Source organism: Corylus avellana, chromosome ca5 (assembly GCF_901000735.1).
Source record: "Corylus avellana chromosome ca5, CavTom2PMs-1.0".
Taxonomy (NCBI): Eukaryota; Viridiplantae; Streptophyta; class Magnoliopsida; order Fagales; family Betulaceae; genus Corylus; species Corylus avellana.
Window position 1 is genome coordinate 32,087,946 of NC_081545.1, and position 66,923 is coordinate 32,154,868.

The following is a 66,923-nucleotide window of genomic DNA, read 5'->3' on the forward strand; positions in this document are numbered from 1 at the left end:
GGGAGTCAGTTTATGAAAGCTTTCTCTAACATAATTAACTAATACATAAAGACTTTGACAAATCATTCTTCACTTCCACATATTCTCATTGCACTTCAATAAGTTAGTACTCAATAGGAAGATAATGAAAAATAAAAATAAACAAAATGGATGTGGCTCTGCAGCAGGGGCTTCAACGTCTCTTCAATAGGCATTTCCAGCAACAATTAATGAAATATTTTTGCCGTAACAGTACATATTCTAAGCCTCTATTTTAATTGTACTGAAATGACATTATTGCATTTGGAACTGCCAAACAGTTCCAAGCAACACCTCTGGAAACATTCCCACAGACCTCCAACTAATTGGTTTTTGTTTGGTATTGCTACTGAAGCGCATTCTGCCTAGCCTGATCCCAAGCATCAAGCATCTATTACAAACATGAAAATTGGGAAAAGTTTGAGACTGACTCCTAGTTCTGTTCGTCCATTTACCATAGGCAGCAAATACAAGAGACAAAGCAAGATAAAGAACGAAAGTTAAATACCTTATATGCTGTGATAGCTCACTTGCAGGAATAAGCAATTCAGCGACGCTAACATTGTAATCAGGGACGAAAACAACCTAATATAAACAAACAAGACTATGAGCTTTGGGCGTGATACACAAACTCTGACATTGTAATCAGAGACAAAGACAAGACTATGAGAAATTTGACTTCTTTCACAAATCCAATTTAAATAAATTGAAGTCAATAATGTGATACTAAATTGATCTACAGATGGAATGATATGTGCCAGAAGGTAGGATCCAACTTGACTATGTAAAGACAAGTCACTCCACCTCTCAAGCATCAAGAGAAACCTTGTTATATTGCAGTATGTATCTCCATTTAATATAGAGATATACCTCTATGACAAAGACAAAACCCTATATTTTGATTGCTGCCAAAAACCTAGAGAACTTACCAATTAAATTCCGGTAACCATGATGCAAGACTCTTAATGAGAAAGAGCCAGCCAAGCTGTTAATCATATAACACTTGAGCTAACTTTCTTTTTTTTTTTGATAAGTACTTAGGGCTAACTTTTTGACAGATATTTAGTGTATGATGACTTTTCACAGAATACATTATCAAAATTAAGCATGAAAGCCACCCATACCTTCAGTAAGTCACCTATTTCAGGATCATGGTTTACTGTAGCCCCAACATCAGTGATAAATTTCACAATTCTCTTGGCTTGCACATACGTAGAAAATGCTTTTCCTCCAAATATACAAACTCGTGGAACAAACTTTGCTCTCCTTTCTGCCGCACTCATTTCTTTCATCGTCTTGTAGCGGTAAACAATTCCCAAGATATTCATCAGTTGCCTCTTGTATTCATGGATGCGCTTCACCTAAAAAGAATAATCCATTTTGCAGTTCACCATGCTATGCAAGAAAAAGGGACTTTGAAAAAGGAAAGGAAAAACAGAATTAAAATTTGTTGTAGCCACAAACCACCAACCTGCACCAAACTGGCTTAGAACTTGAAAAGTCTATTGTTAATTTACAAGCCTTTATAGGCATACATTTATTTCTTTTCTACAGACAAACATAATTTTGCAAGACATCAATCCAGTCCACAAAGAAAACTTATCATGAACACGAACCATGAGTTAAAGCAGTGTTTGGAGCATTAGATAAACTTTCTTCTTAATTGTCAACCGCTGCTATGTCATCTATAATTTGCCTGAGACGTCATCTAGAGATGGCATATGGAATTTCACAGAACCTAGTCTTCCTTCATTCTGTTAATCTTTCCTACTTTCATCTAATGCTGAGCCATTAGTTATTCGCACAGTTTCTTTTCACATTCTTAGAAATAGAAGAATTCAGAGGCAAGAAAATTACCTGGATATCAAACATTGCATCAGGACTGACAGAATACCCTGTTTTCTCTTTGAGGAATGATACAACTTTCATCTTATTGCTCCTTTTTGCCGCCCTCCACTGCGTATGGAGTTCTTCATTATCTGCAAACTATTAATAGTCACAATACTCTGATCAGTAGGTATCATGGGAGCCGCAAAACTAAAATTACCAATTACATTACATCTCTTCTCTGCATATAGAGCAAAATGGATAGAGAATGCTTGAAAATTCAAAATACAGGCTTTAAATTCTGGATAGCTCATGTAAATAAACAAAGGAGGCTTTCACTCCAAATACTGTAATGGCTTTTGTATAGAAGAGGATGAAATGTTAGATATAGACTTAGATTCAGTATTTTCTAAGGCAGATAAGGAAACGTGTAGGGCTTAGTTGAGTTGAGTTGATATAAGAAAAGACATGGACTCAGCAAGGTATGTTGGGCAAAGAGCTGTCAAAGTACCATTTCTGAGACACAGTGATACTGGATTTCTTAAGAGTGCAATTTTTCTTCTTCAGTGCGTACCACAAAATTAGGGGTGACTTAGGCTGTAGAACATGGATTCTCTACTCATTTTAAAATTTATACGTCATGGAAAACCAGATCAAGAAATTATTTATGAATCTTCAAGTGTATGCCAAAAGACTCCTCTCTTTTTGCTGGCACATGCCTATTGAAAGCAAGGCTGAAAAGAGCCAAGGAGGCACATATTCTATATCCAAATCCATGTTGTGTCTGGTCCAACTTTAGCCTATCGAAATGCAAATTATAAATAAAAGAAAAGGGAAACTACAAAAGAAAAATTAAACATCAATTAGAATCTGTTTTCAGTAGTCAAGACTTATGATCCACCAAGGAGAGTTTTACCAGCAAGAAATTCGGACAGCGGATTACCTTTCGCAACTCTGCCAGATTTTCAGTATTTAGGACCCATTCTTCTGAGCCAGTCCAGTCAGTTATTATTTTACTTAAATCTGGATTGCAGAAGCTGATCCACCTTCTAGGCGTCACCCCATTTGTCTTATTTTGAAATTTCTCAGGCCACAACTGCCAAAATTATAGCATAGAGATCAATGATATGAGCATATTTCACAATATAATAGACAGACTGAATAACCCCACTATTTTTCAGAATTATTAACTGCATTATATTTGATCAAAGAAAAGGGATAAGAAAATAAGCTGTCAACATGTTTACCTTAAAAAATGCATTAAATACGTCCTCCTTTACTATTTCACTATGTATCTCAGCAACCCCATTTACTGCATGACCCCCCACAACACAAAGATTAGCCATACGAACCATCTTCGGTGGTTCTGGTACTGGTTCAGGTAACACCACTTTCTTTTTCTGAGTGACTTTCTCTTCAAATCCATCTTCTTCATCAACAGGTTCAACTGCTTCTTCAGATCCATCTTCTTCATCAACAGGTTCAACTGATTCTTCAGACTTTTCAAGTTCCTCACTGGTAACAACAACAGGGCTTTCCTTGGGCTTAAGTAAATCCGCTATGGCAGCAGGGAGATCAACATTTTCTAATATTTTCATCTCCTTCAATTTTTTCCCCAATACCATCTTCGGTGGTTCTGGTACTGGTTCAGGTAACACCACTTTCTTTTTCTGAGTGACTTTCTCTTCAGATCCATCTTCTTCATCAACAGGTTCAACTGCTTCTTCAGATCCATCTTCTTCATCAACAGGTTCAACTGATTCTTCAGACTTTTCAAGTTCCTCACTGGTAACAACAACAGGGCTTTCCTTGGGCTTAAGTAAATCCGCTAAGGCAGCAGGGAGATCAACATTTTCTAATATTCTCATCTCCTTCAATTTTTTCCCCAATAATTCAGAATCTGCTGTACCATACTCGGACACTATGGTTTGAATAAGCTGGAAAATGTGAAATTTTAGGAATCAGGAAAAGTATAGATAAGTTCCACCGGTATAACGGATTTGGTTATGCATATAATCCAGCATTACCTCTTCATCAATCATTTCTATGATCTCAACATGTCGAGGAAGCAATTTCTGCATAAGTTCTAAACTCCATTTCTCCAATGCCTCGGGAAGAACAGTATGATTTGTATATGCTACAGTTCTAGCACACAGGTTGCAGAATGTGAGAAATAGAAGTGCTAAATTTGAGCCTGTATTAAGCAGAGATCTTCAGTAAAACATCAAAAAGTAAACATTCAAAGAATCTAGCAGGTAATTATGCAATTTGTCTTTCTTTATTTATTTATTTTTTCTTTTTTTAATTATTGAGATGGAAACATGGGTTAAGCCAACCAATTGGAACCTGTGTGTGAGAGCGCAGAAGTGCATGTTTTTAAAGCATAAATGTAGAAAAAAAAAAAAAAAAAATCTATCCTAATCTAATCTGATTTTCATTTAAATGAGGGGAAGAAAAGGAAGGACTAGAAAATTTCCACTAACTTTGATATTGTTTCTCTAGCTTAAGTTCATTACAATAGAAACATTTAACACAGTCATCCCTTCCTAAAATGTCCTGTATATTAACGTAAAAACATAAGAGTAATATAGCAAATTAACGTAAAAACTCACTTTTAGAAATTGGACATGTATTTTGAGATATCCCAAAAAGGAAAACAAGACATTTAAATTGAGACAGGAGAAATCGTATAAATAAAAATTCTCTAAATAACATCCGCTAGTACAGAGTGAATCAACATATAAAGTAACTGATTGGTTCGTGCATGTAAAACAGCAATAGTGTATACCTCTGGGTGATATTCCAGGCCTCTTTCCAGCTTAAACCCTTCAAATCTATCAAAATTCTCATCAGTTCTGGGATACAGAGAGTTGGGTGAGTATCATTCATCTGTACTGCAACCTTCTTAGGAAACTCTTCCCATTTTACATTTGCTCCAGATCTTCTCTCGAAACGTGCAATCATATCTTGGAGAGAAGCCGAACACAAAGTGTATTGTTGCTTCAAACGAAGGACCTTCCCCTCCATTGATTCATCCCCAGGGTAGAGTACATAACAAATCTAATATTAAAACAAATCACCATAAGAGCCATCCTTTATACCAGTTGCAGTTAACATAGTGCTAAACAAAAAATTAATCAAAATGAAGAAAACATATAAATTTAGGTATTATTGGTGATCAAGATCACACATTTGGAGAGAGACACGACATACGGATACTGGGTATCTGGTCTCTGAGGAAGTGCGGCCACAATGGCCCTCTCCTCCGCCGCCCAACAGGTAAAAGATAAGACTCAATATTCTCTATTCAACGCTATTGCCCAACTTCAGAATCTCCAGAACATGGCCCCAAACTATTTTTGTTGTTAAAGTTTTAAAAGAAGTGGGCTGATAGTAGTCAAGATCATTATAAAAAAACAGCTTATACAATGAACAATGATGAGTGCATCCAAACCTTCTCAGCACTTGTTAGGGCCTCATATGCTTTGGTGTGCTCTCCGGAGTTAAAAGCATATAAGTCAAAATCTTCTGACAGAGCTTTGGTCGACCAAAGTCGCAGGTTGATAGTGGTTTTAGTTTTATATCCTGGTATCGGAACATCATAGGCAACAGCCTTTATATCTTCTCCTCCAATCCAGTGTCTTTTTCCATCTGATCCTGAGGCAACGTTGCCGTAAAATTTTACAGGATATGAGACATCATTTCTTACAATTTCCCAGGGATTGCCCATCTACAAGGAGAAACCATAATTAACCAAAAGAATAATGAACCCAGCCAGAATAGTAAGACATAATGCCAATGCTAACAAGCACTTGAAGTGTTAAGCAGAAATCAGGCATACCTCAAGCCAATCCTCAGCAACTTCCTCCTGCCCATCTTTCGTAATCCGCTGTTTAAACAAGCCATACTTGTATCTAAGTCCATAACCCCATGCTGGGTAATTTAATGTTGCCAAAGAGTCCAAAAAACAGGAGGCAAGGCGCCCAAGACCCCCATTACCAAGTGCAGCATCAGGCTCCTATAATAAGTCAACCAAAGAAATTAGCTGCCATGACACATACATGACACTTATCCTGAAAATGATAAGAAAAATGCTAGACATACAACTCTTTTACAATTATTTTTTACAAATGGTCGTGATCCACCATGGCTTTCAGTCACCCTTTTAATTTACAAAAGGATGGAAAATTATTTAATTCCGTCACACATGTTGACTTTCTCCCAACGACCATAGTTGGTTTAGATCTGATACAGCAAAGTATTTTAAAATGAAAGGAAATCACGTAAGTAAGCAATCTTACCTGGGAAGCCACATGTTCTAATTTGTGTCCAAGCTTTCTCAAAGCCTCTGCATAAGCACCAGTGAGCTCTAAATTACCAATTGCATTTAACAACGCTCTACCCTACAAAGAATCAAACGTTAGGGAACAATAACATCTTGCAAGTAGAAGATGATAAAAGTGAATTATTGATGTGGGAATCAATGCAGAAGAGCCCAAGACAAACCTGCAGAAATTCCATCGACAAATAGTATGCTTGCTTTACATTCAAATTTTCGTGATAATCATATGTTGCATTCCAATTAATAATGAGAGCATCACGAACAGTTTGTGCAGTTGCAAAGAAAGCCTTTGGAAGCTCAAAGCGCTCTGGAGAAAACAACGGGGTGAACTCTGCATGGTACTTGATACTTGAGGCAATAGATGCAGCATCCGGTTTGAATGAAGTGTGAGTGGTTGGAGCTTCTAAACCAAAACACGAATGGTAATCATCAAATATGGTGTAGAACACCAAAAGTACTATAGCATTATATATGAAAAACTTCATAGGAATCTCCTTCCAAATCTCTCTAACACACAAATGAAGAGAGTTTTCACAAAGATTGTTATAATATTTGTCTCACCTTCAGTTCCCTCTAGCCCCCTCACATCTCCCAACAAACTTACATTTCCAACAACTAATCACAGATTTCCACCTCAGCATCAAAAAAGGATCTTAACATTAAGCCAGTTTCATTTGATGATTTTCAATAATTGACCATAAAGTACTTTTCCAAAACATCCTCAATTGCATATACACGTCAAATGAGTTTGACTGGAACAAGACAGTTGAGATCATCAAATAGTATAACTTCTGATAGACCAACAAATGGTGAGTTCCAATCCTTTCTTGATGCTCTGTGACCATTTACTTGCCTCTCTCTCTCTCTCTCTCTCTCTCTCTCTCCTAACTTCCAAATTTCCAATAACCAATAAATACTCAAACAAATACATAATATATATCTCAAACTCAAGTATCAGAATTTAAAAATTAAGAAAAGAATAACAGTTTATAAATACTTATTCAAATCTTAAACGTAAAAAAAAAAAATGGAAAGAAGAATTTAATCATTAAAGAGAGGTACAGTATAAATTCAGGTTCGAACCACAGCAAAATCGTCATCAGTAACAACGAAAACTTAAAAAATCGGATCATTTATTTAGTGTTGTAACAAAAACAACCGGGAATGGAGGAAATTCCGACCTTCTTCAGTGATCGGATCCTTCAGTTTCTGCTTCGTCTCTCCGGATACGTTCTTCACCGAGAAACGCCGCCTCGAAGGCCGCGAACTCAAGGTCCTGATCGACAACACCTTTGATCTGCTGCTTCTGGAACCGAACCCGAACAATCGAGTGAGAGAATTGCATTGCGTCAATGCCTCTGGCCGAGTCGGAGTTGCAGAGAATTGCGAAGCTGCCATTGCTCTCTCGCTCAGTCAGATCACAGTGAGACTCAGAGTGAGTGTGAGACCCTCTGACTCCTTATCCTTCTCGCAAGCTCGCTCTCACTCTTAATAAAAAAGACGCTTTGAAAATGATAGATTCACGAGCCCCACCCACTACTCTGTTACTAAAATCAGTAGCCCTTATTTTCCGTGCAGTTGGATTTATATGTATCCAATACAACCGCTGAGTTGGCGCGTGTAAAGAATAAAGGCACGTCAACTTAGATGTAGTCAATGTTTTATTCGTTAAACTTATGTGCTTGTAGAATTTTATAATGGTTTTGACTGCAGGGGAGCATTTATAAAGTAGATTTACTATGTAGGGGATAAAAGATCGGGAACAAGTGGTGCATTGTTTATTGGTTGGTTGAATCGCTTCCTAAACACCATTTACACCGTCCACGTGTTAGATTTTACTTGATGATGGTGATCGAGCATCATAACTACTTAGATGAACGGACATTGAGCAAATTATAGTCGGTAAGATCTTTTGGCACAGGGAAAAAAGAGGATCATCGATTCATCGGTATCTTCTCGACTTCGTTCTATTTCTCTTTTTTTTTTTTTTGAAAATATCGAGTTTGATTTTTCTGCTACTTCTATCAAATCGAATATATAGTGAAGGGTGACTATTAAGGTTGCCACGTTTGGTACTTGTATTAAAAAGGCCGGAATAAAATAATTATTTGTGTAAAATATTTATTCCATGCATTTGATTAGCTTATTATTTTTTTAAATAGCTATAACACAAAAATAACTATTCATTTTTCTATAGGAATACCACATTAAATAAATTGACCCAAAAAAAAAAAAAAAAAAAACCACTCACTCAGTTACTCTCATTACCTCTAGGCTCTATCTATGTCTCTTCCATGCATGGAAGAGAACCAAGCCACCACTCAACCGCTCTATCCAGTGCTCTCTTGTTAGAATTTTATAAATTTTTTTTGTATCTCTTAAAAAATAAAATAACTTTTAAAATTATTATTTGATCAAAATTTAATAATAATTAATCATCAATTTAATAATAATTTTAATAATTATATATTTTTAAGGGATACAAGAATGATATCAAATAGATTTGTAGCATTACTTGTACCATTTTGCTATTGTTTTATGGAGATTTGATATCCAATATTTCTATAGATTTTTTTTAAAAAAAATTACTAATTGAATAAATGTTATATTCATGGTTAGTGTCAGAGCATGGTGGGTCAAGTTTGTTTGAAGTATGACGTTGCATCGACTGTGCTGGCACTGCTGGGCATGACACCTTAACTTATTATCCGTATAAAGGCATTCTAGATCATCAAACCATTGACCATACAAGGACCCAAACATTATTAGCTCATGTCAGTTTTTCCCAGTTGTTCACGTTGGATTTAACAAGAAATATACTGAATTTTATTGAGGAAATTTGTTTTTTTGATATTTAAAACTACAATAAACATATTTGTATGCATTTTAATTATTTATCTTGTGGAATTGAATTATTGAGAGAAACTTATGTGCGGTCTTGATAGAAAGTAAGGGTTTTGTGCCCACTATTCACAGGTTGCACATAAGCCCGATATAAAAAATTCATATGTTAGCAAAACGCCGGATTAAATCCTAACACAGCCACTAAGCCACTGCCCACAGCTTGCCCGCCGTCAACCCACACTAGACATCACCGTCGCTCGTGGAACCCCGCCGTCAATATCTCTCCCTCTCTCTCTCTCTCTCTCACTGTAGATCTGATCCCACAACAACCACCAAAACCCAAATGCCCATGATGGGATCTCTAAGCACCACCGTCCATGCCCATGCTGCCGTCCATCGCCTATGCCCACACAACATCCGCTAACCTCCTATACGGTTAGGCGGTTAGCGGTTAATAACTTTAATAACCGTTAACCCCTTTTTAAAAAAAAAAAAAAAAAAATGTCGTTTTTAAGGTAATATGATAATATCATACTATATACGACATCATTTCTAGATTTTTATATATATTTAAATACAAAAATGACATCGTTTTATGTATTTTTCTATAACATTTATTATAGAGTATAACATCAAGAGTAATGCTATAAGTCTTCTTAGAGTCATCTCAAATGTGACGTGACTTTTAAAATCACCGTTGAATTTGAAACGTAATTTATTGGCTTTTGATCTATTAGTAATTTTAAAAACCTCGTCACATTTGTGATGACTCTAGGAATATTTATAGCATTACTCTAACTTCAATGTGGTCTTAGCACAAACCAAGAGTTTTGTACCCACCATTCAGAAGCTTACACATCAGCTTTGAACAAAAAAAAATCACATGTTAACAAAACATAGGATTCACCCTCTTTTATTCTTAAAACAAAACCCTCCTAGCACCATCTCCGCCCGCCGCTAGCCTCCCACCGCCAGCTGCGTGCCACGCTAGACGTCGTTGCCACCCGCCACACGGTATCTCTCTTTCTTCAAGCCGAACCCCTAACCGTAATGGTAATTGGTAAAGACCTAGTCAAAATTACCCCTAATTTTGACCAGGTCTTTACCAAATTACCAACAAAACGTTGTAAAAAATAAATAAATAAAACATAACATACCATAAAGAATAACTTTTTAAAGCTATTTTAGATATAAAAGCACTCTTTTTTCTTTTTGGACAATTTTTTTTTTTTTTTCACATTGAGTTGGATTTTGTTTTTCAATCCAATTTATTAAGTTAACATGGATATAAAGTACATTTAATATTTACATATATTATATATTTTAAATTTTCATATACTTTTTCAATAAAACATGTGATCAGTGCATTGATTTTGAATCAAATAAGTTTGACGAGTTCCTCTCCTCCTTCCGCGGACATGTCTTAAAAAGAAAAAGTCTTATGAGAATTTTTGCAAATCTCCACATGTTGCACAGTCAAAGTTTTATGGCGGGTTGTGGTTCCAATATGTGGTAATTCTAGGATTCCTCAATTTACCATTTTCCTTCTCTTAACAATATTCAATCGGTTGGGACTATACTTAATGAATGAGACGTCACTAGTTTGAATCCCACTTCTCCCTCTTGTGCGGACATGTCCAAAAAAAAAAAAAAACAATATTCAAGATGCTCAGGTATAAATGCTCTTATATAAAATATGTAATTAAGCAACAAATAACAATATTCAAGAATCAATTATGTAACAATATTCCCTCTTTAAATTCAAACAAATTTTCTTGTTTCTCTCTAGCTAATTTGAATTTTCAAACTAATCCCTCTTTAAATTCAAACACCCACACAAATTAGGCTAGCATTCATATCTTTAGATTTTGATTGAATAAGGAGGTGCGCAGGACTGGCTATAGAGAACATAGAGATGAGAAGTTGATCAACTTTCATGGCTTATGCTTCTGCGTGTAGATATAATCCAGATGAGCCGCGACTGTCCTCCTCATCAAGCATTCTTCTTTCCCTTCTACTCCTTCACAACTCTCGTCAACCTCTACGTTTTCTGCTTTAACATCCTTCATATATATATATATTCCACAAAAAAGAATCAATGGAAAATATAATTTAAAAATAATTAAAAAAAACACAAGAGGGAATAAAATATTGGACTTACCGTACGTGCCCCATGTTGTTGGGTTGGAACCAGAGAATCTGCAGCCAAGACATGCGCCACACGAGCGGCTTGGGTTTGGGTTAGCAGCAAGCTGATGAGAAGTGCTATGGAGAAGAGGGTGCTAAGCTGATGAGACATGTTTTCGATGGGTTTTATGCCTTCGTTTGGTATTGTGATTTCAATAAATGGGATTTTAAAAGTTGTATTTTTAAATTATAAAAGCGTTTGATAAAATATGTTAAAAAATTACTTTTTTATTAAATATTTGTTATGAGAAATCTTAATTTTGGTTTAAATTCGCTCTTTTTCAAATAAGCACTCTCTAGTCTATTTATGAAAATTGCAAAAAAAAATTCTATTTTAAATTAAGTGTTTTTTAAATCACAATGTCAAATGTCTTACGTTTTGCAATATTTTTTAAAAACGTTGATTATTTTTACGAAATCGCAATTTCAAATGCACCCTATGAAAACTAGTGCTACTAATTGCTCAATTTATAGTGGTCTTGGCTCACCCTCAAGCGTATCAACTAATGTCACCCTCAAGCTTTTTATAGTTGTCATGACATATGACCCCATATATATTATAAATACGTAATTTACGGCTAATCCATATGACCCCATATACATATGTCCGGTAAATAGGCTAATCCACTGCCTATCAATATTAAATTAACGACTCTCAATGCTTTCCACTAGTAATTTGTAGAACCCATTTTTTCCAAAATTAACTCTAATTTTCATTTTCTAATGGGAATAAATACAAAATCAGTAAATATGATGGACCTAAATTTTAAATATATATTATAAATACGTAATTAAGTAACCATATCCAATATATATTATGTAACAATAGTCCCTATTTAAATTCAAACACCCCACAAATTGGAATAGGATCCTCTCTTATCCATAATAGATTGGAGAATATCTAGTTCATAGTTAAAAAATTTTCTTAGAAATTATAGAGTCACAAATAGAACACATGTCCCACTACAAAAAAATAATTAAAAAAAACAATATTTCAGATTATAAAAAATAAAAAATAAAAAATAAGGGGTGACTGGCCACCCCATCTTAGCCATAGGGGTGGTCAGACCACCACATTTTAGTTGGGGGTGGTTCAATGGCCGACTAGGGTTGGCTACACCACCCCATAGCCCTTGGGGGTGGTCCGGCCACCCCTTAAACCCAAACTTTTTTTTTAAAAAAAAAAATTGTTTGGGGCCCTTGGATGTGGCCCGGTCACCCCCAAGGGCCAAACACCTTTTTTTTTTTTTTTTTTAATAATATATGATATTTTATTATTAATAAAACAAATGTCTTATTTATAATAAGAAATCATAACTATTAACTGAATATTCACTCTTCCAAAATAGATCCATAGTGTTCCCCACAAATTAGGCTATCGGAATGTTTCAATAATAAAAAATAAAAAAAAAAAGCCTAAAAACCCCTAATTCAAACAAAATCACGATAATCGAACATATATATAATGGAGGATGTTAAGATCGAATTAAATGGTTGGACCTGACACGACCGGAGATTGGAGAATTCTTGGAAAAAGGTTTCCGGCAATTGCTTGGTTGTGGAAAATTTGCATGCGTTGAATGAATTGTTAAACCGTGCTTACTCCATCCTTGTTGAAGCTTGAAACAACTCCAATTTCAATTTAATTACAAAATAAACAGTAAAAAACGGCTGAAAATACCTCAAAAGGATATGGAGATGCGGGGGATCGAACCCCGTGCCTCTCGCATGCAAAGCGAGCGCTCTACCATTTGAGCTACATCCCCTAGTACTCTAATCTTTGTCAAATCATCATTAACACTGTAGCAAATAAAACTATCGATACGCTAACCATCCCAAACAAAACATCCTCATTTGAAAACTGTATTTTATTTGCGTATCCGAGATTTCATAGGGTCATTATTAAATTTGCGTGTGACATTCTCCAAAAACAAAATCAACTTTAGGTACTGAAAAGGCCTAGTAAGACTTCTTGCAATCGCATATATAATTTTAAATCAACCTAATAAACGCTCAATATGTGGTTCAGCGCATGCCCATATAATTCGCTAGATTCATCATACAATTGAAGGCATACAGCATTTCTAAAATGAAATCATTCTAAGAGATCCAATACTGCCATAAATTTGTTGTAAATTGTAAGGTGGAGAAAGAAGAACAAATGTCATATACTAAGGAAGAGGTGAGAGGTAGAAAGGATGGACTACTTTTCAAATTAATCAAATGGGATTAGTTAAATTGAAAGGACTCAGAAAACTGTCACATACAAATCTGATACCAAAAGGATATCAAAATGTAGCTTACAATTATGGGCCTCCAATGAAAAAGCTTTATACAATTATACTCATGAGCCTCCAGTGCAATCTTCCCAATAAATCAGAAGGTACAAGTAGAGCAGCAGCTAATGAATAAGACATAAACTATTTCTGTTCAATCATCAGCACACTGTAGTTATGATCACCAATAATCAGAACAAGAACAAAAACCCTGCTTAAAACAATGAAAACGGTTGCGATCCCTGACAACAATTTCTCGATTGTATATATCCGAAACTATCTTAATAGCAGAATGACAGTCTTGGCATATACGTAGGTTCTTGAAAATATAAAGAGGTGAACCAGGTCTTGTGCTTATAAGCCCAAAACAAACTGCCAGCTTCTCACTGTGACAGAACAAGGCCTGCTCTATCTCCTCCAGTTCATCCGCGTTACCCTCCCTACCATCACAACCAGAAGAAACTTGGCAAGCAGTATTTGGGGTATAACCAGCCAATCTCAACTTTCTAATCATCTCATCCAACATGCTATAAATCTCTGTGGTTTGGGGATGTGACTTATCTCCAGCACAGAACTGATGAACTTGGCCACTAACATGAATTGAACTCATTCCGGGCACCTTTCTAACACCCCTATCCTTAAGAATCTGCCTAAGGGAATTAGCCTTGTCCTGCTTGCCAGCCAAGGCATACATATTGGAAAGAAGAATATGATATTCCGTGTTGCAGGGATCAATTTGAAGCAGCTCTTGCAGAATGCGTTCACCCAGCTGTACATTTCCATGAACACCGCAGGAACCCAAAAGAGATCCAAGAACCATCTCATTTGGAGGCATTGGCATCTTCTTTATTATGATCTCAGCTTCTTCGAAACGACCAGCCCGACTGAGAAGGTCCACCATGCAAGCATAATGTTCCAGCTTAGGTGTAATGCCGTACACAGATTCAAGGTCATGGAAGTATTGGAAACCCTCATCAACTAGACCTTTGTGGCTGCAGGCACTTAACACAGCCATGAAGGTTAAATCATCTGGCCTGGCTTCTTTGACCATATGAGGAAATATATCCAAAACAACTTCACAACGCCCATGCATCGCTAAACCGCCAAGCATAGCATTCCAAGCCACCACATTTCTTCGTGGCATACACTTAAAAACTTTATACGCACTGTCAACCCTACCACATTTTGCATACATATCTACCAATGTTGTGCCCACCATAATATCCATCTCCTTTCCCATCATCTTCAGAGCATAAACATGAATCCACCTACCCATCATCACATCACCGGACTGTGCACATGCTGATAAAACTGAACAAAGGGTAATATAATTCAACTCCAAACCACAATTAAAAACCATCTCACCTAGAAGCAGAAGACCTTCTCGGATAAACCCACTCTCCACATAACCTACTATCATTATAGTCCACGCAACCTCATTCTTATCCGGCATCCGATTAAACACCACCCTCCCACTTCCCACACCTTCACATTTAACCACCCCATCCAAAATCACCGTCCATGACACGACACTCCGTTCCTCCATCTCTTCAAAAACCCGCCTCGCCTCACCCAACATCCCGCACTTCACGTACATATCCATTACCGCATTGCACGCCTTCACACTAGCACCCAATCCCAACTTCACCGCACAACCATGCCCTTGCACCCCAAACAAATCGTCCGCCAACCGTGCACACGCGTTGAACATACAAACCACGGCCAAGTCATCGACCTTCACTCCCTCTTTCCCCATTTCGGCAAACAAAAGTAGCGCAGTTCTGGGCAAACCATGTCGAGCATAGCAGCCCATTAAGGCGGTCCAGTCTACAGTGTCTTTGTGCGAATGCGGAATTTCAACGAACAGTTTGCGTGCATAGCATGAGTTGCCGCAAGCAGCGTACAAATGAAGGAGGGCGTTGTGGAGGAAGGAGTCTGGGGAGGCGGCCAGGCCGGTGGTGATGACATTGGCGTGGAGTTTCTTGCCGGCGTCGAGAGAGGAGTGTCGAGCGCAGGCTCGTAGAAGGGAACGGAAGTGGCGAGCGGGGGAGGGGAGGGCAGAGTGGATTGGCCATCTCATACGAAAGAAGGTGAAAACTGGGACTGATGTTATCTGACTATGAGAGACTGGGCGTCACTATTCATCACAGTGGAACTTTCCTGATTCTTGAGAGAGTGGGTATTTATACTTCATGATTGATTAAATCACTTATTTTGACTAGGGGTGAAACCGTTAATGGCTAAATGCTAGGGCGGTTAGGAAAACCCGTAGGCAATTAATGGCCCCTAAACTGGTTTTTGAAGGCAAGTAATGCTATAAGTCTTTTTAGAGTCTTTCTTGAGTCATTTCAAATATAATGTCTTTTAAAATCATCAATAAATCAAAAGTCAATAAATCACATCTTAAATTAAACGGTAATTTTAAAAATCACGTCACATTTGGGATGATTCTAGGAGGACTCTATGAAGACTTATAACATTACTCTTTTAAGGCATAATTTTTGAACCCGTTTTTTAAGAGTGAACCGATCATTAAAGTAGCTTAATTAAGAGCATTTAATTATATTTCAATAATTTCCTTATATGTGATTTCATTAAGTTCAAAAATTTAATGCGCGATATCATTTTTTCATAATTTACTATTCTCCAAAACTATAGAAAGACAATATTTAAAATTTTAAAACATACTAAATTAAACGTACTATTCTCTACTCAATAAACAATTGAGAGAACGAGGGAGCAGATCCGCTCCCTCTTCCCCTCCCTTTCCCCTTCTACTCTCCACTCCTACCCTCCCTCTTCCCTTCTGGTTTTTTTTTTCTTTATGTTTGTAGGTGTTTTCTGACCAGATTAGCAACTTCGGCTTCTCTGCTATGTGTTCGTGTGTTCGTCTACATTCCAAAGTGTTGTGTCGTTCATCTCCTCCCTGACCGCTGCTGCTACTTGCTGGTTGTTTGTTTGTGTTTTTTTTTTTTTTTTAATAAGAGGTTTATTCTCTTTAAATTGCCCTCATGAGTGATGATGAATAATTAGGTGTGAGAGATAATTTCTTATAGCCTGAATAATTAGGTGTGAGGAGTTATCTCTTACGACGGTTTAAATAATTTTTGTTAGGAAATTTGGCTACACATGTCTTAGATCTAGCTTGTTTGGAGCATATATGTTCTTTAACTGTATTTGCACATGGGTTAGCAAAAGATTGAAGCCATAGATAACACCTGATTGTAATAATTTTTGTTTGTATTTATAACTTTGTAACCTCATAGCACGTGTCTATAATTTTTGCAGAGCTTTATGCTTTGTGCTGTAAGAGCTTTTTACTCTGCTCTGTAAGAGCTATATGCTCAGGATCTCTAATCAATAAAATCCTCATTTTTCAGTTTTTTTTTTTTTTTTTTTTTTTTTTTTTTAAAAAAAACTAAATTAATTATTCATAAAATTAAATTTTTTTTTTTCTTTATACTTTTAATTTTAAACCATGTATACCTATGGGAACAACCACTAAGCCACCGCCCACAGCTTGCTCACCACCAACCCACGCTAGACATCATCGTTGCCCGTGGAACCCTGCCGTCGATATCTCTCTCCCCCCCTCCCCTCTCTCTCTCTCTCTCACTGTAGATCTGATCCCATAACAACCACCAAAACCCCACTGCCCATGCCAGGATCTCTGAGCATCACCGCCAATGCCCGCGCCACCGTCCAAGCCAACATCCATGCCGTAGTCCACCGCCTTAGATCTACGGTGAGAGAGAGAGAGAGCCTGACGGAGAAGGGGAGAGATACCGTGTGGCAGGCGACGACGACGTCTGGAGTGGCATGCAACAGGTGGTGGGAGGATGGCGGTAGGCGTAGATGGTGCTAGGAGGGTTTTGTTTTTAAGAATAAAAGAGGGTGAATCCTATGTTTTGTTAACATGTTATTTTTTTATTCAAAGCTGTTGTGTCAGCTTATGAATGGTGGGCACAAAACCCTTTATTTGTGCTAAGACCGCATTAAAGTTATACTTTTGAATTATTACATCCAGTAACACTTTTTATCAAAATGAACATGTTAAATTTACATATTTTATAATTTTTTAAAAATATATATATATACTGAGATTTTTATCATTCAAATTATTAGATTGTGTATATATATATATATACGTATCTTAAATTAATTAGTCTTTGATATTATTGGCTATGGCATAAACTTTAGTACTTTACCATGACTTTCTTTATTATTTCTTCGCTTTTAGCATTTAAAACAGAGAGAGAGACACAAAATAGTCTTGCCACAGAGAGGTTCCCAAGCACATCAAAACCCTCAAAACCCCGCAAATTTCTGTCTCCCTCACCACCAAATGGCCGGTCACCATCACCACCACAGCCACCCTCCCGCCCAGACCGCTACCACCTGTTGCTGCAACTTCTGCCATTGCTGCAGCCCACCTCCGCCCCATCTTTCCCCGCCATTACCAGACCCACTTCTCCAAGCCCTTGCTGCTCACATTCTCCAATCTGCCCCAACAAACCATCATCACGATCCCTATCCTCAGTCTACGAAACTCAACGCCCACAATCTTCATCCCCAAAGCCAATACCAGCACCACCAACGACGGTCTCAGAACCCACGCTTCCAAGAAATCCCAGAGACCCATTCGCTTCTCTCCTCTCTGATTCGCCGCATCGATGCTCTAGAGTCCTCTCTCCTCCATTTTTCCGTTTCTTCTTCTCCATCTTCTTATTTTTGTCCTCCGTACTCTCTCAGAGACTGCGCTGCTCGTGTTATCCAAACCCATTTCCGTGCCTTCCTTGTTCGCAGATCAAGAACGCTTAGACAGCTCAAAGACCTCGCTCTCGTCAAGTCCACTTTCAACTCTCTCAAATCCTCGCTTTCCAGTGAAACCCACTTCGATCTTGACGCGCTTTCTCACGAAGTCATGGATTTGCTTCTTAGGCTTGACTCTATTCAGGTAAATCGTTCGTGGGTATTTGTTATTTTGTCCAAATTTTCCTCTCGTTTTTTTTTTAAAAAAACCAAATTTGTAAGTTTGTGGGTTTTCTTTGCAGAGTGGGGATCCAATGATTAGGGATGGAAAAAAGTCTCTAAGTAGAGATTTGGTGCGGTTCTTGGATTTTATAGATGGGGTTGCTGTGAAAAGGCATGGGCATTCCCTCAAGACAGTGAAGAATGTGAGTTTTGGTCATCCAAATGTTAACAAATCTAGGGTTTTGGCTACTAAGATTAGAAGTTTGGGTGGGCAGAGGGAAATGTTGGAGAAATTGAGGGCCAGAGTTGAAAATATTAGTGGGTTTTCTAGGGTGTCTCAAAATGAAGTCGAAGATGTGGAGCTTGAGGGGTTCCAGCAATCCAATGACAATGATGAGGAAAGCCCTAGAATTGTCATTAGTAGAAATACTGGGCAAATTAGAAATGGGTTTTTGGTGAAGAGGAATGGCGATCAACCTAGGGTGAAGAAAAGTGTGAGTTTTGCAGAGAATGGGAATATGTATAGGGTTTTTAGCAACAACCACGAGCCAATTTCAAGTGGCGATGGTACTTGCTTGGATGAGAGTGTTTCCAGTGATGATCAGGGAGAGCTTGTGGAAATTCTTTGCAGTGAACCCGAAGAAGGTAAGGGTTTTCCTCAGGGGACTGAGGACGATGAGAAGGCACACTGGGAGACTGGAGCATCACCACAAACCAGTGATGGGGAAAGAAATTATGAAATCAGAGGGCATAATCAGGACCATAATAGGGGTTTTGCTTTCTCTGCCCCTTTGCCTGTGAAGATGGAGTCTAAAGCTGGTTCGATGAAAAGGAGAAAGGCAGTGAAAATTGTAACATAAAAGGCAATCTACGGGGTCACTTTTTTGTCCTGCATATTTTTGTGACAAGATATTTGGTTTTTGTCTTCCACAATGTCTTTCTAATTGTTAGTTTAGATTAAATCCACAACCATCGTGAAAGGTGTGTTTATAATTGGGCTTTGCTTCTTGTGCGTTTGTAGACTTCACTTTCCACTCTGAATAGGATTTTGAGATTGGTTACTGTAACCTGCCCCTGAAAATTCTAATTCTAATGTTGACTGCTTGTTTAATTCATTTCATTCATAACCCCATTATTTTAAATTTGTTATAAATACAACTTATATGATATGATTATGTATATACTAACTATAGATAATAAATTTTAATGCGAATCATCAATCAAAAGATTAAAGTGATAATTTTGACATTGATAGGTAGTGATAGTGGTATGGTTTCCATATGTACTACATATGATAACAAAAGGGTTATTTTTTATGAGCTTTATATCAAGGAGTATAAAGGGTAACTAAAACTCATCAAAAAATAAAAAAATGTCTTTCAAACATCTCTTCCTCACAGTAGATGGATCACTATTCACCCAACCCAAAATTCAACACGTGTCCCCACCTTCACTCCTCGACTGCACCAATGTACCAGTGAATGACTTAAAGCTGCCCATGAAATTATGAATGACAATTTCTTCAGAATTGAGTGTGATTCTCCTCCTCATTTTCAGATTATGATCCATGGCAACCAAAATCATTTGTCAAATGCTACCAAAACAAACGAATCTCTACAATTAGTAATCTTACTTGAGAAATTGAAGCTAAACGGGTAAGACTTCCTTCACTACCAGTGCAGATGGGCCTCCGGTACGCCTAGTTGATCATACTCGTATGTGTTGAGCTAATATTTGTGAAAATGGGGTCGGATTCATACCATTTCACGAACACAGCCTCTCTTTTTCCGCTTTATTTTTTTTCGCCATTTCGCAGTTTCTGCAACGACGAGCCGTTGTTGGTTTTATGCAGTTCCGTTGATACAATAGAATACGGCAGTCGTCTATTTCAAAATTCAAATTCAACAATACGGGCCATACGGCAAGTCGTTGGTCCACCGCCTTAGGATACAATAGAATACGGCAGTCGTCTATTTCAAAATTCAAATTCAACAAAACGGGCCATACGGCAAGTCGTTGGTCCACCGCCTTTAGCTAAGGCGGTGGACCTAAGTCGGTGGCGTTGGTCCTTGTATTATATAAGGCCACACAGTGTGAAGACCGAGACGCATTGTTGTAATTCTTCAAGAGGGAGTGAAACAGAGAGTTGCGGGTGTGAGGATCACTTACAGTGAGTACGTCTCTCGTTCTTGTTTTTCTTCAAGAGGGAGTGAATGATGATGATGCCGGTGGGATTTCGTTTTCAGCCCACCGATGAAGAGCTCGTAGCCTTCTATTTGTTGAACAAGGTAAGGGGAGAAGATCTGGGTTGGGATGGCATCGGAGAGTTTGATATTTATGGTGAGAAGGCTCCCTGGCAATTCTGTGGTGATCAAGAGAAGCTTTACGTTTTTACAAGGCTAAAGAAACTAAGCAAAAATCGAGTGGCACGAACAGCGGGTTGCGGTGTTTGGCATGAGAATTCTTCCGTCAAGATTTATGATGATCAAGGTGATGTTATTGGGGCCAGGAAACTGTTCTCTTTCAAGGTGAAAGAGGGCTCGTGCATGAAGAAATCTAACTGGATAATGCACGAGTTCTCATTCGTTGGGGAGCGAGAACGGACGACTGACTGGGTCCTGTGCACCATCCAAAAGAAAGAATCAGAATCAAGAGCTGGCGTTAAAAGATGCTTTCAAGATCAGTCTTCTCCCACTGTCATCTCTGTTGAAACTTCATCTCCATGCTATGAAACCCCCCAAACCTGGATTAATACAGAAGAAGAAGTGCTGCTACTTGAGGACGGATCCCAGCAGAGAAAGAGGATGCGCTACGATGTCGAATGTGATGGGCCTCAAGCCACTGGGACCCCATCAGAATGTCCATCTGAATTTGGAACGCCTCAATCTGAATTTACACCGTCACAGAATTCAGTGGATATTGTGGAAGAGTCTAACACGCAGACGACTGATTTGGAAACCCATGTGGGCTGTCTACCGGCTACTGATAACTCTTATTCTATTTCATATGAATATTTGGAAGCCTTGATGAGCTCTCAACCAGCCAGTAATGATGACTTTTGAGTCTGAGTTTTATGCTTCATACGGTTATCTGCCGCCGCCTTCTTCCTCTTTGGGTGGACATCTGCCGCTTGATGGATGGGTGGATTCTTGGGAACTTTACTTGCCTAGTTCGGGACAACCTATACTGCCTGTTCAACATATGTGTTGAAGGACCACGTTAAAGACGACACCAGCAACTTGTGAATGACCAAAACACAGAACCAAAACTCTGTTCTACTGTTGGTGTCAGTTAAGATAGGAAAATATTGTAAATTTATTTTTTTTTTGTTCGTATGTTTGTTCAGTTTTGTTGGAGCACATTGGTGTACTTGTTCCTTATTTTTGTTATGGGATATCCACTTCGTCAACTTTGCTCGAAATATCTCTTCTCTTGATCTTTGTTTGTTATAAACAATGTCTTGTAACACAAATAACATGTCATTTACTCATTTGTTATAAGTGAAAAATCAATGGGATTTCTATGGATATGGTTCCTCATATTTGATAAATCTAGATGTTATAAATCAACATTTTCCATTTGATAGGCCTATTTTAATACGAAAACTATTGGGATTAGGGCACCTCAAAGTTATAAATAATCGCTCGTTGTCAATTTGATGGATCATAATCAACTTTGAACCAATTGCAATGGCATTATATTGAACAGATTCTCAGCCACGCAATGTGTCACACAGAAGATCCCACATATAAACGAACATTTTCAAAAACCAGTTCTCTTCTAAGAAAAGCATACGCATTGAATAAAAGTCACCATGGAAATTCTTCAAGTGCATAACGGAATAGTATTTAGTTTCTGATTGATCATAATCTGTTCGATATATAATCATTATAGAGGAACCATAGTTCTATAGAGGAACCACAGTTCTATACAAGATGAAAATTAGAGAACACAAATATGCATCCAGCAATGAACAAAGCAAATCAACACTTGCTGCAAGTGAACAGCAAAGTATGATTATGTTAGCACTCAATTGCAAGCTCACAAAATGAACCAAGAACAATAAAAGGTGAACAACGAAGAAAATGTCTCTCGGAGACACCCACAAGCCCAAGACAAATTGACCTCGCTCCTTAGAAAGTTTGAAGTACAAGATCAAGAAGACGACAGCAATGACAAGAACTGCAACAATGGTGCCAATAATCTACTTCTTCCTGCTCATCCTCTTTGACATGGCAGTCAAAACTTTCTTGCTCTTTTTTATGTTATCTTCCACTCCAAGCAGCTGCAACAGAAAGAAACCATCAGATAGATACAGTGGCACATATTTTTGCAATTACTGCTGCAGGGTAAACTAGACCCTCTGTAAATAGAAAAATAGTCGTCCCTATTGCTGCTTAAACTTAAAAGCTAAAATATATAATAGTCAACGATATAGATGATCAATACTAGGCACTACTGCTGAGACAAGAAAAGACAAACAAAAAAGAAACATGCAAATAAACAAAAAAAGAAAGCAAATGATTCCCAAGAGTGCCATGTGAAAAGTGAAGAACACCAGAGCACAATGAATTTGCAGTTTCAAATATTAATCAAAGGAAAAGAGTCAGAGGAGGTAAGGTACACACTGAAATTAAAATTGAAGAAAACAAGAAACTCAAAAGCAACCTGCTCATAGTAGCGAATATAGTTGAACAATTTGAATCTGAAACACTGTAGTTGATAACTGCCGTGTTATTAGCATGGTAGTCCCCAAGAGAGGCTGTCGCTGAGAATGCAAATCTTGAAGAACCGAGGCACCCGGCTCCTCTGTTTCCAGCATGGTTCTTCTACTTTCCTTAATTCTGTCACCAGATTTGCTTACCTTTCCTTTGACATCATTAGTCTTGCTCACTGATCAGCAGATGCCTATTGCACACGCATCAATATTTACGTCAAATAACAATTTACAAATACAAGGAAGCAGGAAAAAAGGAATGTGCCAACATTCACCAGTTATCGGTCCTCAAAATCAGACACTAAAGTTCTAATGTATCACAATGGGAAAGCAAAACAAAATAAAAATTTTAGAATAAGTAAAAGACTTGAGATTGCTACTGTCCCTAGACCCAATAACTTAGACAACCACCATTCAAAGAACCAAGTGAACTGCAATAATATATAACGATGGCAACAAAAGAAATAGAAACCTGGAAATCTCTTTCTTGTAAGTTACCACATCTATCATAAAACCACTACCAGATTATGAATCACCATGCCACACAAAACATTAAGCATAAAAAAGGAAACTATGCAACCTTAGAAATACTGTGAGTGTATATGCCATGCTTGATTCTAACAACGCATCTTTGACAGCTGCATTTAAGTTACCAGATACAATTCTCTTAACTTCACTTTTTAGATTATTCAGATCTGATCCATATTCCCTCAACTTAAAAAAGGGTTTTCGCCAAAGACAGAGAACACAAAGTAACAGGAATGAGACCAAGACTGCAGGACTCTGCGACTCAGACGTGCATGGCGTGACAAAGGAAGGGTTCCCATAGCCCTCCAGGATTGGCGTGTTAAAGGAATCACATGGTTAACCTTCTACTTTTTTTTTTTTTTTTTACCTTGTTTTATTGTCTTTTTTTTTTGCCTGTATGGAAAAAACGCGTACTGCAGGGACAGTAGCCATAAATTTGTGTGTTTCATTTCCCTGGAAGAATACAATCAAAATGGATAAACACAAAGACAACACATCAAATATCTGTTCAACTTTATAAATAATATGACTTAAAAGAGGCTGACATGTTCAACAACTGTGGAACTAAATAAACCTTCAGTTCAGAGGGATGTTGCCTCCAATCCCGCACAGACTGGTTGTACAGGCAATTGTCTGATTTTGATTTTCCTAAAAAAGAGAAACAAGTCTTAAATGATTAGAGCAGATACTGATATTTAACACAAAGTAAAGGTCATTTGAATAAAATAATCTTACCATCGAAGTGTTCTGGTTTGAATCCTTCAACCACGAGCAAGAATTACTGTCATGGCCAGGGCATTTACAATTAATGCATGGTGTAGCTCTGCTTGATGACTGATCCGATGCTAATATATTACTTTCTCTTAAAGATTCTCTTGTTTTAGTTTTCTGGTGTTCAAGGGAAGTTACTACAGCAGATGAACTATCCACCTGACTGGCAATTGTGGTGTTTTCATCCTGATAACTTGTGCTGGCCATGGTTTCCAGTTTTGTTTCACTGATGGCATTCTTCTTTGCATCAGCAATTTTGATCCTGGCCTCTCTTAAGGCATTTAATGCCACTTTAAAACTATGGTCAGATGCCATCCCTTCGTCTGCACATTTAATTGCTTCCTGATACAAAATATTGTACTGCAAGCTCTTGCTTTTCTGAGAATTGCCTTGTGTTTCGCCACAGGCCTGAGCATCCAAAATGGCCTCATCCTTGGCAGTTCTTGTCCATCGTTTTAAAATATAATGCTGTGGAAGCATAAAGATATTTTTTGCTTTAAAAACCGCAAGCACGTGTTGGCAAAGGACCCCTTCGAATTCAAACATCTTACAACTACAACTAGCTACATGTTCAGCTACATTACTACATACAAAGTGAGCTTTATGTTCTTCATCAAATCTTGCTACCTCATATGTGCTGGTTCCTCCATCCTCTCCACTGAATTTCACAGCAAGTGCAAGAGATTCAAATACTTCATCCTGAAATACTGTAAATATTTTTCTTGTGTAAATGTCTGCTGCTTGCTTTTCCATAGGAAGTGGTGTCTTCAGAACTGGTTTAGTATAGAAGGTATCAAACTCTGCCCTTGCTTCTTTCTCATATCTATCATCTAAGGCCTTCTCATATTGCTTTGCAAAATCTTGTAAGGTAGTCCTTGCATTCACATAGCCACCAAAAAGTGAGTTCACACTTGAACTTCGCTGGGCAGCATACATCCCTGCAAAGAATGTATCTCTTACATATGTTGGCACCCACAACTTGCGATCAATGTAAAGTGATTGAAGCCATTCATTTCCCCTAAGATTGTACTTATCAAGAAGTATTGGCCAAGCAGATTCAAATTCATCAGGTGTCTCACTCTTATTAATACACCGGTCAAATTCAATTTGAAATGTTCTTGGTAGTGAGCTGTATATATGTCCTATTTCCCTAGGCATTTTGCTCATGATATGCCATTTGCAATATCGATGCCTTGACTGGGAGAAAACCTGTTCTACTGCTCTGCGTATGGCAGAATCATAGTCGGTTATAATTAAGCCAGGTTGCTGGCCAGACATTGCCTCAAGCCAAGTTGTGAAAAGCCAAATGAATGTGGATTCAGTCTCATCTGCAAGCAATGCACAGCCAAACAGCACTGATTGCTTATGATGATTTACTCCAGTAAAAGGGGCAAATGGCATTTTATATTGATTCACTTGATAAGTAGTATCAAAGGCTACGACATCAGAGAAACAATTATAAGCGATTCTTGATCTTGTGTCAACCCAGAAAACGCTACTTAGCCTATCTTCTTCATCAACCTGTATCGCATAATAAAATGCAGGATCACTAGCTTGCATAACCTTAAAAAACCCAAGCAGACTTTGGGCATCTATCCCAAAAGTGCTCAGCCTTCCCTTTCCAATGTAATTGACAGTATTCTGTGCGTTAAATACCATTTTACCAAAACTGTTGGAATCTTCAGTCAAGACATTCACAGGACCATTTAAACTCATTCCAGGGGAACTGAAAGAGTTACTCAAACTTTTTCTGGGATCACACTCCTGCTTCTGTGACCTAAGAAATTGCCGCATTGCTGGAGTCACTAGCTCGTGATTATGGTTCTTCTCTATTTTCGCCACATACCATTTCCCATTGTCCCGTTTCCTCACAGTCATCAATGCTTTGCAACCTTCCCTTGTGACAGGTCTAGCGCGCCTCCTTCTCGTGTCATCACCCAAATCTATCCTTTTAGCATGTCTCTCTCGGCGAAACCCTTCTTTAGAACAACAAAACTCTCGAGATATAATTGAATTATCTTTTTTTGAACGATAATATGAGTTCACGCGAATACTAAAACCCGTTTGCTTAGCATACGCATTGTAAAAGTTCCTCGCATCATCTTCTGAAGTAAACTCCATCCCCAGCATGGGCTCTACAACCCCACCCACCAAACTCTGAGGATATTCAAAATTCACATTATCTTCCTCTGCATCATCCAACACCATTGGTGCTTCAACATCCTCAGCCACACAACATTCATCGCCCTCGTCATCCAAAGTCCCATAGGAGTGCATCCCTTCTTTAGCTTCGCTAGAAGGCTCGTCCTCCATTTTATTTTGTTAACCCCGTCACCCTTCGATTCCGGAAGACTTACTAAAAATTCAAACCAATCGACTACCTCGAATTCTCATTCACATTCATGGTCTTTCTCGAAACAGGTGCAGATTCCACAATACATAATTTACCAGTCTCATAACATACGGCATTCTTCTGGGTCATTGGAAAATATGGGCATCAATCAAAAAATAAAGACCCATTAACACAACACCACCAAATTCGAAAACTTTAAGTTTTGTCAAATATAAAAGTTTTCATCAAGTATTCAATGAGGAACTCAACAAACACGTAGCTACACACCTTTAAGCTAAGAATTCGAAGCAACTTATAATGGGAAAATAGGGAACCAAAACCAATAGTTGGTTAAAGAACTCATTTCACAAGCGAATTATAAAAAGTAGCTAAGCCAACAACCATATTGCCAACAAACACCAAGGCAAAACTGTCAACGAAACCTCAAAGATCATAGTTTTTCCTTTCCTTCTTCTTGGTGACAAAAACGTACATGTTACCTCTGTTGTCTGTTGAGGTGGTCGGGCAGCAGAGAGAGCGAGAGAGCGTGGGATTTTGTTGAGGGACGAGAAGGCCGCCGCGGACGAGAGGCAATGGGAGGACACCAATAACGCTCTGCTTGCTTGCGTTTCCGGATGGGGAACCTGAACCGGCAATTACTGGCCGTGCGATCGTTTTTATTTTCCGTAAATTTTCGGGGATCCGACGGCTGCTGTTTTTTTTTTTAAGGTTCGAGTATGCTCCGGAATTCGTACACGGTACTCCAAATCCGTACGTGCCGTATTGAAGTTTGAAACGGCGTCGTTTTTTCTTTGCTTCTGAACTTTTCAATTAAAAATAGTGATTAAATTAAAAGTTCTATTAATTAAGATTTAAAAATCCAGAGACGTTTACTTTATGAGACCCTATTCCTTCGAACTCTTTCTCACTAAAGGCCGCAGGCCAGTGCGACCCAAGCGTTTGGATTGATGAATGGCGCAGCTCAGGCGCTCTCGAAAACCAAGCACCTTCTCACCACGACCACCGCCCAGTGCAAGTCACTGTTGGGAAAGTGCGCAGCCACACGGTCTCTTACGAAGACCAAACAACTCCATGCCCGCATCATCACCTCGGGCTTACTCTCCTCCTCAAACTCCAGCGACCTTCGCTCAAACCTTGCCGCAACGTATGCTTCATGTGGGTCCGTTCCGCATGCGTGCAAACTGTTCGATGAAGTGACTGACCGAAGCTTATTTCTGTATAACATTTTGATAAGAATGTACGTACAAAATGGTATCCCCTATGCCGCACTAAACGTGTTTGTTGAAATGCTCGCTTCGGGGCACTGCCAGCCTGATTGCTTTACGTACCCATTTGTTGTTAAGGCTTGCGGTGACTTGTCATTGCTCAATGTGGGTGTTGTAGTTCACGGGCGAACACTGATGTCTGGGTTTGACTTGAACACGTATGTGCAGAATTCTTTGTTGGCAATGTATATGAATTGTGGGGAGAAGGAGGCAGCGAGACGGGTTTTCGATACAATGTGGGGGCGAACTGTTGTGTCTTGGAATACTATGATTAATGGCTATTTTCGAAATGGGTGTGCAAAGGACGCTATGATGTTTTTTAATTGGATGATGGATGTGGGCGTGGAGCCTGATTGTGCCACCATGGTTTCAGTGTTGCCAGCTTGTGGTTACTTTAAGGATTTGGTATTGGGAAGAAGGGTTCATGCATTAATGGAAGAGAAGGGTTTGGGGAAGAAGATGATAGTGAGGAATGCGTTGATAGATATGTATGCAAAGTGTGGTAGTATGTATGAAGCAAGGTTAGTTGTTGATAAGATGGGTGAGAGGGATGTGGTTACGTGGACAACCATGATCAATGGGTACATTTTGAATGGTGATGCAATAAGCGCTCTGGCGCTCTGTTGGCCGATGCAGTCTGATGGGGTAAGGCCCAATTCAGTGAGTATAGCTTCCCTTCTCGCAGCCTGTGGGAGTTTGTACTCTTTTGAGAATGGTAGGTGTTTGCACGGTTGGGCGATAAGGCAAAAAATTGAGTCTGATGTTATTGTGGAGACTGCATTGATCGACATGTATGCAAAATGCAAAAAAGTTAACCTCAGTTTTCTAGTGTTTGATAACACTACAAAAAAACGAGAAGTCCCTTGGAATGCAGTTCTCTCTGGATGTGTTTGGAATGGGCTTGCAAGAAAAGCAATAGAATTGTTTAAACAAATGCTAATTGAAGCAGTACAACCCAGTGATGCAACCTTGAATAGTCTTCTTCCTGCATATGCTATTCTTGCAGATTTACAGCAAGCAACAAATATACACTGTTATTTGGCAAGATCTGGGTTCCTTTCAAGCATCGAAGTTGCTACTGGTTTGATCGACATATACTCAAAATGTGGAAGCTTAGAATCTGCTCACAAAATTTTTAGTGAAGTTCGTGAAAAAGGAAAGGACATTATCATATGGAGCGTAATAATAGCTTGTTATGGCGTTCATGGTTATGGTGAGATTGCCGTTTCACTTTTCTATCAGATGGTTCAATCTGGGGTGAAACCAAATGAAGTCACTTTCACTTCTGTTTTGCATGCATGCAGCCATGCAGGTTTGGTGGATAAGGGTCTGAATTTGTTCAAGTTCATGCTTGAAAATCACCAATTGAATCCTAGTCCTGATCACTACACTTGTGTTGTTGATCTTCTTGGTCGTGCTGGTCGACTGCCCGAAGCTTACGATCTAATTAGGACAATGCCATTCAAGCCTAACCATGCTGTTTGGGGTGCACTGCTTGGTTCTTGTGTGATACATGAGAATGTTGAATTAGGAGAAGTTGCTGCAAAGTGGCTTTTTGAGCTTGAGCCGGAAAACACAGGAAATTATGTATTGATGGCGAAACTTTATGCTGCAGTAGGAAGGTGGAAGGATGCCGAGAATGTGAGACATATGATCAATGAGATAGGATTAAGAAAAACACCTGCTCACAGTTTGGTCGAGGTCAGAAGTGTGTTAACTGGGTAAAGATTTTCCACTTCAAGTTGATAATATTTCTGTTTTGACATGCCCAATTGAAGAGGGTTTGATTAATGTGAATTGGAGTGGAATTTGTGATGGGCGTGCGGGTGGAGTTTGTAATATTATTGGCTGAAGAGGCAACTTCTTGGTCAAACAGAAGGTGCAGCTGTCATCATTATGAATGGACTGACTTTCCATTCCTTTCATAAATATTCTACCTGTCCGTGGACAAATGGGAATTTCTTAAGTTGAAGCATGGCCATTGATCTGGATTGTATGGATACTAGGTATACATTTGTATCTTTCATGTTAGCCATTGAAGAACCTGCTAGAGGAGCAGGTACATGTGTTATACATAATCTTTTAGTGGGATTTAACTGTCCATTAGCCTTAGAATGATGAGAGTGTTGGGGATGATGAGCTAGCTGTATCTGTGGACAGAGAACTCGATCTCTTCATTAGATCACAGGATCTCTCTCTTTGTAATGGGGTTTGATACACGTTAACTTAGGGCATACTCTCACTTATGATCAAACACCATGGTACTGACCCACGTACTTGATTTGAGAGCTCAACATAATCATTTGATTTGATAGGTTTTGGTTTTCTTTTTGTACTTTTTAAATAAATTTATTTCTTATGGTTAACAAAAAAAAAAGATGCAGTTGGGATTTAATTTTATTATTGGCTGAATCAATCAATTGCAGAGGTTCTTATTTATTTTCCATTTTCTGCATTTTTATCCACTTATTTTGTTTAGCGTAGAGTATGTTATATACTTGTTAATAATGGGATTTCAATCATCTTCTAGTATTTTCATTCTATTTCCAATATAAGGGGTGAAATGAGTAGATATAATGTTGGATGTTTTGTACAAAAACCCTGAAACAAGTTAGAATTGTCTCATTCATATTGCTTGGCAGTTGCTGAAGATGTTTTTGAAAGTTAATGGTGAATTGAATTCTCGAGAATTGGTTTTGTTCATCACAAAAGAAAAAAAAAAAAAACATGTAGCAATCGCTGAATTATAAATTGGACCTTTTAAAAAAAGAAAAAAGAAGAATTGGGTTGGATGAAAATTTTCCATTCCAATCCATTAAAACCAACATGTGTTCAAAATATGTGTGATTTTCACATATATTTTAAAAAATACATGTAAGAATCAAACGTTTTATTAACAATGTATATGAGACTAAAAAAAATTTATATGATTATTACATGCATTTTGAATACATTTCAGTTTAATATATTGGATTGGAGAAAATTATTCCAACTCAATTTGATGTAATCAAATAATTTTTCTAACACACTTTTTTATTTTTCATTTTGTTACATGCATGAATAAGAAAATAAATAAAACAAGAGAAATGTTTGGTTTTATTAAAAAATATATTTTTTGTCCATTTTAATCCTAGATGACATGGTTCATTTTTTTAGAAATTTATTAATTTATTATTTAAAATCTATTAATTTTAAAATAGGTCACGTCGCTTAGAATTAAAATGAATAAAAAATAAATTTTTTAATAAAGCCAAGTATTTCTCATAAAACAATTGTATAAAATGAATAAAAAATAAATTTTTTAATAAAGCCAAGTATTTCTCATAAAACAATTGTATGACCATGGGAAAAAGAGGCGAAGAATACGGGGCATGTCGACACCAATTTATACCGACTTGACCCTACAGCCAATGTGTGTGTGATGAGAGACTTTACCCTAGATCTAGGGGCTATCATCACTGGTGCAACCACTCACAGGTGGAGTCACCATAGTATAGATATCACTAGTTGGATGTATCCCCCAGATTTGATCTAAGGGACCGACACAATCACCCATGGGTGGGGTCACCACCGTACGAGTATCACTAGATACGAATCATACGATGGCTGTCTTCTTATCAAAAAATAAAAATAAAAAATACAGTCACCAGTTAATTAGAGTAGGGTGATATATTGGGGTGAAAATGGGCTTACGGTTAATGGTTATTGGCTATAACTGCTAATCGTAACCGCGCAGTTAGTAAAATTCACTAACCGTTTAAATGCATAGGCAATTAGCGGTTAATAACCTTAATAACCGCTAGCCATTTTTTAAATAATTTAAAAAAAAAAAAAAAAAATTGAAAGTTCAATTTAAAAAACAAAACAAACGTCGTTTTATGTGGTTGGCCTAAATTACAAATCATTCATTGTGGTATAAAAAATAATTTATAAATCCATTTAGTTGGAATAAATTATAAATTACTACATGTGGTATAAAAAATAATTGATAAGTCATCACGGTAGGCCAAAATAACAATTTAATCTCTAAAATCAATTTATGATAGGTAACTTAACAAAGTCCTCACGGTCACATTTTGTGAAGTGGCTGAGGAAGATGAAGATGAAGGAGGGTTACACATGAGGTAAAATTTTGAGGATATAAGATATTATGTTAATTTACTGTAACAATATTAGGTTAATTTACTGTCGTAGTATGACGTGGAGTGAAAGCTGATGTGTAATTTTAGTTGGCGTCGTAAAATGATGTGAAAAATCCTAATTGTTATTTTTGAAAGTCATAAATTAATAATAATAATACGTGTCGCGTTTTTATTAGGTATGACGTGGGAAAGTGACAAATTTTGTTAATTACTTAACGGAAATTGATTTTATGAAGTAAACTGTTATTTTTGCATACATCATTACATTGGGAACCTATAGATTTTTTTTTATATACCACATGATTGATTTGTAATTTAGATCAACTACAGGGACTTATAAATTCTTTTTTACACCACATTGAGTGATTTGTAATTTAAACAAACCACAATGACCAATTTTACATTTATCCCATATAAATATAATATATATTATATAATATACATAAAGGCGGTTAGCAATTTTTCCTAACCGCCTTTAAAAGTAGTTAGCGGTTATCATTTAATGATTAGTGCGATTAGTGGTTAGCGAGTGGTTAATAACCGTTAACCACCCGCCTTCTCACCTATAGTATAGTTTACATTCCCTCCCACTTGTCCAGTTTCATAATTTTTTCCTCTCTTTTTTTCCCTTTTAACGAGTACCTTGTTTATATGTACACCTCGATCAAATGTAGAGTTAGAAACACCAAGAAACCAAGAAGTACAGGTTGCTATTTGAACTTGAAGCATTAAAAACCGTATGCTGCGTGCTCTTTAGACAAAAACTGGAAGGAAATCTAAGTTTGAAGCAGAAACAAATAGAACAAGACACGAAGGTGGGGGTTGGATGCTGCAACTGTCCCTGTTGCCATGTTGTGGCCTACTGATGGTTAATTAGAGCTTGTAGGCTTTAGAACAAGGCAGTAGGCATCCACACATCAGCAATATTTCCAAGCCCTTGTCTCCAATAGACTACTACATGTCATGTGCCATTACTTTTTTTTTGTTTGGAGATATGCTTTTGGATGGACCCCTATATCACGAGAGAGATAAAGATAAGGTCAACAGTGCTTGTTTAACTATCCCATATGGCAAGCTAAAGCCAATTACTACCATGCTATAATGCTCATCTCATTTGACTCTTATTGGTTAAAGAAGCACATGCCTTGTGGAACATAATACAATTTTGTTATGATATAAAATACCTCTATGTGCAATTTTACTGGTAAATAGTTGAATCATTGACTTCAATTGGTTTAAAATATACCTAACTCAGCTGGGAAGCATCTAAATGGAAGAATATCAAACTAGTGTGAATAAGTTTAATTCTTGTTGAGTCCCATATGCCTAATTTCTTAAGTAGTTTCAATTTGGTGGTTTTGGGCCTCTCTCAACCCAAAAAATATAGTTCAAGATACGAGGCTTTCCCTCACACTTATAAAGTGACTATCAGCTCCTTTCACAACCGATGTGGGATAACCCCAACAATCATTTTCTCACACATCAGGCCCTAGGTCGGAGCAGCGACAACCCGTTTTTTCCATAGACTATTGGGCCGAGATTTGTTGGTTGAGCCTAGGCTCTGATACTAATGTTGGGTGATTTTTGGTCTCTCTCAACTCAAAAAACTAGCTCAAGAGGTGATGATTTTTCTCACACTTATAAACTGACCATCAGCCCACTCCACAACCGATGTGGGATAACCCCAATATTACCTCGCTATTCATTCGCAAAAGTTAAGCTGAAAATCTAATATAAAAGTGAGTTTGACATTGCGATTTCGTGTGACTCTAAACCAAATTGTATAAAATATATTGTAGAGACTACGTTTTTAAAAAATTACCCACATTTTGAAATCGTAAATCTAAACGGACCATTTAGTTCACTAATAAGGAAAAAGGCAAAAATAAATAAATAAATAAAAAAGAGAGAAATGATCTGAAATTGACAAATACTTTTTAGGCATCTCATGGTGTTTGCTGCTAGTGACTGCTTAGACAAAGAGACTGTACATAATGCACTGCAAAACAGTGTATCAGATATTTATGGTTAATAAGAATGCAGAGCTTTCTAACATTCATAGAAATCAGCAACAGAAATGGCAATGAAGTTGGCATTTGCAAATTGCAACATGCCACCAACACTCAACGTTGGTTTACACCCCACAAAAAAAGTCCAATGGCCCACGAGTGACCACCCAGCATATGACCTTTTGGAGCTGTGGCATTAAGAATCAAACTTCTCCCATGTGGAGGTTGCAAGAAGAAACAAGCTTGCACATCAGATGAATTTATTTACTTTTTATACCATCTTGTGGAACCAACCTTTTCTTTCATTGCTTACTCTTCTTACTCTTATCCCATTGCCTAAAAGATTATTGACAGTGCAGGGGAAAGGAAAGCAGAGACCCCATTGCCTAAGAAATTTTCTAGTCTGTTTTTCTTTTTTAGTTGAACAAAATTGATAATAGCCCCATCATAGTCCAATTATTTGCACCAGTGCTGATTAAATTCCTGGCAAGGGAGTTAGACAGGCAGGCCTATATAGTTGTTAATTGGTCCAGATAGCAAAAGGATGCTGGCTACCTCATCAATGATACACTAAAAACTGGGTTTATGCAACTGAAAAACTAGGCAATCAAAAGGTGGATAGGCTCTGAAAATTAAATGCTGATGCCAAAATGTGGGTCTTCAATCTTGATTCTACCTGATAACAAAGGAAAAAAGAAAAGAAAAAGGAAATCTATGAGATGCTAGTGAAGAGGAGATACAATGTGAAAAAGCCATAGTTGTGAAGTGACACTGAAGATTACTTGCTTTCACAATCAATCTCATAAAATGAAAAGAGAATGAACTCATTCATGCAAGTAGTAAAGCCTTGATTTGTCCCTTAAACTCCCCTGAAAGTTAATTGGGATCAAATAAAAGAGTAATTATTAGGCCTACCATAGTTAATTGGGATCAATATATGAATGTAACCTTCATTGTCAAATATTTAAGAGCTATATTAATTGTTTTTCTTGCTTTGAGCCAACTATCCCATGCATTAGTTGAGTGTCACCATCAACATTTTAACATGGAATTGGAATGAAGAAAATATTATTATTATTTTAAATAGCTTAGACTCTTTTATATGGATCAACGATCGTGTCTTTGCAATTGCCTGCTCAAATTACAAGCAATTTGAGCAATTCAGACCAATATTTAAGAGAGAGCTCTAATGAGGCCTACTTGTTCGAACATGACTTAGACTGTTCGAACACTTGTCTAAATAAGTGAGTTTTACGAGAGTTATCTCTCAATTGGCCGTCCCAAAGCGAACAATTGCATGATCCAAATTCCAAGATTGCCCATCTCCCCCCAAGCAATGAAGCTATGATCCCTATTCTAGTATCCCAAATACGTCCAAATATAGAAAAATCTTTGACCCCAATACCTTAACCCTTACAAACTTTTCCTTCCTCCCAAAAACATGAAATAAAAAAGAAAAAAAAAAGTAAAAAAAAGTTACCATCCCTCTTATCCACATAATCCCCTTTGCTTGTCCATAAACATAGGAGAAATCCAAGTTTAGCTTCAAAATCGCACACCTCCCACTTTCCTTGTCCTTCCTCTATCCCAACCTCAAGGTCAAAGACCCCAACCACAAGTTTCTGTCTCTCTCTCTTCTCTCTAGCCCAGTCATCTCTGATTCTCTCTCTCTAAACTGAACACGGTTTTGACTCAAGAGCTTTGAATTTATATTATTATAATTATTATGATGTTATATATATTGATTTCTATTTTTTAACATTTAATTAAATTTGTGGGAAAACGAAATATATTGGATCGGACGGCGATCCACCAATGAAAAAGCTCTTCACATTCTAAGAAAGAAAGGAAAAGCACCCAAAAAATAAAGAAAGAAAGGAAGGAAAAACCCAAATTTTTCTCTCTCTTCCCCTGCGTCTCTATCGCTCGTGTGTGAAACACTCTCTTTGATCGATGGGAGCTGGAACAGCAGGAATCCAATTCGGCTGGCTGGTTCAAATCAGTGATTGAGTCCTCGAAAGCCCGTTTGCCAATCTCCAATGCGGTCTTATAAAAGACCAACAAGAAGAAGAGTCTTGAGCGGAAAAACCCAGAGAAACAGATCTGAATTCGGTCGGAGTCATTGTGGGCGTGGGCTGGGATCTGATGGTGGGGATTTTCGGACCATTTCCGAAGGTGGGTGCATCGAATCGCGTCAAGTTTGGTATTGGTAGGAGTGTAGTAGTGGCCTTTCGTGTGCTGGTGGGGCTGCACAGACGACGATGCAGCTTCACTTCTCGCCTAGCATGAGAAGCATCACGATCTCCAGCAGCAATGGGTTTATTGATTTGATGAAGATCAAGGTCGCAGCTCGCCACTTTTCCTATAGGACCCTCTTCCACACCATTCTGATCCTCGCTTTCTTGTTGCCCTTTGTCTTCATTCTCACTGCTGTTGTAACCCTTGAAGGTGTCAACAAGTGCTCCACATTTGGTACTCTATTTTATCGACTTTTCATTCATTTGCATTCTCAATTTTTGGGGCTATTCGTTTACGTATTTGGTTTGGTTGCGATTGAATGTTATAGATCTTGGTGTGAATTGGGTTATTCTAATATGCCCATGCGGTGATTATCTGTGATATTGGTTTCTGCAGCTGAATCTGACTTTTTAAAATTGATTGGGTCGACTTGGATTTTGGTTTAATGCCCATGTTTTGTCATGTAAATGTGGGCAGCTGAATCTGATTGGTTTTGTTAATTGATCGGATTGAAATGGGTTCTGGCGTATGGCTTAAATGGTGATTATTTGTGATGTTGATTTGTGTAGCTGAATCCAATTAGTTTATTGATCGGCTTGGATTTGGTTTTTGTTCCAATGCTTATTGGTGAATTTCCATGTCTAATTGAGCTCCAATGGTTTGTTAATTGGGTTGAATTGATTTAAATTGAATTCTGTTTATTAAGTTCTGGTATGGTGTAATCAAAATCGGTTCATCCCATAATTTGATACTGTTGGCAATTTATGTTGGTTCATCTCTTTTCTGAGTTTCTATTATTTTGTTAGATTGAATTCTAGCATGTACTGAGAATTGATATATTTGTAAAATATGGGAATCATATTATTTGGATGACCATTGTTCTTTCCTGTCACGGAATTTACATATTATTTATGCATTTTCAAGCAGTTTGTGACCTTAATTTTTGAATTAAATTGTTCATTTTGTTGTCATGAATACACTATGATTTTCTCTGTTGTATTGCTGATTGTAAATTGATTAATTAAATTATCTCAAGATATCTATTTCAAGGGTGACCTTGAACTTTATTATATGCTGACAGTTGACAGTAAAAATTTGATTCTTTCATAATTCATTTTTTCAATTTTGCCTCTTCTTTATTATTTCACAAAATATGTATTTGTCTATGTAGGATGGATTATGAATGCTTGTGTAGTTACGTTGTGTGTACTTTCTCTGGCCTGCTTGTAGTATCCGTATGTTAGTTAGGTCAGGGTATTAAGAGGTTTTTTTTTTTTTTTTTTTTAATATCATAGTGTTAATGGTGGACCTATGAATTCATTCTTGCCTTCTGTGCTTCAGATTGTTTAGGCAGGCGGTTGGGACCAAGGTTTCTTGGCAGGGGTGATGATTCAGGGGTAAGTAACTTTTTCTTGATACAGTAATTACATAATAACTATCTGCAATGAAGATTTTCAATTGGCCTTTTAAGTCTACAATGCTTATGTTATTAACTTATGCTGGATTGTTGTTGTGGTGGTGGCGATGACGAAGCAGAAACTGGTTAAAGAGTTTTACAGCATCCTTAACCAAGTGAACACTGAGGAAATCCCGCATGGTCTAAAGCTGCCGGATTCATTTAGTCAACTTGTTTCCGAAATGAAGAACAGCCAGTATGATGCAAGGACCTTTGCTTTCGTGTTAAGGGCAATGGTATGTTCCATGTGACAGAAATATATATGTGTTCAGATAGTATATTATTGTTAGGAGAGAGTTTTTGAAATGTATTAGGTTGCTTCCCCTGCGCTACATCCCAGCCTTTATTTGGGACAGTCTCCTCTAATGGTATTCATTTTCATTAATTATTGAGATTACACCGAAGAAAAAAGGATGGAGTGAAGTTGATGAAAAGGTTCCCCTGTTCCATACCCCCATATCATGATCATCAGGTTCTGATTTTAGTGGACATCCAAAGGATTAAAAAAACATAATTTCAGCATCTTCTGTCTGAAGTAAAATTCTGTCTTTCCTTTCTGTATTTGACCCAGTAGCCTTATGAATTGTCTGCAAAAAAGAATGTGTTTATATTTGACCCTAGTAGCCTTTTTTTATTTGACCCTACTTCCATGATTCAAATGAAAGTTAAGTGGATGTGTTTTGCATACTTGATCACAGTGTTCTTGAAAATAAATTCCTTTGTTCTACTTTTGAGTTCATGTCTCAATTTCTATACTCTTGGTCAAAATAGAAAAGAAAAGAAGAAAAAAAGAAAGAAAGGATTCCGACATCCTAAAACTATGATACTGTATTTTTTTGCCTGCTTCCGGTCAGAAACACATCTTGATGATTTATACTCTTTAGTGGTGACTACCATAGTAATCTTTCTGGACTTCTTTCTTTGTTTTCAGTAGATTTGGGGATTAAGAAAGCAGTTATAAATAATAGGGAAGAAATTTTAATTGGTTAAGGCTTTTTGACAGAAGAAAGGAACCCTTGGAGAGTGTTTGGTGTTTCGATGTGTCTCAAGCTATTTCACAGTTTCATCGTAGTTCAAGGATATGTATCACTATATAAACCTGAGCCTTACAAAGTTTTCGAGTAAGAAGCATAATTTCACTATTTCATGCTGAAGAAATCTTGAGTTCCCTAATTGGTCCTTGTCTCAAGCTACTTCACAGTTTCATCACTGTTCAAATGTATCTGTCATTATAGAAATCCAATGACATAATCAGTGGCTAGGTTCTTGCAACATAAATTCTGCATTACATTTTTTCTGTCATAGAATGCCTCATGGCCCAGCCGAGCAAATCTCTTAGTTCTACTTATATGCTGTTACTGTTAGGCCATTGTGGCTTTGTCTAAAATTGAGATTGGCTAAGCCATTGTGGCTTTCAACCTCTTCCATTTATCTTAATATGTAGGGTTCCTTGATAGTTGTTTATTGTTAAATCTCCAATTATCATAAAAGTTTAAACTGATAGAAAATGGTGAATTGAATTAATACTTTACAGCCCCTCTTGTCAACAATTGAGACTTAACATGTGTAATAGTTTATTGAAATATAAAATAAATTATGGAGTCAAGATTCAAATTTAGGATTACTATTTTGATATCATGCTAAATTACCAAGTTGACCAAAAACTTAAGTTGATGGTGAATTTAATTAATAGAAAAAGTTACTTTTTTGATCCTTGGGGTACAAAAATATTGTGAAGAGCCTTGGGGTAAGCTATCTGTCCAACATAATCCCTGTCGTCTAGAAATTTAACGAAAGTTATTAGATGCGCACATGGATCCATGGCATAACTAATCACCAATTGACGTGTAGCATAATTGATTACTTACTTGCTGGCGTTGTAAAATTACAGCTTTATCTCCAAATTAAAAAATAATGTAAACAAAAAAAATTGAGGGGCGGTAGGCGGTCCCTCTATGAGGGGAGGCCACCCCTTGTGAGGGTTGGCCAACTGTCCCTCATCAAGTGAGGGGTGGCCATTTTTTGAAAAAAAAAAATTTGGCCCCATTTGTTAATGTTTTTATTTTCTGTCTTTTGTTTTATCTTTTTAAAACAAAAACATTAACAAATAACCCAAACATAAAACACTCCTAAAAGCCCAAAACAATTTTCACGTTTATGTCGCATCTTAACACTTTTTCAAACCTAAAACAAAAACACTCCTTAAAACACATGATAAGTGTGAGTCATCAGCTATGCTATGTGTTAATCGGACAATTAGTTGTGACATGGATTCACCCATGCATCTAATGGTTTCTCCATTAAATGGCTAGACGACAATGATCCTTCTGGACTGAATTTTGGGTACTCCAAGAATCAATTTGGTACAACTACAAACCCTGAGGTCAGATAAGTAATTTCCCCTAATTGATACATTAACATTTATCAACAACAAAGGAATGCCCACAAATATGTTGATAAAGTACATTTTCCCCCTAGTATCACCTTGTTTAGTGAACTTATGTAGCTTCTGTTAATGTGCAAAAAGAGATTTCAGAGGTACTCTTTGCACATTGTTGATCTTTATGTTTGGTTTTGGGTTTTTAAATGATTATTTAGGTACCAAGACATGAATTTGGCTTCATGATGTAGTTGCTAGTTATAAATCTTGAATCCCTCACTCGTAATGAATACTTAAATCAAGATAATGCAACCTAGGTGTTTTTCTTTGCTGTTGATCTCGGTTGACCTTCTATTTGCTCCTACTTAGTTTCAATTCAGTTCACATGTGGTCTTTTGCTTTTATCCCATATCTTTTGGGCTCAGCCTATCGGTCCATACCCACTCTTAAATGTGGATATGAAATGTTGATACAAAGTTTATTGCTGTTGGATTTTTGTTTTCCATCTCCTTTTATTGTTTCATGTTAGTTATCTTCAGCCAAAAATTTTACAATATACATTCTTTGATGCTTATCTTGGTGAGCTTGTTACTTGTTTGGGATTCTTTCATAGTGTTAGTTTAGTCGGTAAAACTGTTATGAAGACCTTTTCTCTTCTCTGTGGGTCTCTTTGCTTAGTAAAAGCGCAGATAGTGTCTTGTGTTAGATGCATTCAAGGAAATCGGAGATCTCTTTGGTTAGAATGAATTTGTCACTGTTATTATTTTGCCCTGTGTTTCTTCACATCTCCTTGTTGTGAATTGTCTGATTCTAAGGCAGTATAGGACATTTAAGTAGTATAGGACACTTAAGTTGGTTATGTCCTGAGCTCTCTACTGCAAGCTTTACCCCTTTTGAGTTGATTGCCCATTTTTGCTTGTTTCTTGGTGAATGTTAGTCAATTAAAGACATTTGTTAAACCAATAGAGTTTTGCACATTGCCTATTATTTGGGTTTTGGGCTTGTAGCCTGTAAATCGTTTTGTTTCCAATATTCCTGACTGATGGTCTGTTTTTGGGTTATGTCCTGATGTCCTTTTGTCTCCTTATAAGGAGCTTAATGAATTTTGGGACCATGCAATGGTAGATTCTTTTCATCTAGCTTAAACCTGATGATTGATATTTTTAGATTATCCACTTCAGAGCATATAAACTGGACTTAGATGGTTCGCTTTTGACATCTTGGTCAGATTGTTAGTAAATATTTTTCCCGTACCAAATCTGTTTGTATCCTTCAGGAGGGCATGGTGGATGAATATTAGTATGGCTGAAGCTGCTAGCATTGTCCTGGGGCCTTAGGAGGGTAAAAGGCTAGGATGGATTTAAGTTCCCTCATACCTAAAGTGGGGCGTTTTGATTATCTGTTGTTCTTTGGGGATTTCCTTTTACAATTGCCTTTATCTTTCTTTTTTGCTTTAGCCCTCTCCCTCACTTTCCCCCACTTATTTGTCTTGCTTTATATCTCTTTTTAGAGAAACTTTCTGTTGTCTATGTTTGTTCTTCGTTGTTTATTCCCTTTTATTCTTATTAAAAATGTGTACAAGGAAGCTTATATTTAAAAGATGAGAGAGAGAGAGAGAGAGACAGAGCACCTTTTAAACACCCTTTTCCTTCCCCCCCCCCCAAAAAAAAAAAAAAATTCTTAATATTTTAGCACAATTTCAACTGATATTATGTTTATTTGCACAGATGGAGAAATTTGAAAGGGAGATTAGGGAGTCTAAATTTGCGGAGCTGATGAACAAACACTTCGCAGCAAGTTCCATTCCAAAAGGGATCCACTGTCTCTCTCTTCGTTTGACTGATGAATATTCCTCAAATGCCCATGCGCGTAAACAATTGCCTCCTCCAGAGTTTCTCCCTTTGCTTTCAGACAACTCTTATCATCACTTTATCCTGTCAACAGATAACATTTTGGCTGCTTCAGTTGTTGTTGCTTCTACTGTCCAGTCATCCCTAAAACCTGAAAAAATTGTCTTCCATGTCATCACTGACAAGAAAACTTATGCGGGTATGCACTCATGGTTTGCGTTGAACCCTGTCTCCCCAGCTATTGTTGAAGTGAAAGGCGTTCACCAGTTTGACTGGTTAACAAGAGAAAATGTTCCTGTGCTTGAAGCTGTAGAGAACCAAAATGGGATCCGGAATTACTACCATGGTAATCATGTTGCAGGGGCCAATCTCAGTGACACAACTCCACGAACGTTTGCTTCAAAATTGCAAGCTAGAAGTCCAAAGTATATATCCTTACTCAACCATCTCCGCATATATTTACCAGAGGTAATTACATGTAACTTGAGACTGTTCTTTTCCCGTATGTGGTTTCTGGAGATCTATAATTCTGGAGACCTATAATATGATAATGTTAGCTTATTCAAGATAAAAAGTAACAATGATAAATAATGCGGATGTTTGATATCATAGGGAGTTTATGCTTTGAATGGTTACTCTGATTGCCCCTAAGGTAGAAATCTGGTCCAAATTTTCTCTCCTTCCTCCCCGTAACCCTGATATTAGTGACACCTGTAAACCCCTATTTCTCATTATTGATGACAAACTTATCTCATTGGCAATGGTCAAGAACTTCATCTTCTTGGATAAAAAAGGTATTCACATGACTTGGGCTGGCACCTATCAGTTTTGTGCGATCCAACTATATTTAAGCATTGTAAAATCTAGAAGAAAATTTGATCGCTTCAGAATGATTTTTGAGTTTGTATTGACAGGATGACATCGAATTACTGAATTTGTCTGGCTTATGTGTGAATTACTATGTCCAATGAACTATGAAATAAGATGGGAGACAAGTATGGAAAAAGGAATTCTTAGGATAGATAGTTATTTATAAGGGAAGCAAATTTATTTCTTCTAGGGCCTGACTTGGGTGGGGTTGTTATGTTGGGGTAATTTGTATCTTAAATACTTCTGCACTCGGCTCTATTTGAAAATAGGTGCTGCCCAGGGCTCTGGGTAAGCTTCATGTAAGAGATAACTGGGAGTGAATTGAAAGGCTTTCATTTTTGTCCTTGAGAAAGGGCAAGTAGTCTAAATCACCAGGTGACCTATCAATTGTAGAAGTAGTATCTTTGGCAATCCGTGTACACTTGGAATATAGAAAAAGATATGTCACACCCCTGACAATGGTTTATTTTATTTTTGTTTTGGATAAAATTCACTCTCTTTCTTTCACCTTTTGTTTTCTTTTTTATTCGTAAATAAGTATGCTGATCATGCATATGGAACAGCTCTTTCCAAACCTTCACAAGGTGGTCTTTTTAGATGATGATATCGTGATTCAGCGTGATTTGTCTCCACTTTGGGAAATTGACCTTGGAGGAAAGGTTAATGGAGCCGTTCAAACTTGTAAAGGTGAAGATGACTGGGTAATGTCTAAGCATTTCAGGAACTACTTCAATTTTTCCCATCCCCTCGTAGCAAATAATTTGGACCCTGATGAATGCGCATGGGCTTATGGTATGAATATATTTGATCTTCGTGCTTGGAGGAAGACAAATATAAGAGAAACATACCATTCTTGGCTTAGAGAGGTAAATGAAGTATTCAGTTTTACTTACAAACTTTTATACTTTTGTTTATACATACATGTTGCATTCTCCCCTCCTATTATGTATTTTTAAGTGTGCATGATGAAGGAACTGAAAACATTGACACTCGGAAATAGAATATCATCTATCTGCAGGAGTGTCTATGCCAAAAAATTTCCATCTGAAACTTAATCTAATTGCTTTCATTCCTTATCCATTGAGGTGACCCTAACCTTGTTATATGCTCCTTTTAGGCTCTGGGGTTAGTGGATAGATGAAGCTTTTCCCTGGGTGATGTTTTCGAAGATATATAATTAATACAGTTTAGGGTGCATCCTTTCACAGTCAACTTAAGAACTTTTTGTCTGGATTTCGCAAAATGTCAGTTAAGTTTGCTTTGAATTCACTTAGATGATGAAAATTTTAAGCTTTTGACCTGTTATATAACCCCTTCACGCGGAAAAATTCTGGTGGGATGACAACGTATTAATGAACTCTGATGTTTCAACATGGACCTGAATTTTATTCAATACTGAAATTTTAAAAGTTCATTGCTTTTCTGTGAGAGTTCATTGTTGATTGGATTTCATAGAGTTCGCAATTTTACATCTTAGTGTTTAAGTAAATAACAGGTGTGGTGCCATCATTTAACTTTGATTCTGGGTTTTTCTGTGGCAGAATCTGAAGTCAAATTTGACAATGTGGAAGCTTGGAACCTTACCACCCGCTTTGATTGCATTTAGAGGTCATGTTCATCCTATTGACCCGTCGTGGCACATGCTCGGCTTGGGTTATCAGAATAGCACCAACATTGATAGTGTCAAAAGGGCTGCAGTTATCCACTACAATGGCCAGTCAAAACCATGGCTGCAGATTGGCTTTGAGCATCTCCGACCATTTTGGACCAAGTACGTCAATTACTCCAATGATTTTATAAAGAACTGCCACATCTTGGAATCTTAGTCGACCAACTAGTGGAGCTCTAAACAGAGAGGGGCAGGAAAAGACCCAAGTGATACAGGTTTACTATTAAGTCTTTTGTGGATCGAAATTCTTGTCAAGATATATTTGAGAAGACAAGCAGAAAATTGGCCAAAAGGGCAAATCTTTCACGGTCCAGATTGACTGTCATCCCGGTATTGTTGCAGACAAGGACTGCCACCACTAGCACGGCATGTGATTCATTCTTTCAATCTGTAACATAGCAATCCGTCCTTTATTTTTTGGTTGAGAAAAAGGATAACTATAATTGGTCTTCCGTCAGGGGAGTCTTCTTCTTGCCTGATTTCTTAGAGCATAATATGAAATAAAGTGAACAAATATACAAGAAGGTACTGATGTTAATGCCGTCATCTTGATTGGTGCAAGGAAGACGAAGGCTAGGACAGATCTTCTGTGAGGCTCCCCAATTATTAGCCCGGGAATGTTAATTTCCCTTCATTTTTTTTCCTTTCTTTTTTCCTTTGTTGTTTTCATTTTTGTTAGTACCCATTTTTTCCCCTTTCATTTGATGATATCATGATGGTGAATCTTAGGGTAGGTCATGAGATTGCTTTGTTACAGATCATATTCAAGGAAGAACTTTTTCTTAGGTTAAACATATCGGTAATTTGTTTATGTACGTTCACGAGAGACAATTGAAATGTGCAGAAAATTCTTTTTCCGAACTTCTTGCATCTTTCTGGTTTATGATGGTTTCTAAATGTTTTTTTTTTTGTGGGTACCCAAGAATCTGTTCATGATTTCTTTCAAAAGAAGCAATTGCTGAGGCTCATTCTTGCCCTGTGGTTTCTTTTCTAGATCCCCCCCACCCCCTTGGCCATTTTAATGGTGTACTTACTTTAAAGATCAGACATCAGATTTTTACTGGCCATGACTAATTATTGGATCCCTCCTTTAAGCATATGATTTTTACATATATATTTTTTAATATAAATCGGCATATGTCTTTAGAGCATATGATTCTTACATGTTCTAGGAATGGATGTCAATTTAATAGGTTGGGTTAAAGAAAAACTTCATCCACTCATCTTATTCTTGCAAGTTTAGACGTCTCAATCTTTACATTGCATTGTACAGGAATTTAAGTAGAGTTTTGAGTTCTCTCTGGTTTTTCACGCCATTAATGCTATCGACTGCTCAAAGAAATATTTGGTTATTGCCAACTCACAATGACATTTTAAATTTGAAGATTCTTATTCATGGAATTTGGTGAGTTGGTGATGACAAGAAACCCATTCAAATTTACCTAATATTCCTAGTATCGCTCAACTGAATTTGGTAATTCTGATCTTTCGAGGTGCATGCAGCTTCCTTATGCTTAAGACTTCACATTTGATTGTGGACCCATTGGCATTTTTCTTTCTTTCTTTCTTTAATACCACTATAATATATACTATCATTTTGTCAATAATTAATTTGCATGATTAACATTAGCTTAGTGTCACTTGGTTGCATTGTCATATAATAGCAATTGATTGATTCTTCCAAAGCCTCAACGCAGAATCTGAATGGTTCTTGGCTTTTATCAGCTGCAACATCCAATCAAGTATGAAAGAACATGCACTTCCATTACCAAGATCATCAAAATGAACTTTGTTATGAGTGGGTGTTCTCCAATTTCTTTATGTCTAATTTTTTGGTCATTCACATACAACCTTGTCACAACGGCTCTTCCTTGGATACAGGTTGTCAGCGGCGCAACAAATTGAAAATGAAGTTATAAAAAAGAATAAAAATTTCTTATAAATAGGGTTGGAAGAAGTTTATTTAATTTAGTTTATTAAACTAACATATATTTTTAGAACATGTTTAGAAGCATTTTTAATTCTTACATGTACTTTTAACAAAGCATATAATTTTCACATATATTTTCTAAATTACATATGAGAATCATATGACAAATATAATTTAATAAAGTTGATTGGAAAAATTTTATATTACCTAGCATGGTTAGGTAAAGTTAGAGGGAAAATAAGGTTTTGAAGGTATGACTTTGCATGAGTTACTCCTATGCATACCCTAAAGCATAAGTGCTTATGTAGCTTATATATGTTTGGTTGAACATATACCTCACTTTATTCAAAACAAATAATATTATTATACTATTAATATAATATTACGCCACCCTTTTGGTGCCTCAAAGTCTCAAACTATGTCTTTTCAAAAAAAAAAAAAAAAAAAAAAAAAAAAAAATCTCAAACTATGTTATAGAAGTTTGTAATTTGTGGGAGTTTAATGGCGAACGTTTATGAATAAATTATTCTTAATTATTTCTTGAAAATCTCATGATGGGAAAGGATAATGAGATGATCTTATTGAATTTATTTATTTTTTACATATCCGTTTAAGGAAAAAAGAGAAGAATGATTCAATCTAGTGATTTTTACTTTATGAGGTGTGATTGAGCTACAAGCCCTTAAGAACTATTGACATTAAGCATGAGCAATTGATCATATCATTTATTTCAAACCAAAATATCTTCAACTATCAACCATCTACATTAAAATCAATAAAGAGTAATGTTATATGCAACACATCCCACCGTCGTCCATTAAGTCTAAATAGCATTGTTAATTCACCTTTAACTTAATTTTAATTAAAAAAATCAAAGGTAAACTGACAAACCTATGTCAACATGGTAAAATAACGATGAAATGTGAGTATGCTATATAGACTTTCTCATCAATAATATGCATAATTTAGGATGAGTAATGTTATTTAGAGTGTATTTGACCTTGCAATTTCATAGGGAAAAAATGTAATTTTAAACAAAATCGCAGAAAATAGACAGTTATATTATTATTATACAACTGAGATGATGTGACCATTAGAATTGGTCTTTAAATTAATAAGGGTCACAAAAAAAATCAACTTTTAAATGATTTGGGAATACAAAATAGTTTTTTTTTTTTTTTTAGAAAAAAAAAAGGAGGAGAAAATTTGGTCTGTAGGACTGTGCTTGCTGCTTACACAGAAATTGGGCGTCCACGTGAGATACAAAATTTGGTCTCGTTACCGTTCGTGACATTGCAAGTTAGGAAAAGGGTCACTGTTTAAAATAAAAAGATCTCAAAAGCTGTCCATTTCCATGGCCACAAGAAGATTGGAAGAAGGCAAAGAATGGAGTCATTGACCACAGATTTAGAAGACTTTGAATACTCCGAAACGGCCTCGTTCGTGGGAACTTGTTTGATCTCTTCTTCTGACTTTTAATATTAATATTAGAGCCTTCTCGGGCTTCTTCTTCTTCTTCTTCTTCCTTTGCTTGGATTTCTAAACCAGAAGCTACTGAAAAAGAGGATGACCCTGATCAGTTTCTGAGCCAAGTAAGACGACCCATCAAGGTTTTATTTTGTTTTTTTATTTTTTGATTGTTTCTTTTGGTTTCTGACTGATTTGGAGCTGAGCAAGATGAATATTTTAGTTGATTTTAGAGATTTGTGGGTTTTTTTTGTCCTGCTGAATACTAGCTTTTAGAGATTGTGTGTGTGTGTGGGGGACATCACTGTGATTCTTCTTGCTTTTCCTAGTGTTGTGCTTCAGCCTTGGTATCAAGGTATTGGACTGAATTTTATTCTATTTTTGGATAGACCCAGATGGGTATATTTGTTGATGATTTTCATTGCTAGAAACTGGAATTCCCATTTCAAATACATATCCTTTTTTTTTTTAGTGTTTCTCTTTTGTATTTAGTTTTCAGTTCCAGAATGCTTTGACTTGTTTGTTATACTAAGCCAATTCAATCTGCTGTTCTTTTATTCTTTGGTAATTCTGGTTGCAGAATATCCGAGTGAGAATTTGATGAAATCTTTATGTCCGCGAGGCAATTCAAGTTGTTCAGTGGGCTATTAATTCCTCATAGCGAGCCGAATTGACGTATTGATTTGTCTGGGGAAGGCCCAAGTGAAGAAATTCTAATTGTGTCTTAGATCTTTGAAGATGGCCGGGGTACAAGATCAATTAGAGATCAAGTTTAGGTTGACTGATGGATCAGATATTGGCCCCAAAAGCTTTCCCGTTGCAGCAAGTGTTGCAACCTTGAAGGAAAGTATTCTTGCTCAGTGGCCCAAAGGTTGGTTATCTTGTTTCTTTCTTCTTTTTGTTTGATTTCATTCCATAGTTATCACCGTTGGCAAGCTTTCAGCTTTTCATAGTTCTTTATTGGGAAACATATTGTGGCAACTATGAAAATTGTGGTTATGCTTTTGAGTGGGATCTGAATATCTATTGTTATAATGGTTAAGAAGCTTTGCTTTGTTTTGTGTTCCATCTGTCCGAGTTCCAGGATTGGAATGTAGGAAGGTATTCAATTCTTCCATAGTGCATCAAATTGCCTTTTAATTCACAGACCATCTTTTGGAGTCGAGCTATAACATACAATTTCACAATCACCGCAGTCGCGACAGACTGCTGAAGGTAGTGTCCCTATGCAATATCCTACCATCGATTCTATGTTGTGTCCTCTCAAGGCTACTACTTAGACTTACTGGAGAGCACATTATGGACTTGTTCCGACTCCCGAGTGCTCTGGTTGACACACGATGGATACTTTCATTTACATGAAACATCTGTCCTACGGGTGTTAAAAGTGTATAGTGTAAAGTGGTATAAATATGTTATATTTAATCCCATGTACTTACTATCATTGCATTGAAGGTGGCAATTATTGGAAATTTAAGTATTCGGTTTCTGAGAAACTTTAACTGCATGCACGGTAGGGAACTTGAAGGTGGCATAATGATATGAACCAACTAGCCTCATACATAGGAAGAGAATTCTTGTTAGTTATACTTTTAGATGTTCCGCCTGACATGCTCTTTCTCTATAACTTTTAGTGATTTTGTTGCGTTTTCTTGATTTAGTGCCTTCCTCAAAAAGATTAAGCTTTATGACATAGAAATAAGAACCAATGGGAGCAGCTAGTTGTTTTTTCGTATTTAAGTTAAGTTGGTCTGAAATGCACTGGCAGTTCCTGGAAAATGCAGGGTTTATGCCAGCTGCCCACTGTAGCTGTTAATTACACATTGGGTAATGATCAAGAAGATGCAGATTTCCTGTTGACAGGCCTTATTTTGATGGCAATAAAAAGACAAATCATACTTGGGTAATGGTCACTAAGTTTTCACTGGAAATTTCATTTGATAAATGAGATAATGAGAACATCAATTTTAAGCATGGTCCAAGAGCACTTGATAGCATGAGTTAGTAACACTAAAATTGACAGTCTTTAGGTCTCAGATTCCATTATCTTTTATGTCTGCTCTTTCTTGGTTATTATGTGTAACATAACCTCTTCTTTTGAACTTTGTTCTTATATGAGCTGGAAATTCCTTGCTATCTAATGTTGTCCAAGATATTTAAACATGATATTCTGATTTTTTTAGAGAAGGAGAATGGTCCAAGGACAGTGAAAGACGTCAAGTTAATAAGTGCAGGAAAAATATTGGAGAACAACAGAACACTGGGGGAGTGCCGGAGCCCATTGTGTGACATCCCTGGCGGAGTTACGACTATGCATGTTGTTGTTCAACAGCCTTCTTCGGAGAAAGGTAAAGAGTTCCTGAGACATTCCAAAAATAATTTCAGATTCTTACAATGGCAGACATATTATTCCTTTGCCTCTTAGGTTGCTTTGTTGGAGATAGAAACATATTCTTCTGTTTTGGTTTTTTTCTTTTTGGTTATCACTTTAACTGCTCCATTCTACTGATTCCATATTTTAATATGATCATAAATATTTATGGTTATATCAGTCAATGCACTTCAATTACTGCGACTTCTTAAACAAAGGCCAATTATGTATATCCATCTACCCAACTGCTCTGGCCCTTTCCCCAACTTCAAGAGTTTATTCTGTTTTAGTACTTCTACCTGTTTGATAAAATGTGTATCTTCCTCTAATTGAACAGAAAAGAAAGGAGCAAACAAACCAGAGCAGAGCAAGTGCATGTGTGTTATATTATGATTTGCAGTTTGAATGGTGGAGGTTATATTATTATTAGGTGGGTATGGATAATTCTTTCTTCTTCTTTTTTTCTTTTTCTTTTTTGGTTGGTAGGATTATACTATTACTAATATCATTCAGGCTCTTAAGTGTTTCCCCCTTTTTTGGGTGTGTGTTTCCCATTTCAACTACAGGTAAAGATTGTTGGAGGTGGTAAGATAATGAGAGTTGGTGGCTTGCTGATTGATGCGGAATTATGCACATTTATCATGAGTCATGTTTCTTTGCAGGTTAATGATTTCCTCATATGGCTTTTGCCTTTCCATGCATTTGGTATATTTTGTTCATTGTGAAATATATGGGTTATGTTATAATGAAATCACATCTCCATGGCATATTTAGTTACCTTACGCATTTTGCTCAGAATATTACATTTTAAGTTTGTTTCACCTCATTAACAGTTTCAAATTATGACTTGGTATTGTAACTTGATGTTTGAGGCCATTCATCAAAGAAAGAAAAAAAAAATCATCAAAATTTCATGTTTGAGCCCATATTTTGCCCTAATGAAAAGAGATAGAGCTTTTGACTGACTTGATACAGGATGATCATCATTGTGTACTTCACCCAAATAACAAAAAGAAGCATTTTCCTTACATTGTTTGGGTGTATTCTCCCAGCTGTCTTCCTCCAAAAATTCTCTTCTGTGATTCTGTAAAGGATCTCCTTGATCCTCTGTTTGGCTTCATTCGAATGTTGAAAAAATAAAAATAAAAATTACTAAAAGGTCGTTTGGATGTCAGAAGGAAAAACTGATCTTTCACATAAGAATTGATATTAGTTTATCATCTTTTAAATGTGAGATGCTCTTTCTTAATTTATTTTCTCTGAATTCTGAAGGATGACCTCATCCTCAAATAAACCAAGTGGTTGTTTTGTTTGAAGATCAAAAGGCATATCCTTAAAATAAATTTTAAATCCCACAAAATTCTAGCTAGACTTTGGACCATGTAAGAAATTTTTAAAGGGATGAAGAGGCAGATCTGAGAAATCTAGGCTCTTTGTCTGCCTGCCCAATGCAAAATTTTGTGATCAGCCACGTGGTATGCAATGAGCAGTTCTAGGAATTCTAGGTGTTGAATTTTCTCAGAGATTGTTGGAGGATAAAAGGAGGGGATAAAGTTTTCTCATGTGTAATTCTTCTTTCTCATTTTATTAAACTAACATGCGTTACAAATGCCCGTGATTTTCGTATGCACGTAAGAATTATATGTTCGGTTAAAATGTACGTGAGAATTACATGTAATTTTGGACACATGTAAGTTTAATAAACTGGGTTAAAAGAACTTACGGAAAAACTTTATCCAAGGAAGGGTGCCGGTATAAAATTTTTAATTCGACAAATTTCTAACAATTACAAATTTTAGAAAGGGATGCTTGGAGCAGATCTGAAAACTCTATATTCTGTCTTCCCAAAGCAAAATTCTGAGGCAGCTGTAAAGCTAACATAATGAGCAATGCTAGGAATTTTAAGGTCAAATTTTCTTTGAGCTTCCACTTTTATGCATAGGCAGATACACTTTGCCCCTTAGAATTGCCTGCAAATGATTTATTATGAAAGTTTTTTGTCATAAAAAATAATAATAATAATAATTTTATATCGATCCAAAGTGAAATAGAGAATAACCATTTTATGAGTAAGATTTTATTTCGCATATATAACGGGGTACATAATACCACGTTATTTACAAATATTTTTAAAATGGAGATATCTGTTCATCACAATTATATTCCTACAACAATCAACCAGATTGCTTTATTAGAATTTAAATCTTGGACTTTTCTGCAATATCTTCTCCACTTGGATCATAACCCTTTTCAATCAAATTTGAAAAATTCCCTTGAAATGATCAAAATAATGATAAAAGTGTTTAAAGTAAAAGGTCATCATGCCACGTAATAACCAAAAGAATAAAAATATTCATGATAAGAAAATAAGTAGGTATCAAGTTGCAATCAAGCAAAAGTGTTGAGCTAATTAAAAAATAATCGAAAGGAGTATAGTCATTAAGAAAACCACGTTAACTTATACATTTGCTATTTACACGGTGTTAAAAATTACAAAAGAAGACCCATTAATAGGTAATTGTGATAGTCAATGATATCAATTATAATGAAATAGAGAAATGGTAAATCTCCAATTATTTTATAACTGTTGATACGTGTTAATACGTGGTGGGAATGTACAAATGGTTTTGTTTAGTAGATAGTGTCAAAAGTTGTAAAATAATTATATGTGTAGCATTACTCAATGAAATATCTAATGCAAGATCTTGTGAATTGTAGTACAAAAACATGAACGGCTAGTACTATAAATTATTTCATTTGCCTCCGCTCAATCACTCGATCGAAGTCCCTACAATTCTTAAGATCCATATAGTTATGAATGGTCTAAATCTTTCCAGCTAAGCTTTTAAAGAAAAAAAATATATGTTGGGGTAGTTCGGACTCTTCAGAGTGGTCGACCACCATTTGGGGGTGAGGCTGTGATTGCAATACTCCCAAGCACCTTTTGAGCTATCAAGATGGTCACCAAAGCCATCCGAGATAGTTGGAGTAATCCAGTTGCACGCATTGAATTCAAGATTACTTATTAAATTATATGAGAGTTGCCTCCGATCACTAAATCCCGTACACTTACAATATAATTTTTTTTTTTTTTTTGTTGACATAAATTACCCAAATTTAATTGAATTTTAAACTATGTGTATTAAAATACACGAAATATTCATGGGACTATACAAATTTGCGTAGAAATAGAGTATAGGAGGTCCTGGTGAGTCAAGAGCGTAGGTGGGGGCCCCAATAAGAGAGATCCTTTCTCTGTCATATCCAAACTCCCCTACGTGGCAGATCCTACGAACCCTGCGCATCCCAACAAAGCTCGCGATGTTTCACGAACACTCGCGCTGGGTTTTACAGTTCTCACTTCTGAAACCTGCGAGAGCACTCTCGATTCTGGAACATTTGTCACATTCCCACGCAAAGCTTCCACCTTTTTTTTCTTTAAATCCCCTCCAGGTCCTTCGCCACTGACATTTCTTTCATCCGGTTAATTCCCTAAGCTCCATCCGCCAGCGCTCCTGCTATGGCATCCTCAACGACGTCGTTCTCCGGGGTGAGTCTCGGTCTTTCGCGGTCGGTTCGGACCGATTGTTGCAATAGGAATGCTCTGTTCGCTCAGCCACCGCGGATGAGCTTCTTTCCTGCCAAACCCAGATCGCTAAAGGCCTTGAAACAGCTGCAACTGAGCAGAAACGGTGTGTTTCCAAAGGGGTTTCAGAGATTCGGTCGGCCTTCGCGGCAGCTTGTTATTCGCTGTGATGCTTCAAGTGGAAGGGTAAGCCTTGTTTATTTTCATTTAGCTAAACAAAAAAAAGATTTTGGATTGAATTTTTGTTATTATTTGCAGCAATAGCATTGAGATAATGTTCGTTTTTGTTTGTTAATTGAGTCACTTTCTTTCACTGATCAATGCTAACGTTTATTGGGGTAATTGGGCCACCTCCTTTTAATGGTTTTTTTCTTTGTTGTACAGGTATGATTTGTTGTATACATGTTTTAATTTTAAGTCATTGCTAGGAATAATTCTGGCTCTGACTGTATCTTAAAGGCTATGTTGGAAATTTTCTCGATTGCTTTGTTTATGCTATTTGCATATATATATATATATATATATATATATATATTGGTCACAAGAATGCTAAATCGAGTTTAGTTGAAGCATGGGTAAGTGATGTATTTGCTGTAATTTGATTAATGTTTGGTTTTGATATAATGATAGATAACCCAACAAGAGTTTACGGATTTGGCATGGCAAGGGATTGTTTCATCGCCAGAAGTTGCGAAAGAGAACAAGCATCAAATAGTGGAGACAGAGCATTTGATGAAGGCCCTGTTAGAACAGAAGAACGGGCTTGCTCGACGGATTTTCTCCAAGGTTGGAGTTGACAATACCCGCCTTCTAGAGGCCACTGATAAGTTCATCCAACGCCAACCAAAGGTAATTCCTAAAATATCATAGTTTTGCATCTCTTGATATACTTTGGCGTCTGGCTGTGACTCTAACTAATGAATTCGGTGAACTTATGCTTTGACATTCATGTTGATTGGCTATAAATTCTGTTACTAGTTTTGGTTCTTCTGTTGGTGAAAGCGTTTCCATCTTGGAAATGGGTGTACTTGCTCACTTTTGATTATCAAACTTTAGTAGTAGATGCATTTCATGTGCACACTGTTTGAAGACTCAGATATTGTTTGGACACCAAAAGGCTTATATTTTCCAAATTCATATTGACCACAGCCCTCATATGAATAAGTACAGACATGATATACAAAAGATTCAGCACATGCTAGCATGATAGTGTCCATTGGATCTTTTTATTGTCCATGGTCTTTATGCTGAGAAGGTAATAGGCTTATTTCTGTCTCTGTTCAATTGCAATAGGTTCTTGGTGAATCAGCTGGTTCAATGTTAGGACGTGATTTGGAAGCCTTGGTTCAGCGAGCCAGGGAATACAAGAAGGAGTATGGGGACTCATTTATTTCTGTTGAGCATTTGGTTCTTGGTTTCGTACAAGATCAACGATTTGGGAAGCAATTATTTAGAGATTTTCAAATATCACTGCAAACTTTAAAATCTGCAATAGAAGCTATAAGGGGACACCAATCAGTTATCGACCAAGGTTAAATAATGTTCTTCTTTCTTTCTTTCCTTTTATTTTATTTAAAATTTTCATTTAGAAACGTGTATACGTGCATGTGTTTTTGTGTGTGCATGCATGCAAGTGATTCAAGGCGAAGCTAGGAAAACAATAAAAGAACTTTAAAAACTCTTTTGCATTTTTCGATAATTTTTAGACTGCAGTGTGTGTGTGTGTGTGTGTTTTTGCTAGTGTGTGCGTGCACGCAAGTGATTGAAATCGAAGCTAGGAAAACCATAGTAGAACTAAAAAAGCCTTTTTGCATACCACGCATAGTTACATTGATTATTGTGCATGATGCAATTTGTCTGCCTTTTTGTGGTCTCTTCAACATTTTGGTGGATTTTGTTATGTCCAGGCTAGTAGGCCGTGAATTGAGTTGGAACCACTAGATGATTCAAAATATTTTCTTGTTGTTTGCTGAAAAAGTTCAGTTTGTATGCATTTATACTATATTGTAATGTTTTCATCTGTTTTTTGTTTATTTTTTAATTTTGTGTTTGGGAAAAAAGAAAGTCATTGTTTGATTTATCTTGGTGGAAGAAGGATCTTTTCCATGTTTGATTCTTTTCTAATATCTTTATGTATCGAACCTTCAGAGTGTATTTGGTGCTTTGATAATCTTTTTATTTCATGTACTTAACATAGTTATGCAAAAAAAAAAAAATTGTGCTTAATGCTTAAGCGAGGTACACATTGAATTTACTACAGATCCCGAGGGGAAGTATGAAGCACTGGAAAAATATGGAAAAGATTTGACAGCCATGGCAAAAGCAGGAAAGCTTGACCCAGTGATAGGAAGAGATGATGAAATACGCAGGTGCATCCAGATTCTTTCCAGGAGAACAAAGAACAATCCTGTCCTAATTGGAGAGCCTGGTGTGGGGAAAACGGCGATTTCTGAAGGGTAAGCCCTTAGTCAAAGCTAGAGCCTTGTCTCTATTTAGAAGTTTTTATAGGAAACTGGATTGAATTATTTGTCTTGTCCAAAGGCTTGCCTTTGGGCACGTATCCTCGCCATTACTTTGTGTTTGTGCGTGTTAATCTTAATGTACCTTCTTCAACAGGCTTGCTCAAAGAATTGTTCAAGGTGACGTACCTCAGGCTCTAATGAATCGTAAGGTGTGTGCTATATCCATTGGCACAAATGTGCTAATCTGTGCATATGATTGGTGAAGTCTGGATATTGATCTGACCTACTGTCTCTTGTTACAGCTAATATCACTTGACATGGGTTCCCTCATTGCTGGGGCAAAATATCGGGGAGAATTTGAGGATAGGCTGAAGGCTGTACTCAAGGAAGTTACAGAATCAGATGGCCAAATTGTACTCTTCATTGATGAGATTCATACAGTTGTTGGTGCAGGTGATATGCTTAGTAAATTATTTTCAAATGTCTGATTTTTAAATACGGAAAAAGCTATCCAATGCAGCTTTCATAATCTTTGTTATTTCTATTTCAAGAAGCATTTTTCTTTCTATTGGTCCCCAATAAAGTTATACTAACTTACAAGAACTGACCCCTTCTATGCCGTTTGTGATTAATTCTACATAGAAATTTTCATTCTCCACATTGAATTTGACAGTAGATTGTCGTAGTTCCTAGTATGTGGACATGAAACATAGTGAAGAATGAAAATGCTGATTTTGACCCAAATCTCTGATTTTGCTTTCAGGTGCCACAAATGGTGCAATGGATGCAGGCAATCTGTTGAAGCCTATGCTTGGTCGAGGAGAGTTGCGTTGTATTGGTGCAACAACCCTGAATGAATATCGCAAGTATATTGAGAAAGACCCAGCATTGGAGCGTCGTTTTCAGCAAGTTTATGTTGATCAACCTACGGTTGAAGATACCATTTCTATACTACGGGGACTACGTGAAAGATATGAGCTACATCATGGAGTCCGCATTTCTGACAGTGCACTTGTGGAAGCTGCAATTCTTTCAGACCGTTACATCAGTGGCCGATTTTTACCCGATAAAGGTAATAATAAATCACACAACACAACATTTGAAAGGTTCGTGTTATGTTGAAAAACTAGTGTGTTAGTTAGATTTCCGTATACTTGGCACTTGGAAATGGCAGACGTATGTCACACGTCCATGGAAGTTGTTTTTGATTTAGTTTTCTTCAATTAACAGCTGGGGTGTAAGGTTCTGAAAAGTTTTGTAGCCCATAGCTTAAGAAATACTGGTTTTTCCTATTAATGTTAAGATCTATGTGTAGTTGAGAGCTAATATACTTTCAAATTGCAGCTATTGACCTAGTTGATGAAGCAGCTGCCAAACTGAAAATGGAAATTACTTCAAAACCAACTGTCCTTGATGAGATCAACCGTTCGGTGTTGAAGCTGGAGATGGAGAGGCTTTCTCTCAAAAATGATACAGATAGAGCTTCCAAAGATAGGTTGTATCGGATTGAAGCTGAGTTGTCTATCCTCAAGGAGAAGCAAGCCCAGCTGACTGAACAGTGGGAGCATGAAAAGTCTGTCATGACCCGCATTCAGTCAATCAAAGAAGAGGTATGTTTGTAATGTACTTGTTTTTAATGTCAATAGTTTCTTTCTTATAATATATGTTTGTTGTGTCAAAGGTGAAACAAAGTTTGTAAGTGGATGTAAGCTTCCTAATTTCTTAGTTAAATCAATTGATTTCGAAAATAGACTGTGGAAATTGGTTATAAATAATGAAGTATAAGGATTTCTATTTGACTAACTTTTCTGTTCATTTATACAGATTGACAGAGTAAATCTTGAGATCCAGCAGGCTGAACGTGAGTATGATCTTAATCGTGCTGCTGAACTGAAGTATGGGAGCCTCAACTCTTTGCAGCGACAACTTGGAAGTGCAGAAAAAGAGTTGGTCGAATATATGAAATCTGGAAAGTCCATGCTGAGAGAGGAAGTTACTGGAAGCGATATTGCTGAAATTGTTAGTAAATGGACGGGTATCCCTGTTTCCAAGCTCCAACAATCAGAAAGGGAGAAGCTATTACATTTGGAGGAAGAGCTGCATAAACGCGTTGTGGGCCAAGATCCTGCCGTGAAAGCGGTAGCTGAGGCTATTCAGCGATCTCGAGCTGGTCTCTCAGATCCACGCCGCCCAATTGCTAGTTTCATGTTCATGGGTCCCACCGGTGTTGGAAAGACAGAACTAGCCAAGGCACTTGCTTCATACTTGTTCAACACAGAAGAAGCTCTTGTTAGAATTGATATGAGTGAATACATGGAAAAGCATGCAGTTTCAAGATTAATTGGGGCCCCACCTGGTTATGTGGGATATGAGGAAGGTGGACAGCTGACAGAGACAGTTCGAAGAAGGCCATATGCAGTCATTCTCTTTGACGAGATAGAGAAGGCCCATTCTGATGTTTTCAATGTGTTCCTTCAGATTTTAGATGATGGGAGAGTAACTGATTCCCAGGGTCGCACTGTGAGTTTTACAAACACTGTCATAATTATGACATCAAATGTGGGTTCACAGTATATACTCAACACAGATGATGATGTCTCACCAAAGGAATTAGGATACGAAACCATTAAGCAGCGGGTATTGGATGCTGCAAGATCAATCTTTCGTCCTGAGTTTATGAACCGGGTTGACGAGTACATAGTTTTCCAACCTCTGGACCGCGATCAGATAAACACCATCGTCAAGTTACAGGTAACTTTCTCTAGAATGATGCTTCCTTGGCTTAACAATTATTTTCTTCTGCAAGCACTTCCTTGAATTATAATTTATTATGGGAATGATTTTTGTTTTTTCAATTGTCAACTTTGCTCACACATCCAAGGTAATAGAATTTCTGAACTCTGCCACCCCATACTTATGGGGGTGGAGCCGTGGATGCCATCAGGCTAAAGGCATTGGGAATGAGGATTGTATCATCTTTTTGATGTCTATACTGAATTGTGAGCATACACTTTCCTATTCCCAGTGGAGTGTCAGAGATCCAAGGAGTCAGGGATCCTTCAAATATTTTGGGCTAGTTTAGGTTTCATTTAATGGATCTTAGTCAGCTGATTAATGGGATCAAGACTAATAAATGGTTCCACTCAGTGAATAGGATGTGCATGTTTGTATGTGCATTGGGGTCTTGTCACGATATTTGTTGGACCTTCATACAATCATTTATACAAGCATGCCAAACCAAGATCTTGGTCTCTTTGAACTGACTTTGAGGAAACTTGTTTTAGATCGTGTTTGAGAAATAAAGTTTTTAAGTCAAAAAGAGCTTTTGGGCAAAACTTCATTTTTAAACTTTTGTTAAAAGTGTGTTTTGACAATTGTTAGGCTTTTTGAACCTTTAAAACATTTTTAAATTTTTTTTACCGAACGAGTATTTTTTTTTTTAAACAGACTTTTTGAGTATTAAAAGCACTTTTAGGCCTCTTAAACGCAATTTATTTTTTTTGGGAACAACTTCAAAAGCTTACTTTGTGCGTGCATGTATTTTGCAGTTGGGACGAGTACAAAAGAGGCTTGCAGACCGGAAGATAAAAATTCAGGTGACCGAAGCAGCTGTTCAGCTACTTGGAGATCTTGGGTATGACCCAAACTATGGTGCTAGGCCAGTCAAGCGAGTGATTCAACAGAATGTTGAAAATGAACTCGCAAAGGGCATCTTAAGAGGAGAGTTTAAGGATGAAGAGACGGTGTTAATAGACACTGAAGTCACAGCATTTTCTAATGGCCAGCTCCCCCAACAAAAGCTGGTTTTCAAGAGGCTTGAATCTGGAATAGAAGCTCCAGCTGCAGAGGATAAAGGAGTCTTCTCACCAACTCTTTGAACTTGTATTTAGTTTCATTATGCCTAAATTTTGACAAAAAAGATTATATGCTAATATTAATGAGTTTCTTCTTGTATATCACATGCTTTCTTGTAGAAATTACAAGCTTCGAGTTAGTCAATGGTTAATATATCTTGTATCTAAATTGTGATGCACTATAAATCCGAAACCAATCTTGGTGTGAAAGGGGGCATATGATATGGCATTCTTTTTCTTTGTAGAAAAATCTTTTTGCATGCCAAATGTATGCTTGTAGCTTGATTGTAAAATGCATGCCATAGAGATGATTGTTAAGACCATCAATCCATGGATTTATCAACTTTTTGTATCTATTTGTATGTCTTCTTAGTCATGTTCCAGAATCCTGATACGGTAATGAAAAGTTGAAAAGATGAACTTGTGGCTATGAGATTATAGTATACTTGCATGGCATGCTGCATGGCCAGCTGAAACGAGACGACAAACTTAGGTCGGGGTTTTTTTATATTCAAATATTTAATTAAATAATTTTCATTTTTAATCATTCTTCTTGCTTTTTGCCTTAGAATTTTTTTCCCAAATTTCCCACTCATGACCCAATAACTTCCCACTTAACGCTTCCTTTCTGTTCTGTAACCTCCTATATCTGCTGTCTTCTCTCGCTCTTTCTCTCTGTGGCTATCAACTTCAGCTTTGTAGTTATACTCCATGCCATATTGCCATACTATTAAACTACTTTTGGTTGCGAAGAAAAATATTTGAGGTGTTAAAGAGGTTTTGCTCGAACCCTCTTATAAAAACTAATGTCACATTTCACCTTATTTCGACGTAAAATGTTCCAATTTTCTTGAAAATATATATATTTTTTTGACATTTGGCTTGTGCAAACAATGAGCAATGTAAAAAATGGCAGGCAACTTCTAATAGAGGTTCAACGGTGGTTCGACGATTTGAAAAAGAGAAGGTTAAACTCCAAAATAGCTTACAGTTTTTTTTTTTTTTTTTTTTTTTTTTTTTTTTTTAAATTCGTTTTACGGAAATTAAATAAGCTTTTTTAGTCGAAATAAAAATGTTTTTGGTTTGACTATTATTTTTTATTGCACTAAACATCGGAAAATACGAAAAATATTAGAAAAAACAAAAAATCATTCTACGCCAAAACAATGGAGCTTTTAAGTGTTATATGAGTGAAAAAATTATGTAATAAATTTGATAGGTAAATTTAATTAATTACTGGTTAATTTAAGAAGTACTACTTAATTTCTAAGGAGCTCCAAATAATTTACTCAATTAACTACTCAAACCACCCTTAAATTTGTGGGATCCACATGTGAGTTCACAAATTCAATGGTAGATTTACAAAAGAGATGTTGAAAAATGGTTGAGAAAATATTGTATAACATGTCCCAATAAAAATAATAGTACCCATAAAAAAATCTAGTTTCTCGACATTTCCATTTCTGGCTAGTGGCTACGTACCAACGGTACCATACAAGTAAGTCTATGGTGATTTCGTAATGAAAATCAGTAATTAATTATGTCTTTTTATAAGCTTCATTGATCTAAAGACTGACTTTCATTGTCACATCATAATTATATACAAGTCATAAGAGAGTACTAAATAGCATTATTATGTGAGAAATACATTTTTTTTTATTAATGCTATTAAAAAAAGGGTTAAGTACCTAATTCTCCCTAGGATTTCAGCACTTTATTTTTTGCCATCTAGGTTTCATTTCGATCATAGAAGGTACATGTGGTTTTGATAAAAGACAGAAATGGTACCTCCATTAAAATTTCATTTAAAACTTAATGGAACACTACGTCAGCACCAATCAAATGTCACAACGTGTCATGTAATTATTTTTCATTAAAAAAAAAAAAAAAAAAATCGTAGCCACCCCTTGGCCAGGTGGAGCAAGGGGGTGGCCTTAACCACCCCCAAAACCCACTGGTTTCTTGACGGCTAGGCTTTGCAGATTTAAGGAATATGGTTTGAATAATGTTTCAGTCATGATCGGTATTTGGCTAGCTTTTCCGCATGTGTTGAGTAACTTGAGTGGGGATGGTGAATTGGGTGGTGAAATTGATGCCTTGTTTGATGATTTGAAAAGGGTTTTTTGTAGATTTTGATTTGGCAAGTTGTGGGAAACTCCTCCGAGAATGGAAAGTTGGGTAGTTGACAAAATTGTTTAGGGAGATGAAGCTTGAGGCGATCGTACGTTTGGTTTTGCCACAAAGAGGCAAAGTAATTTGACAAAGCAATAAAAGAAGCAAAGCAATCAGAAATTAAGAGAAAAATAAAAAGATGAACCATCACGTTTTGCTCATCCAACCGAGTTTTGAAGGTTCCCATTTTTTTCACTTAAAGAAATTTGGATTTTTTTTTTTTTTTAATTCTTCATTTGTGATGTATATTTTGGTAGTTGTTAGTGTCAATTTGATTAGGAAAATTACTCTTTTCAAATTTGTCAGTTTTGAACTTGGTTTAAAATACCATGTTTCACACTTTCACTCAAATACCACTTCCCCTCTTTTTCACATATAGAAATTTGGATTTTTATTTATTATTATTATTTTTTGTAATGTATATTTCGGTAGTTGTTGGTGCCAATTTGATTAAGAAAATTACTCTTTTCAAATTCGTCAGTTTTGGACTTGGTTTAAAATATCATGTTTCACACTTTTACTCAAACACTACTTCTCCTTTTTTCACGTATAGAAATTTGGATTTTTTCTTTTTTTTTTCTTTTTTTTTTTTTTTAAAAAATTTCCTATTCTTCATTTGTGATATATATTTTGGTAGTTGTTAGTGTCAATTTGATTAGGAAAATTACTCTTTTCAAATTTATCAGTTTTGAACTTGGTTTAAAACACCATGTTTCACACTTTCACTCAAATACCACTTCCCCTCTTTTTCACATATAGAAATTTGGATTTTTATTTATTTTTTATTTTTTGTAATGTATATTTCGGTAGTTGTTGGTGCCAATTTGATTAAGAAAATTACTCTTTTCAAATTCGTCAGTTTTGGACTTGGTTTAAAATATCATGTTTCACACTTTTACTCAAACACTACTTCTCCTTTTTTCACGTATAGAAATTTGGATTTTTTCTTTTTTTTTTCTTTTTTTTTTTTTTTAAAAAATTTCCTATTCTTCATTTGTGATATATATTTTGGTAGTTGTTAGTGTCAATTTGATTAGGAAAATTACTCTTTTCAAATTTATCAGTTTTGAACTTGGTTTAAAACACCATGTTTCACACTTTCACTCAAATACCACTTCCCCTCTTTTTCACATATAGAAATTTGGATTTTTATTTATTTTTTATTTTTTGTAATGTATATTTCGGTAGTTGTTGGTGCCAATTTGATTAAGAAAATTACTCTTTTCAAATTCGTCAGTTTTGGACTTGGTTTAAAATATCATGTTTCACACTTTTACTCAAACACCACATATCCTTTTTTTCAAGTATAGAAATTTGGATTTTTTTTATTTTTTTTTTAAATTTTTTAATTTTCCTATTCTTCATTTGTCATGTATATTTCGGTAGTTGTTGGTGCCAATTTGATTAACAAAATTACTCTTTTCAAATTCGTCAATTTTGGACTTGGTTTAAAACACCATGTTTCACTTTCACTCAAACAACACTCCCCTTTTTTTCACGTATAGAAATTTGGATTTTTTTTTTAATTTTTATTTTGTTTTGTTTTTTCTATTCGTCATTTATGATATATATTTAGTTGTTGGTGCTAATTTGATTAAGAAAATCACTCTTTTCAAATTTGAAAACTGACACATTCATTCCCTTCCCAAAACTCGTACATATATGATAGGAGAGTTTTTAGTAGGAGGGCACAAAATTGCGACATGTGACGTTTTAAAATGCTATCAAGTGTCATTTTAAGTTAAAAACAATCAAAAGTTGCCATGTTTCACACTTTCACTCAAACACTGCTTCCCCTTCCATTAAAACTAACCGTCTTTACATTTTAAAACAACACATATGACAAGGAAGAAAAGAAAATTATTATCATCAACAAGGTTCTCTTCTCTTTCTTTTTCTTTTTCTTTTTGTGCTTCTTGAGAAAAAAAATGTTTGTTTAATTTGCACAATTTTTTTTTCTCTCCAAACGTTTTTCAGTTTGTTTCTAGATCGTCCTCCTGTTCAAAATATTTTAAAAATCAGATTTAATTACGTTTGCACAATTGTTGTTCTCTCTAAATTTTTTTCTCCTCCTGCTCAAAATATTTCAAAAATCAAATTTAATTACGTTAGTACATTTTTTGTTCTCTCCAAGTGTTTTTCAGTTTGTTTTGATTTCAATATTTTGTTTCACTTTCACTCAAACATGGCTGCTCGTTCCATTGAACGTGATAAACGAACCGTCTTTACACTTTAAAACATTACAGACTACAACTAACAAACAGAAAATCATCTTTGTCAACAAGGTTTTCTTCTCTTTCATTTTCTTTCTATGCTTCTTGTGAGAAAAAAAAAATGTTCCATTTAATTTGTACAATTTTTTTCTCTCGAAACTTTTTTCAGTTTGTTTCTAAATCGTCTTCTCGTTCAAAATATTTCAAAAATCAAATTTAATTACATTTGTATAATTTTTGTTCTCTCCAAATGTTTTTCTCCTCCTATTCAAAATATTTCAAAAATTAGATTTAATTACGTTTGTAAAATTTTTGTTCTCTCCAAATGTTTTTTAGTTTGTTTTGATTTCAATATTTTGTTTCTAGAGATCGTCCTCCTATTCAAACTCTTTCAAAATTTAGATTTGATTCTGTTTGTGCAATTTTTTTTTTTTTGTTTCACTTCAAACGTTTTTCTGTTTGTTTTGATTTCAATATTTTTTCAAATGTTTTTTTTTTTAAAAAAATGTAACTCTTGTTGACAGTATAATATGCGTGAACAGGTTTTGTAAACCAATAATGACGAAACCAAGGCCGGCACCAGCCAAGCCAGCTACTCCTGAGGCACCACCAACGTCCCCACCTCCTGAGGCCGGTGAGCAGCAACCTCAGGGTCGTGATGCCAATGCCAATTCAATGCCCATTCTAGCTCAGCACACACACACAAACACGCATATATATTGTTTACTCTAACATGGCATACTCTTGCATTATCATAAATGGCAGTACAACATGCTTCCTTTATGTAGCGTGAATGATATAAGCCTAGATGACTCCAGTAACTAGTGTTAGTATTATGATGGACAAAGACGTCACAGTAAGTCGTAATGAAGAGTGACTTGGTCCCACTCACATGAGCCCACTTTTTCTGATTTCCTAGAGCTTTGTAAGTCCTTTTCCCATCAATAGGGTTTTTTTGTATATTCCATGTGCATATGAGTTGCGTCCCTTTGCTCGTTTGTCAATATACTTATTACTTATAAAAAAGAAAAGCTTCAAATTGTATTTGCTGCTTTGATAATCTTTTTATTTCATGTACTCAACATAGTTATGGAAAAAAAAAAAAAAATTGTGCTTAATGCTTAAGCACAATTTGACAGCCATTGAATTTATTACAGATCCTGAGGGGAAGTATGAAGCACTGGAAAAATATGGAAAAGATTTGACAGCCATGGCAAACGCAGGGAAGCTTGACGCAGTGATAGGAAGAGATGATGAAATACACAGGTGCATACAGATTCTTTCCAGGAGAACAAAGAACAATCCTGTCCTAATTGGAGAGCCTGGAGTAGGGAAAACAGCGATTTCTGAAGGGTAAGCCCTTAGTCGTACCTAGAGCCTTGTCTCTATTTAGGAGTTTTTATAGGGACCTGGATTGAATTATTTGTCTTGTTCGAAGGCTTGCCTTTGGGCACTTATCCTCGCAATTCCTTTGTGTTTGTGCATGTTAATCTTAATGTACCTTCTTCAACAGGCTTGCTCAAAGAATTGTTCAAGGTGACGTACCTCAGGCTCTAATGATTTGTAAGGTGTGTGCTATATCCATTGGCACAAATGTGCTAATCTGTTCATATGATTGGTGAAGTCTGGATATTGATCTGACCTACTTTCTCTCGTTACAGCTAATATCACTTGACATGGGTTCCCTCATTGCTGGGGCAAAATATCGGGGAGAATTTGAGGATAGGCTGAAGGCTGTACTCAAGGAAGTTACAGAATCAGATGGCCAAATTATACTCTTCATTGATGAGATTCATACAGTTGTTGGTCCAGGTGATATGCTTAGTAAGTTATTTTCAAATGTCTGATTTTTAAATACAGAGTAAGCTAGCCAATGCAGCTTTCATAATCTTTGTTATTTCTATTTCAAGAAGCATTTTTCTTTCTATTGGTCCCCAATAAAGTTGAACTAACTTACTAGAACTTACCCCTTCTATGCCGTTTGTGATTAATTCTACATAGAAATTTTCATTCTCCACATTGAATTTGACAGTAGATTGTCGTAGTTCCTAGTATGTGGACATGAAACATAGTAAAGAATGAAAATGCTGATTTTGACCCAAATCTCTGATTTCGCTTTCAGGTGCCACAAATGGTGCAGTGGATGCAGGCA

At 36.6% G+C, this 66,923-nt stretch overlaps 10 protein-coding genes and 1 non-coding gene across 14 annotated transcripts in view; 6 read left to right on the plus strand and 5 right to left on the minus strand.

The window, feature by feature from the left end:
* The window catches only part of LOC132180478 (alpha-1,4 glucan phosphorylase L isozyme, chloroplastic/amyloplastic), a 9,435-nt gene extending 1,736 nt beyond the window's left edge, over positions 1 to 7,699 (minus strand). Inside the window, exons 1-12 of the mRNA XM_059593315.1 lie at positions 7,369 to 7,699; positions 6,352 to 6,590; positions 6,147 to 6,248; positions 5,687 to 5,863; positions 5,300 to 5,575; positions 4,634 to 4,905; positions 3,873 to 3,990; positions 3,093 to 3,782; positions 2,789 to 2,941; positions 1,876 to 2,004; positions 1,143 to 1,379; positions 527 to 603 (exon numbers count right to left, since the gene is read on the minus strand). Of these exons, the coding sequence (XP_059449298.1) occupies positions 527 to 603; positions 1,143 to 1,379; positions 1,876 to 2,004; positions 2,789 to 2,941; positions 3,093 to 3,782; positions 3,873 to 3,990; positions 4,634 to 4,905; positions 5,300 to 5,575; positions 5,687 to 5,863; positions 6,147 to 6,248; positions 6,352 to 6,590; positions 7,369 to 7,585 (2,687 nt within the window). The 5' untranslated portion in view covers positions 7,586 to 7,699. The remainder of the gene's footprint in view (positions 1 to 526; positions 604 to 1,142; positions 1,380 to 1,875; positions 2,005 to 2,788; positions 2,942 to 3,092; positions 3,783 to 3,872; positions 3,991 to 4,633; positions 4,906 to 5,299; positions 5,576 to 5,686; positions 5,864 to 6,146; positions 6,249 to 6,351; positions 6,591 to 7,368) is intronic.
* Positions 7,700 to 10,883: 3,184 nt separating this feature from the next.
* Positions 10,884 to 11,330, minus strand: LOC132180299 (phytosulfokines-like). 2 transcript variants are annotated; one of them, XM_059593075.1, is made up of 2 exons: positions 11,223 to 11,330; positions 10,884 to 11,094 (listed from the first exon to the last, which is right to left on the minus strand). In XM_059593075.1, the coding sequence occupies exons 1-2, from the start codon at positions 11,328 to 11,330 to the stop codon at positions 10,966 to 10,968; spliced, it is 237 nt and encodes a 78-aa protein (XP_059449058.1). In that variant the 3' UTR covers positions 10,884 to 10,965. The 2 variants fall into 2 exon arrangements, 1 of the variants encoding a protein (XP_059449058.1); XR_009440119.1 differs by having other exon boundaries at positions 11,018 to 11,094; positions 11,193 to 11,301.
* Positions 11,331 to 12,911: 1,581 nt separating this feature from the next.
* TRNAA-UGC (transfer RNA alanine (anticodon UGC)) lies at positions 12,912 to 12,984 on the minus strand. Its single transcript has one exon. It is a non-coding gene; the product is annotated as a tRNA-Ala (tRNA).
* A 464-nt stretch (positions 12,985 to 13,448) lies between these two features.
* LOC132182614 (pentatricopeptide repeat-containing protein At5g15340, mitochondrial) lies at positions 13,449 to 15,638 on the minus strand. The gene has a single exon (XM_059595917.1). It carries the CDS (start codon positions 15,572 to 15,574, stop codon positions 13,676 to 13,678), a length of 1,899 nt encoding a protein of 632 aa, XP_059451900.1. The 5' UTR covers positions 15,575 to 15,638; the 3' UTR covers positions 13,449 to 13,675.
* A 2,107-nt stretch (positions 15,639 to 17,745) lies between these two features.
* On the plus strand, positions 17,746 to 19,562 carry LOC132181279 (BAG family molecular chaperone regulator 8, chloroplastic). Its single transcript, XM_059594419.1, has 2 exons — positions 17,746 to 18,451; positions 18,549 to 19,562. Exons 1-2 carry the CDS (start codon positions 17,840 to 17,842, stop codon positions 19,326 to 19,328), a joined length of 1,392 nt encoding a protein of 463 aa, XP_059450402.1. The 5' UTR covers positions 17,746 to 17,839; the 3' UTR covers positions 19,329 to 19,562.
* Positions 19,563 to 20,690: 1,128 nt separating this feature from the next.
* LOC132182157 (NAC domain-containing protein 19-like) lies at positions 20,691 to 21,530 on the plus strand. The gene has a single exon (XM_059595348.1). It carries the CDS (start codon positions 20,691 to 20,693, stop codon positions 21,528 to 21,530), a length of 840 nt encoding a protein of 279 aa, XP_059451331.1.
* A 736-nt stretch (positions 21,531 to 22,266) lies between these two features.
* Positions 22,267 to 27,437, minus strand: LOC132182735 (protein FAR1-RELATED SEQUENCE 5-like). Of its 2 annotated transcripts, XM_059596063.1 has the most exons (5): positions 27,317 to 27,436; positions 24,449 to 26,957; positions 24,288 to 24,361; positions 23,137 to 23,376; positions 22,267 to 22,753 (listed from the first exon to the last, which is right to left on the minus strand). In XM_059596063.1, exons 2-3 carry the CDS (start codon positions 26,795 to 26,797, stop codon positions 24,290 to 24,292), a joined length of 2,421 nt encoding a protein of 806 aa, XP_059452046.1. In that variant the 5' UTR covers positions 26,798 to 26,957; positions 27,317 to 27,436; the 3' UTR covers positions 22,267 to 22,753; positions 23,137 to 23,376; positions 24,288 to 24,289. The 2 variants fall into 2 exon arrangements, with proteins under 2 accessions (XP_059452046.1, XP_059452048.1); XM_059596065.1 differs by having other exon boundaries at positions 24,259 to 24,361; positions 24,449 to 27,437.
* Positions 27,438 to 27,729: 292 nt separating this feature from the next.
* On the plus strand, positions 27,730 to 30,485 carry LOC132181534 (pentatricopeptide repeat-containing protein At5g39350-like). Its single transcript, XM_059594789.1, has one exon. It carries the CDS (start codon positions 27,785 to 27,787, stop codon positions 29,825 to 29,827), a length of 2,043 nt encoding a protein of 680 aa, XP_059450772.1. The 5' UTR covers positions 27,730 to 27,784; the 3' UTR covers positions 29,828 to 30,485.
* A 5,447-nt stretch (positions 30,486 to 35,932) lies between these two features.
* LOC132181232 (probable galacturonosyltransferase 14) lies at positions 35,933 to 45,571 on the plus strand. Its single transcript, XM_059594355.1, has 6 exons — positions 35,933 to 36,725; positions 37,833 to 37,888; positions 38,028 to 38,183; positions 42,055 to 42,645; positions 43,611 to 43,913; positions 44,589 to 45,571. The coding sequence occupies exons 1-6, from the start codon at positions 36,515 to 36,517 to the stop codon at positions 44,871 to 44,873; spliced, it is 1,602 nt and encodes a 533-aa protein (XP_059450338.1). The 5' UTR covers positions 35,933 to 36,514; the 3' UTR covers positions 44,874 to 45,571.
* A 2,272-nt stretch (positions 45,572 to 47,843) lies between these two features.
* On the plus strand, positions 47,844 to 51,314 carry LOC132181463 (membrane-anchored ubiquitin-fold protein 2). Of its 2 annotated transcripts, none has more exons than XM_059594696.1 (5): positions 47,844 to 48,256; positions 48,694 to 48,984; positions 50,297 to 50,461; positions 50,822 to 50,914; positions 51,051 to 51,314. In XM_059594696.1, exons 2-4 carry the CDS (start codon positions 48,852 to 48,854, stop codon positions 50,875 to 50,877), a joined length of 354 nt encoding a protein of 117 aa, XP_059450679.1. In that variant the 5' UTR covers positions 47,844 to 48,256; positions 48,694 to 48,851; the 3' UTR covers positions 50,878 to 50,914; positions 51,051 to 51,314. The 2 variants fall into 2 exon arrangements, with proteins under 2 accessions (XP_059450679.1, XP_059450678.1); XM_059594695.1 differs by having other exon boundaries at positions 47,844 to 48,238.
* Positions 51,315 to 53,797: 2,483 nt separating this feature from the next.
* LOC132180795 (chaperone protein ClpB3, chloroplastic) lies at positions 53,798 to 60,540 on the plus strand. Its single transcript, XM_059593750.1, has 10 exons — positions 53,798 to 54,256; positions 54,701 to 54,919; positions 55,364 to 55,601; positions 56,331 to 56,526; positions 56,687 to 56,741; positions 56,835 to 56,985; positions 57,296 to 57,604; positions 57,877 to 58,142; positions 58,357 to 59,283; positions 60,081 to 60,540. Exons 1-10 carry the CDS (start codon positions 54,005 to 54,007, stop codon positions 60,408 to 60,410), a joined length of 2,943 nt encoding a protein of 980 aa, XP_059449733.1. The 5' UTR covers positions 53,798 to 54,004; the 3' UTR covers positions 60,411 to 60,540.
* Positions 60,541 to 66,923: the final 6,383 nt, after the last annotated feature.

Coding starts and splice junctions, on each gene's coding strand:
- LOC132180299 (XM_059593075.1), bottom strand. CDS start 11,330: ATGTCTCATCAGCTTAGCACCCTCTTCTCCATAGCACTTCTCATCAGC. Junction 11,095..11,222: donor TCTTGGCTGCAGATTCTCTG/GTTCCAACCCAA, acceptor ATATATATGAAG/GATGTTAAAGCAGAAAACGT.
- LOC132182614 (XM_059595917.1), bottom strand. CDS start 15,574: ATGAGATGGCCAATCCACTCTGCCCTCCCCTCCCCCGCTCGCCACTTC.
- LOC132181279 (XM_059594419.1), top strand. CDS start 17,840: ATGGCCGGTCACCATCACCACCACAGCCACCCTCCCGCCCAGACCGCT. Junction 18,452..18,548: donor TTAGGCTTGACTCTATTCAG/GTAAATCGTTCG, acceptor TTTTCTTTGCAG/AGTGGGGATCCAATGATTAG.
- LOC132182157 (XM_059595348.1), top strand. CDS start 20,691: ATGCCGGTGGGATTTCGTTTTCAGCCCACCGATGAAGAGCTCGTAGCC.
- LOC132182735 (XM_059596065.1), bottom strand. CDS start 26,797: ATGGAGGACGAGCCTTCTAGCGAAGCTAAAGAAGGGATGCACTCCTAT. Junction 24,362..24,448: donor CAAACCAGAACACTTCGATG/GTAAGATTATTT, acceptor TCTCTTTTTTAG/GAAAATCAAAATCAGACAAT.
- LOC132181534 (XM_059594789.1), top strand. CDS start 27,785: ATGAATGGCGCAGCTCAGGCGCTCTCGAAAACCAAGCACCTTCTCACC.
- LOC132181232 (XM_059594355.1), top strand. CDS start 36,515: ATGCAGCTTCACTTCTCGCCTAGCATGAGAAGCATCACGATCTCCAGC. Junction 36,726..37,832: donor CAACAAGTGCTCCACATTTG/GTACTCTATTTT, acceptor TCTGTGCTTCAG/ATTGTTTAGGCAGGCGGTTG. Junction 37,889..38,027: donor GCAGGGGTGATGATTCAGGG/GTAAGTAACTTT, acceptor ATGACGAAGCAG/AAACTGGTTAAAGAGTTTTA.
- LOC132181463 (XM_059594696.1), top strand. CDS start 48,852: ATGGCCGGGGTACAAGATCAATTAGAGATCAAGTTTAGGTTGACTGAT. Junction 48,985..50,296: donor TCTTGCTCAGTGGCCCAAAG/GTTGGTTATCTT, acceptor TGATTTTTTTAG/AGAAGGAGAATGGTCCAAGG. Junction 50,462..50,821: donor ACAGCCTTCTTCGGAGAAAG/GTAAAGAGTTCC, acceptor CTAATTGAACAG/AAAAGAAAGGAGCAAACAAA.
- LOC132180795 (XM_059593750.1), top strand. CDS start 54,005: ATGGCATCCTCAACGACGTCGTTCTCCGGGGTGAGTCTCGGTCTTTCG. Junction 54,920..55,363: donor TCATCCAACGCCAACCAAAG/GTAATTCCTAAA, acceptor CAATTGCAATAG/GTTCTTGGTGAATCAGCTGG. Junction 59,284..60,080: donor ACACCATCGTCAAGTTACAG/GTAACTTTCTCT, acceptor TGTATTTTGCAG/TTGGGACGAGTACAAAAGAG.